This window comes from Leptosomus discolor, chromosome 26 (genome assembly GCF_034619465.1).
Source record: "Leptosomus discolor isolate bLepDis1 chromosome 26, bLepDis1.hap2, whole genome shotgun sequence".
Taxonomy (NCBI): Eukaryota; Metazoa; Chordata; class Aves; order Leptosomiformes; family Leptosomidae; genus Leptosomus; species Leptosomus discolor.
Window position 1 is genome coordinate 2295113 of NC_141416.1, and position 59025 is coordinate 2354137.

A 59025-nucleotide genomic window follows, 5' to 3' on the forward strand; every position below is an offset into this window, starting at 1 on the left:
CGGCAGGCGTTTAAAAGTCCTTCTGCTGCGGTGACCTGGCTGGTGGCACACGTAGAGGACGTGGGGGTCAAACCTGGGCTGGAGGAACACGGGCACAGCCTCATGCCCCCCAGCTCGAGTTCCACAGGCACGGGACCCCGGTGTCCTGCGTCTCTGCTGAGTGCTACCAGCCGGACCCCACTGGACCTCGGTGCTTCCCTGGGGCACGGGGAGATGGCCGGGTCGTGGTGTGCCCACCGCAGCAGGGTGACCCGGGGCTTGCCGGCATCCTCACCCTGCTCCTGCTGCCCAGAGCCTGGTAGCTGTTACACCCCCCCCCGGCCCCCGCCGAACAGCGCTGGGGCCACGCCAGCAGATGGGGAGCATGGGGGGGGGCTCAGCTGAGGTGGCTCAGCAGCGCTCGAGGGGCTGAGAGCTCGTGACATGGGGACAGGAGCCCCGTTTGCCGGAGGAATGGCCACGCTGGGTGTTATACGCACGTGCCTGCCCGTCCTCCGTGCCCAGGTCTGGTGCCAGCAGGCCACGAGGGATGCCCGTGCACCCTGTGCCGGCAGCTGGGGGGGTCTGGCTGCCGCACTGCCAAGGCAACGAGCCACTGGCTGGTCTGGCTCAGGTCAGAAAGGTGGTTTGAATCGGTGTGAAGTGTCTTGGAGCAGCCCTCTCCCCTCCCTGACAGCTCCCGTGGGCTTTCTCCTTTCCTTCTGCAGTCGTCCTGATCGGGGAGTCCGGAGTGGGCAAAACCAACCTGCTCTCCCGCTTCACCCGCAATGAGTTCAACCACGACAGCCGCACCACCATCGGCGTGGAGTTCTCCACCCGCACCATCATGGTGGGAGACGCCGCGGTGAAGGCTCAGATCTGGGACACGGCTGGGCTGGAGCGGTACCGCGCCATCACCTCTGCGTAAGGATGGGACGCCCGAAATCAGGGCTCCCCGTGGTACCTGGGTAGTTGAGCCCCACGGGTGAGGATGCTGCGGGGGGTGTCTGGAGCATGGGGTGATGGTGAGGTTCTCCCGTAGGTATTACCGGGGGGCTGTGGGTGCCCTGGTCGTCTTTGACATCACCAAGCACCAGACGTACGATGTGGTGGACCGCTGGCTGAAGGAGCTGTACGACCACGCCGAGGCTAGTATCGTCGTCATGCTGGTGGGGAACAAGACCGACCTTGCGCAGGCTCGGGAGGTGCCCATGGAGGAGGCGAAAATGTTTGCGGGTACGGGCTGGCACCCTGCCACAGGGCTGGGGGCTTGGGGACCTCCCTGGTAGCAGGACCCGCACCAATGCGGGGCACCCGAACGCCTCTGAAGGGGCTCGGAAATGGAGCCGTGCCCTCGCCGGGGTCTGCATCGTCTCGGGGGGGCTCCTCTCGTTGCAGACAACAATGGGCTGCTGTTTGTCGAGACCTCGGCGCTGGACTCCACCAACGTCGAGCAGGCGTTCGAGACCATCCTGAAGGGTACATGCGCCAGTGCCGCGGTGCAGCGGGGTGCCGGGGCATCACGGGGTTCCCTACCGGGGACGCAGGGCCGGGCAGAGGATGCGCAGCGCGTCTCTCCTCTGCCCCGCTCCACGTGAGCTCTCCGGGGCTGGTTTCGGTGTTGTCTTTCTGGCTGGTTTGGTTTCCGGCCTTTCGTGCTGGGCGTTTCGCTCTCCGCGCCCCATGGCTTTGTTCTCACGGCCCCTGGCATCCCCGAAGCCCTGGGAGCTCCCCCTGTAATCCCTGGTCCCCCTTCCTGTTGTCCTGGGCTCCTGACTCAACATCTCCAGCACCCTGCTGAACCGGCCAGGGGGACCCGGTGGGGGGGACGGGGATGGAGAAGGGTGATGCTCGGCCAGGAGCACCTCTCCAGGAACAGCAGCCGGCAGCATCGGGGCAGGAGCGCGGCGAGGTGTGCCGTGCCGAGCCGTGCCGTGCTGAGCCAGCCTGGCCCGGCGAGCTGCCAGCCCCAGCATGGGGGATGAAGCCCTAATCCCAGGTTGGGCAAGAGGAAATTGCCTCAGCGCAGGGTGTTCCCCAGGCGCTGCAGGGCTGCAACTTGGGGGAGCTGCTCCCTTGTCACCCCTCAACTCATCCCTTCCGCTGCGTAAAGGGGAAGGAGAGTTCCCCGAGACGCCAAGCGGTGGGGCGGAGGGCGAGCAACGGCGGCTGGAGGCTCGAAGCTCTCCTTGCTTCCCTGGGGGGCCCTTGGCTGACATGCAGACCCCCCCCCCCCCGCCCCCGGGCACCTCTTGTTTTGCAGAGATCTTCCACAAAGTGCAGAAGCAGAAGCAGAGGAGCAGCCAAAGCAACACGGTGTCGCTTGCCAGCGAGAACCCGGAGATCATGGCCCCGGCGCAGATGGAGAAGCGCCCGTGCTGTGTGGCCCTCTGAGCTGGCTTGGGACCCCCGGGAAGCTCCAGGGGACCCCCGCAGCCCCGGGATGTGCCAGTGGTGTAGAGCTGGGTTTGCCTCTGCGCAGAGTCATCTGGCCACCAGCTGGTGTCACCCAGCCTGCGGTGCCACCCCTGTCCTGGTGCAGTGGGGACCAGCAGCCCAGACGGCGGCCAAATTCTGCCATAAATGGTGAGAAGCACCAGTGCTGGGAGCTCTTCTCTGTCTGCTTCGTTTTTCCCGGGCCCTGATTAGCATCGCCACCGTCACGCACAGACCTCCCAGCCCCTCTGGCCCCGCGGTGCAGAGGACTGAGGTACCCCCGAGGCACCGCTGGGGAAGGAGCCAGGAGGTTCTGCCCAGGATCGTGCCGGCGATGGGAACCTCTCCGATTGCGTCTGGCCCTGGGGTTGCTCCCGTGGGGTCACCCAGTGCCACGTGCTGGGCATGTGGCTGTCCCCACAGGTCTCCGTCCCCACCGGGGACTGCTCTGGGTCATGCCAAACCCTAAGGAGCGAAGTGGGAGCGCCCTTGGCGTGCCTCTGTCCCCATCCCAGACACGGGACAAGTGTGACATCGGGACCTAACGAAGGTCCCTGCTGTCGGCACGGCGGGACGGGGCTCGGCGCAGAGCCCGGTGCCAAGGGGCCCGGGAGCAGCTCCGTGTCCAGCACCAACAGTAATGCAATCATTAAAGGACTTGCGAAATGCAGGTTTGCTGAGCTGGAATTCCTGCGTGTTTGTGGTCCCATCCCCTGGTCCCCACCTCTGTGACAGGCCAGAGATCGTGGCCACCCAAGCAGCCCAGCCCCCATGCCATGGGTCCCCCTGTGCCCCTTCCCCACACAGCCTTTCCCAGGCCACATCCCCACACCCTCGGTGGCTTATAGGGGACAGCTGGCAGTTTATCCGTCCAAACTGTGACTTGGCCTCGGCCAGTTACCCAAAACCCCTCGGAAATGGGAGAATTCCTGCTGGATTCTCCGTATCTTCCTCTAGTTCTGGGCATTCGTTTCCCTTTGCACCGCGCAAGATATGTTGGCCCAGCTCCCATGTCGTGTCCCGGGTTCTGCACGGAGAGCGTGGCCGTTGACTGTCCCCGTTGGTGGCACACGTGCCCGCGGTGGTGGCCTTTCCCTGCTGCCATGCGGCGCTTTGCAGGACACCCCAACGCAACTGCACCCCAGAACCCTCGGGGAAGGACGGCGGTGCGAGCAGAGCCCTCGCCCACGGGAGCAGCCGCATACCTGCCCCCCCCCCCCCCTTACCTGGCCCAGGTGAGCATACTGGGCGGTGACAGACAGCCCCAGCCACCAGTGAGTGCAGAGGAGGAAGGGCTGTGGCCACCAATGGGTGCGCAAGGGACAGCCCCTGCCAGGGCTGGATAAGTCCCGGAAATCCCAGTTGGCCCAGTGGGAGTGAGGCTGGGGTACTGGGTGAGATGCGGGGCAAGGACGATGAGTACGACTACCTCTTCAAAGGTGGGTCTCCTGCCCTGGTGGTGCCGCTCTGGCCATGCCTGCAATGAGCTGTGCTCGGTCTCAGCCCTGCTGCGGGCGGTGCAGCACCCTCGGGATGGAGCTGGAAGGCTTTGGCTTGTACTGGGATATAACATACGGCTCCCAGTGCTGGGGCGGGGGGGGCTTGTTGGGGTGCTTCCCTGCGCTGGGCGGAGGGGTGGTGGGTATTGGTGGTGCTGGGGCCTCGGGGTGGAGGCTGAAATATTGCCGTGGTCCAGCACAGAGGTGGCCGGTGGCTATTTGTGGCCCTAGAGCTAATTAAAGCAGCTCGTTACTGCGGCGGGAGGAGCCCGGAGCCCCCACCTGGAGCGCAGCATCCAGGGGAAGGGTGGCCGTGCCCACGGCAGGGTGCTCCGGGTCCCTGGAGGCAGGGACGGTGGGGGAAGCTGGTCTGTGTGGCACTGGGGGTGCTGTGCCAGCCCCTGAGCCCCTCTGAGGGGGTTTGGGTGCTCCCCTCTGCGTGGCTGGGGTGGGAGGACAAGTTCGGGGGGCTGAGTGAGCAACCCCAAGGGGAAAAGCCGGGCTGCTCGCCCCGCTGCGGTGGATCCAGGGCTCCGGCGTCATCCTTCGCGGTGCTGGGCACGGTGTGATCTCTCCGGTGCGCAAGGGTGGGACGGGGCTGGGCCCCTGGAGGCGCAACGTTGGTTTTCCTGGCTGTAGGAGCCCGACGCCCCCATGGAGCATCCCCATCCGAGCCCCCATCCCCTGCGCCCGCTGGCTTTCCCTGCCGTTAGCAGCTCTCCCCTCGCTCCCGCCACCGCGCCGTGGTTGGAGCGGGTGCTGGGGGAAGCCAGGGGACAGCTTGGCAGAGCCACAACCTCCCGAGCCATAAAAGCTGGGTATGAGATCACCCTGAGGCCGGCCGTGAGTCAGCCTCCCCATGCAGCCCTGCCCGAAAAGCCCCGAGTAATTCCAGCCACCACCACGATGGTAGCCCCTGGCTCCTTGCACACCTCCCCTGGCCCCTGCCCAGGAAAATCCTCCTCTCTGGAGTTATTCTGGGAGCCAGCGAGGGGGAAACTCTGATGCAGCTGGAGCTGGGTCGTGCCTCGGAGCGAGGCACCTGGGCAGGAGCTCCTCTGGCTGGTGCGTCCTTTGCTTCTCGCCCAGCGTTGCACCAGCAGCGCGGCTCTGAGATGGCCCCGGCGCGTTGTCCTCCTGCAGTGCCCGTCTCTTCCCTGCGATCCTGCAGGAGCCAGGGCTGAGAGCAGCTCTGCATTCCCCTCCTCGGTCTCGTGGTGATCTCTGGAGTCCTTGAAAAAAATAAGAGAACTCGGTTTTGAACGCGAGGTCTGCTCATCCCTCCTGGAGGAGGAGCAAAGTCCAAGGGAGATGCAATGTTTAGGGGAACAGAGCTGGGCCGGTGCTCTCTGGGGCTGAATGGTTCTACCTGGGACCAGCTTCTCCCCCTGAGAAATGGGAGATGGTCACTGCTCGAAGCAGCGTTATCCTGATTGCCACCGAGATGGGAGCATCCGTTGCCACCTCCTGTTGCAAAGCACGGGGCGAATTCCAGCCGTGCTCACGGGAAGGCCCTCGATGCCGCTGGAGGGGGTCTGGAGAGATCAGAAACAGCCTTGGGCATGGCTGCTCCTTGGACCCTTCCTCAGGGTCCCTGTGCGGAGCTCCAGGCCGGGGTGGGACGTGATGGGCCGAGGATGTTTCCCCAGTGCTCACAGGGTGGGCGACGGCTCGTGTTCAGCGTGGGCCGAGTGTCTCAGCTGCTTCTGTGCGTGGGGTGGAGGATGCTGCTCGAGTCCCTCTTGCTCTTCAAGCTCAGGACGGAGATGAGCACGTACCCCCTCTGCATCGAAGTGCCCTGGATGCTGCTGGCTCCCTGCCCCCTCCAACCCCCTCCCTGCATCCCCGGCGCGGTGCAAAGCCCGCAGGAGTGCCAGGAGCGGGCCGTGGCCACGAGGGCTGTGCAAGGTCAGCGCCTGCCCGGCACAGGCTGGCTTTGCTCCTTCCTTCCTCCCCTGGATTCCTAAGGCTTTCCCAGACCAATGCTTTTTGTTTTCCCTGGCTGCAGGGGTGGTGCAGCACGGCATGCTCGTGCCTCAGTTTCCCCTGGCTGTACTTCGTGCCGCCTCCTGCCAGCCACGGCTCTCGCAGGCGTCGCCTGCGCTGCCCTCCTGTCCCCGGGCCATGGAGGTGCTTTGGGGCTGGAGGGAGCAGGAGCACGGCACCGCTGGGATAGGGGACGTGGCGGTTGAGCCTGGGGAAGTGGCAACTTCCCGTTGATTCAACACCAAGCCCAGATCAAAGCAGCCAAGCTCAGGAAGCGTTAACGAACCTGCCTCATCACTGGCCTGCATTTTTCTACCGGTTTGTCCAGGGTGGCCCAGGCTGTCGCGGTCCTCCCGGGTCTCCACGTAGCGCACAGCAGCTTTCAGCGCTGCATGGAGGAGCCACGCGTCCCTCCACTGCTCTCTGCCCTGACACGGCGATGGCCAGCGCGGCTCCGGTGCCTTCCAGCTGCCCTCGGTGATCCTGGGGAGCTGCTCTGCCTGCAAGGGCTTTGGCAAGGGGGTGGCTACGTTGTCGGAGGCTTTGCGTCCCAGCCCATGCAAGGGAGGCAAGTCCCCGGGAGCCAGAGCCGATGGGGAAGGGGTTATCCAGGACGTGGAGCAACATCCTCGGAGGATGGTGGCGACCGAGGCTTGAACGAGTGTCGCTGTGTCTTGCTGCGAAACCCGGGCAAATCCTGCAGGGTGCTTTGCAGCCCTGGTGACGAGCGCAGCGGTGGGGCGTACCCGGTGGTCCCTTGCTGGTGTCGCTGCTCTGGGGGTCTCCCCAGCGTGATCGTGGGACGGTTGTGGTCTCAGCCCTGCTGTTTTCTGATCCTGGTGGGGAGAAGCGTCCCCCAAGCTTGGTCCCCCATGGGTCCCGAGTGAAGCGGGCTGTGTCTTGAGTACACCTGGAAAAATGAACAGAATTGGCAGCGGGGGAATTAATTAATAAATAAATAAATAAATAAATAAATAAATAACCTGTTGAGTCATAAACTCAACAAACTTGACAGGGGAGACGCGTGATAAAGCCTCCCCAGAGCCTGTTGCACCAGATTTTACAGGAACCGGCCAGATCTGGGACAGGCAGAAAATGCACTTCACTAACCCACACCCAGGGACTTCCCAGCTCATGGGCTTGACCAGTAGCAGTGGTGGAGGAGGAAGAGGATGGTTCCTTTCAGACCACGGCTTGTGTGGTCTCCTGGGTGCCCTCGGAGTTGGAGCTTGGGCTGGAAGTAGGAGATTCGGTTCTGCTTGGCCTGGCTGTCTCCGCACAGGTCCTGGCTCTGGTTTTCTGCCTGTTTCGTGTACGTGGGTGCACGTGGCACCTTCCCGTCGCCGGTGCGGGGAAGGAAACCCCTGGCAACTTCCAGGCGACGGCAGGAATTTTCTTGAGGGGTATTTACAGGTATCTGCGGTGCCTCCTCACCCGGCAGCTTCTCCCTGAACGGAGTGGAGGAGGGTGGGGATGTCCCCGGTCCCTGCCAGGCTGGGCTGTGGGGTCTGCTGGGGTGGTTGGCATCGTGGGACGCAAATGTCATTGCTGGGTGATCCAGAGGGGCTGACACCGTGTTCGTCGTCCCCCCTAGTTGTTCTCATCGGGGACTCTGGGGTGGGGAAGAGCAACCTGCTCTCACGCTTCACCCGCAATGAGTTCAACCTGGAGAGCAAGAGCACCATCGGGGTGGAGTTTGCCACGAGGAGCATCCAGGTGGACAACAAGACGGTGAAGGCTCAGATCTGGGACACGGCCGGGCAGGAGCGGTACCGGGCCATCACCTCAGCGTGAGTTTCCCTGCTCCCCACCCGTGTCCCTCGCTCGGGGCCCTGCTGTGACCCCGTCGCCTCGCTGTCCCCCAGGTACTACCGGGGGGCGGTGGGAGCTCTGCTCGTCTACGACATCGCCAAGTACCTGACGTACGAGAACGCCGAGCGCTGGCTGAAGGAGCTGCAGGACCACGCTGACGCCAACATCGTCATCATGCTGGTGGGCAACAAGAGCGACCTGCGGCACCTGCGGGCCGTGCCCACCGACGAGGCCAAGAGCTTTTGCAGGTATCATCTCCCCCACCCTGCCCTGTCCCATCCCACCCCAGGGCGGCTGTAGCTCCTGGCACCCGCATGAGCTCGCACTGTCCTTGCAGAGAAGAACGGGCTGTCCTTCCTTGAGACGTCTGCTCTGGACTCCACCAACGTGGAGACAGCTTTCCACAACATCCTCTCGGGTAAGGGGCAAGCAGGAAAGGGGGGACGGAGGTGGTTTTGGTTATGGTCCTCCCAGGACCCTACTGAGGATGCTGGCTGTATGTTCTGGGGTGAGATCCTGCTCCCCTGGATGGGGAGATGTGGGCGTTTGCACCCCTTGAGCTGCGTGTTTTGGGAGGGGGCAGGTCCCCCGTCGAAATATCAACTTAAAGATTTTTTTTCTCTTCTCTTCTCTTCTCTTCTCTTCTCTTCTCTTCTCTTCTCTTCTCTTCTCTTCTCTTCTCTTCTCTTCTCTTCTCTTCTCTTCTCTTCTCTTCTCTTCTCTTCTCTTCTCTTTCCTCTTCTCTTCTCTTCTCTCTCTTCTCTTCTCTTCTCTTCTCTTCTCTTCTCTTCTCTTCTCTTCTCTTCTCTTCTCTTCTCTTCTCCCTTCCCTTCCCTTCCCTTCCCTTCTCCCTTCCCTTCTCCCTTCCCTTCTCCCTTCCCTTCTCCCTTCCCTTCTCCCTTCCCTTCTCCCTTCCCTTCTCCCTTCCCTTCTCCCTTCCCTTCTCCCTTCCCTTCTCCCTTCCCTTCTCCCTTCCCTTCTCCCTTCCCTTCTCCCTTCCTTCTCCCTTCCCTTCTCCCTTCCCTTCTCCCTTCCCTTCTCCCTTCCCTTCTCCCTTCCCTTCTCCTTCCCTTCCCCCTTCCCTTCCCCCTTCTCCCTTCCCCCTTCTCCCTTCCCCTTCTCCCTTCCCCCTTCTCCCTTCCCCCTTCTCCCTTCCCCCTTCTCCCTTCCCCCTTCTCCCTTCCCCCTTCTCCCTTCTCCCTTCTCCCTTCTCCCTTCTCCCTTCTCCCTTCTCCCTTCTCCCTTCTCCCTTCTCCCTTCTCCCTTCTCCCTTCTCCCTTCTCCTTCTCTTCTCCTTCTCTTCTCCTCTCTTCTTCTTCTCGTCTTCTCTCTTCTTCTCTCTCTGTGGGCAGAGATCTACCGCATCGTGTCACAGAGGCAGATCACGGGGCAGCCGGAGTCAGAGTTTGGCCCCACCACGACCATCGAGCCCATCCGGGTGCTGCCCACGCAGCAGGAGGGCAGGCAGGCGCCCTGCTGCCAGAACATCTGAGCCCCCTGGGGTGCCCCCACCCTGACACCCCCCACCACCACCACCCAGCACGTGGTGGCATTGTGTTTCTCACCCTCTACCTCTGCTCGCTGCAGCCCCACCAGGACAGGGCGGGTTGGTGGCTGCTCTTGTGTGCACCATCCTGCTCCCATGTGCTGCTCTCCCTGTGTTTATGTAGGACCTACCCAAGTAGGGGTGGGGAAAAAAAAGCATCAGGGTCTCCCCGCTCTCCCCCCATGGTTTGGGACATGTCACCCCCTCGTGTCATAGAATGGTTTGGGTTGGAAGGGACCTCAAAGCTCATCTAGTTCCACCCCCCCTGCCATGGCAGGGACACCTCCCACGGGAGCAGGTTGCTCAAGGCTCCATCCAAGTGTCCCTGCTTCCTCTAGCCCTGGAGGCGCAGGCACCGGGTGACTCAGGGTGGCACTGAACAAGCCCAAACGTCGCGGCTCCCTTGTTTGGTGCCACATTTCTGCGGCACCCCTGGGTGCAGCCCTTCAGGGTGGGTGCTGGGGGAGGGGGGGATGACACAGGACACACCGGGTGCACCCTTGCACCCTTCTCTTGGCTGGTGAAGCGAGGAGCAGCGCCGCGGGTGGCACCCAGCCCTGCCCCTTCGACACCAAGGGCCGGGTGTGCCTCTGGGTGCTGCTGGGGCAGCTGTGGGACACCCCAGGGTGGGGGGGTTGGGGGTGGGTGGGGGGTGACTCCCTGCAGCGCCTGGGAGGACCCTGCTTTTCATGCTGTGAGCCCCTTGAGGGGACACGGCTGCCACTAGATGGAGCGTCTGCTGCACCCACAGGGTGACAGTGACCCCCGGTCCCCTGCCTGGGGGACAGCGGGGACATCCCAGGGTGGCCATCGTCCGAGGTGCTGGGACAGACTGGGCTGAGCCCTGTGTCACCACTGTCAGGGGGTGATTGGCAGATGTCAATCAAGAAGGGGGCAGGCGCTGCGGTGACCTTCCTGGGAGACCCTGTCCCCATTAACCCCGGCGCTGGGAGCGTGTCCCCCCTCATGCATGGGGTATTTTTTTTGAGGGGGGGGGGGTGTCTCTTGTCTCTCCATGGCTGCCCCCGCTCACTCCATGTCACTTGGCTGTGCCAGCAGGATCTGTGGCATGATTTATCAGTGACACAGGAATTTGGGTGAAAATTCCCAAATAAAGTTGCCGCCAGAGGCTCTTTCTCTCTCTACCAGGGTCTTTCCTTGAGGCCAGGAACGGTGCCAGTTCTGGCCTCACGCCTCAACCCGCTGGGGCACGGAGCAGCTGGGCAGATCCCCAAACCATGAAGGACGAGGAGGAGGAGGAGAGGCAGGGAGGAAGGGGTGACCGCAGCCTGGGCAAGGGGGTGCCTTGCTGGGAGGCTGGAGGGGAGAGCCGCAAATTCAGGCTCGGAGGGGCAGGTTGGATCCCGCTGCCGTGGCACAGGGGGGTGCACGAACCGGGCACCACGTAGGTGCCAACCCCCTCCAAGTGGTGGTTGCCCCTTTTTTTTTCCCCCACCAGCCGACACCCCAGCCCCGGCAGCACCTTCACCTTGGCTCGAGCCATCCCGGTGCGGCGTATCCCCCGCACCACGGCGCTGTCCCCGAGGCAGCTTCGTCCCTGAGCTGGCCAGACCCATCCTTGGCACCACCGGTTGTGTCTGACCATGGCTGGAGGCCGTCCCCAGGTGAGCGACGGTTATCGCCGTGCCCAGCCGGGCTCTGGCCCGTGCCCACGCCAGCTGGGAGAGGCACGGCTACGCGCCGACCCGCCGGAGAGCCGCCAAGTGCCACCCCCTCCCGCACCGCCATCTGCCCGCGCCGAACCGCGGTGCCAAGAGGTGATGTCAGCCCCGCCGCCAGGAAAGGTGGGTGCGCAGGGGAAGGGTGCTGGCCCCCCCCGGCTCTGCAAAGGGACAGGGCTCGAGCCAAGCGGTCCCCCCCCCGGGGGCGCTGGCGTGGCCATGGGGGACGATGAGCCCATTGAGGCTCACGGAAACGCTTTGAGGCTCGGCAGCTCAGTTTTGGTCCCGGTTTCCCAGTTTTTATACGATTTCTGCTGGAATGGGGTAGTGGGAAGGGTGACACAAGGCTCAGGGACGTGGGACCTCGCTGCCACCAGGAGTGGGCACCGCAGCTGGTGCAGGGGAGCTGACTGCAAATGAACCTCCTTTGCTCTAACCCAGAGATCTGTCGCTGAAGGTGGCAGAGACCCCTGAGGGGTGACAGAAGGAGGGTACGGCCCTGCCGCCCCTGGAGCTCAGCCTGGCTGGGGGCCCCGTTCCCAGCCACCACTCCTGGACGCCCTCCTGAAGCGTGAAGAGACAGAAACCAAGAGCAGACACCACGTTTCTTAAGTAATAATACTTTAATAAAATTAAGTTCTTAATGTAATTTAGCACATTTAATACATTAACCCTTTCCCTTCTTTGTTTTCTACAAGTTGTGCAACATCATTATTTTAATTTTTTATTTTATTTTAATTTTTTTCCTTCTCCCCTTATACTATATGCCTCAAAACTCAGACAACGAGCCTAACTCTACTTCTATGTTCGGTTATATCTCTCTCTCAGGCCTTTATTTTTGCGTAACGCCGGAGAGATGAAAATACCTGGATGGAACATGTGATCGGTTTCCAATAGTAACAATCCCGACTACAGGTTTCCTATGACGTTAAAAGAAAAAAGAAAAAAAAAAGAAAAAAAAAAAAAAAAAAAAGGCAAACACAACAGAATAGGGAATGGACTTTAACTGGAAGGGCCACACAGTCAGGACGGCCAGGCTAACACCGGGCACCTCTGTGGCCGGCTGGCTCAGCGCGAGGTTGGTAGTACCGTGGAGTAAGACGGTGCGATGGCACCCGGATCCGTGGGAAAGCGGATACACCCGAACTTGTACAGCGGTTTGTGAGCGAGGACGAGAGAAAACCGACGGGGTCAAGCAAAAGCCATGAAGGGCTGGCGAAGGGCTGCGCTCCCCTGGAAGCCGCCGCGGGGGTATCGCCGAGATCGGCCGCCGCCGCTCCCTGGTGGCTTGGGTTTCGTTTCAGCTCACGTCTTACGGGGGAAATCCCACCGGAGCTGCTTTGCCAGAGTCCCAGCGGCAGCGAGCTGGAGCCTGGGTCTCTTTGATACCGGGGCAGAGCCGGAGGAAATCCTCTGCAGCCCCCAAGGCTCCCGTGGATGCCCGGGGGGCTGCTCTGGGCATCCTTGGGGATTTCCCTGGCTCGCCTGGGGCTGGGATCAGAGTCGGCTCCGCGGCACAGCAGCGTGAGCGGGCTCTGCAGCAGCCACGGCTCGACCAGCCCTGCTCGTTTGGGGTTCGTCAGCGCTCGTGCCCGCTGCCTTTCATGTTTGCTTAACACTGCTTTTAACCCAGGAGCAAATCCTCAATTGCAAACCAGGATCTGGCCCCTGATTTTTATTTTTTCCCCCCCTTTTTTTTTTTACAATGATCTTAAACAGAATTCATAAGGAAAAAGGGAAAAAAGAAAAAAGCACTGATCGTTTCACAGACGAGCAAAGCAGCCTGCGACCGCGTCTCTCCGTCCCAGCTCCTGGGAGCCGAGAGAAGATCTCGGTGGCCACGCAGCGCTGCTCTGTCCCGCCGCTCCGTTTCTCTGCCAGTTGTTTCAAAAGCATCATTGCAAGACCAGAAAACACACTCTGCTGTCAGCTGCCTGGCAGACTGGTGCCACCGTCGGAGGGTGACTTCATTTTTTTCTTAATCCCTGCACAGACACCAGTGGAGCCACTCCAGATTTTACATTAGTGTCACTTTACTGGGGGTGACTTTCAATTTGCTCCATTAGCAGCCCTGAAGTGATGCTGGAGTGCATCCAGTGGTGACGCCGCAGCCTGCCAGGGCTGAAGCGACTTCAGATTCCAGTAGAGTAACCCCATCGAAACGGGCGAGTTACACGGGAGTAAAGGCAGGAGCTGCCCAACCTCCACCGCCTCCAGATCTCACGGCACAGGCAAAACCGGAGTGAGCCCAGCACCATTATGGCTGAATTTTCCACCGGATCAACTGACAGCAAAATGTGCCTTCGAGTTTCTACAGTATGTGAAACCCCACAATAAAATACAGAGGTTGCTCCCTAACATCCTAGAAAGGTTTTTTGGAAGAACCAGCCCATCCTGGCTCTGCTCCTGCCGGCGCTGACACCAAGGCAACCTCGCTGCGGGCTGGGCAGAGGCAGGATGGGACCCCACTATCAGTATACAAGTTACTATAAAGTGCATCCACTCTCCAGTCCAGGGCATCACTGTACAACGTCAATCACTGACTCTTCTTCAAGTATCAAAACCAAAAAATGAGGTAAAACAAAAACGAAAGAGCAAACAGGCCGCCTCGCCGCCCCTGCAGGGAAGGACCAGGCGCTTGATTCCACCAAGCACGAACCCCTCCGAAAGCGCGGGAGACACCACGCCCTGCTTTCCGAACCCCCCCCCCGCCCCGGCACGCCGGGGAAGGGTCCCGTGGAGTGATCTCTGATTCACAGTGCTATAACCAGAAACCGAATGAGAACTGTCTTCTTTTCCTGTCCTAACCTATTGCATGGCTTTGCTGAATGAATGCTGGTAAAGCGGCTGCCTCGGCCGTCCGCGGGCGAGGGAGCGAGGGCCAGCCGCTGCGTTTCTCGAAGGCTTTGGGATCCTCGTGGATGCTCCTGAACTGCAGGACATCCCTGGGTTCGCTACGGCTGAGCCACGGCGCGGAGGACAGGAGCAAAAGCTAAACCCAGAGGTAACCACCTTTCAAGAGTGTTCGCAACGCTCCGCTTCTCGACCAACAACGGAGTCGACGCTGCGTCAGTTATTCTCGAGTTATATCGTGTAAACGGTGATTTTGGTGCAGAGAAAAGCAGTCACCAGCGCCGGCCTGGCTCTGAAACGTAAGGACCAGGGTTTAACCAGCTGGCCGGGCGCATCCCGCCCCACCGCCGGTGCCAGGGCTGCGCTCCCCTGCCCCAAAGCGGATCTGCCGTCAGCAGAAGAGCTCCCCTCCGCGCGAACGGACCCGCCGTCCAGCCTCGGCACCCGGACGCTGCTCCGCCAGCTCGGGGAGCCGGTCGCTCGCGGCACCGCAAGGACTCAGGCGTCCGACCGCAGAGCCCCGACGGGTGGCACCGACCGCGAACAGCCTCCAGCCGCCTCCCTCGCTTCGGCAGCCAAAACCCAGGCGCTGGCCACGAAGGTCACCCTCCCGAGAGCAGGAGGGCGCGGGGCCGGCTGTCGGGAAGCAAAGCCGCGGACTCGGGGACGCCGTGGCCCAGCACGGTGGCGGGAAGGACCTCCCTGACCAGCAGAGCCTCTCGCAAACATTTCACCCGCAGCTCCAGCGCTTGAGCCCGATGCTTTGAGGCTGAGCAACAGCGTCCTTGAGGGAGCATCCAGCACCGAATAAACACGCAACAAGCCAAACCTGGCATCCGGAAAGATGCCAGTGGGTAAACAAGCGAGCTCATCCCAAGGCGCACATCGTCGGGTCGAGATATAACCAAAAAAAAAAAAAGAAAAACAAAACAAAAGAAAAAAAAAAACAAACGAAAAGGGAACAAACCAACCCTAGTGTCCTATGTCTACTGCCCGGCTCCGAGGGCAGAAAGCCTAATTCACGGCCCCGCAGCGGCCACGCCGGAGGAGCCCCGCGCCTTCGCACCAGCACCTCGCTGCCTTCGAGCTCTGTCCGTCACGTTACAGAGGGGAGTTCAGCCAATTTTCCTTTCCTTCGCCTTCCCACCCAGGAAGGGTCCCACCCGCCCATCGCGGGGACCTTCCGACGCCTTCGGCGCTTGGAGACGTTGGAAAAGCAAGAAAAGCGCAAGAAAAGGAACAGCGACTTTTAGCGTTTCTTTTGCTGAAATTTCACAATCCAAGCCCGAGGCTGGAGGTCAGAATAAGGCAGAAATAATGGCCTAAAACTTTCTTATTTTGTTCAGTGACTAGCCAAATCTTTCTATTTTTTATTAAAAAAGCAACATAAAAACCCAAACGTATCTTTTTAAAAAAATACATATTATTAGATCCCTTTTTTTTTTTTTTTTTTTTTCCCCTCTATAAAAATAACTTCAGGACTTTGATTGACAGAAGGTACCAGTCGGTGGTCTGTTATTTTGTTAGGCTTTCGTTCATTTATTTGTTTGCTTCAGAAAAATAGTACCAAAAAAAGATGGAACTTCTGGGGAAGTTAAAAATGATAGCTGATCTCGTTTACAAGTTTATTATTTTACATTCTGCTCTGTCTGGGATCACTTGGATCTACTATAGATTAAACAATATGGATAGCATCTACTATTTGAACTAGTTAATTTTATTTTAATCTTTACTCTAGGATTATATGAAATAAATTTGAATGTTTATTATTATTAACTTTTTTTTAATACCCATCAACTCAAACTTTTTTTTCTTTTCTTCTCCTTTTTGGTTAAAAACAAACAAACAAAACAAAAATTTTTTTTTTCTTATTTTAAAATGCTTCTTTGAAAGGCAACAGAGCAGAAGCATCCCGCACCTTCCTGCTGCTTTGGGAAGGGGAGCGGGACCAGGGCTGGCTCCGGGGCGGAGCGGGGGGAGGTCTGGGACCCCCCGCGCTCCCCAGCCCAGAGGGGGGAGGTTGAGGCTGCTCAGCCCGTCTGCGAAGCGGCTCCTTGGGCCAAGATCCTGCAAACGCTCGGGGACGTGGCTGAAGCGAAGCGCGTGCTTAAGTGCTCGCCTGGATTAAAGCACGTGCTCTGCGAGCTCGGAGCCCCCCCAGCTGCCAAGGGGCCACCCCAGGCTGTCCTCACGTTGGTTGTCCTGCACGAGCCGTGCCCACACTGGCTCGGCGGGGAGCAGAAAGGGCAACATTGACCTATCTAGGACGGGTTGAAGCCGGCCAGGAGCTCTGCACAAGCCGTCTCATCCCTGCTCGGAGCGCCGGGTCCAAGCCCAAAGCAGCTGCAGCACGGCACCGGTCCCGTGCGAGCCCTTACGCCCAGAAGGACGATGGTGGATGGTTCCAAGATCAGGCCTGGCCTGAGTGCTGGGACAAAATACTCCTGTCCTTGCAGCCCGCTCAGCTGCAGAAAGAAACGGGGCCAAAGCCTAAAGGGAGGCGATGGACGGCAACCACCAGCCTCGTCTGCGGAGCAGCAGGCTCCCGGCCCGGCGAGGTCCAAGCTGGCACTGGCTGTCGGTCCCTCCCGTCAAGGCTGCGGGAAGGACCGTAAATCCTCTCGCCTCCAACAAGAAGCAATTTTATCCAGGGCTCTCGGAAACCCTGCCGCGAACCGCACCGACGGCAACGCTCGCCACCGGCTCGCTGGGCTGGGGTTAGGGCTCGTTGTCGAGCCGGCGGGGCAACGAGCAGGAGGAGGGAGGGTTGACGGGGCGAGGAACGCCAGCTTGGCTTTCCGAGAGCGTCCGGCCTCCTCCCAACCCCCTGCCCTCCCCAAAGAAACCACAGCCAGAGCAAAACCCTCCAGCCCCCAGCGCCTGCCCTGGGCGGCGGGACGGGGCCGGGGGAGCCCAGGGGCGCGGGGGACGCGCTGAAGTGCTTCGCTGCAGCCGGACCGGGGCTCGCCGGGGGGGGGGGGGGGGGGGGGGGGGCTGGCGGTGGGCGATGCTGCCGAAAGACCCCCCCGAGAGCCCCAGGCCGGAGGGTTTCTGCAGCCAGGGCCTGATCCCCCCAAAGACGGTTTGGCGAGCTCAGACCTCGACCCCCTGGCGAAGGGATTCGCTGGACAGAGCGACCACAGGACGGGGGCTTTGAAACGACCGCGCGGGCTTTGATCCATAGTGGTTTTTCTCTTCTACTTCTCTGGTTTTTAATTACCTTTTTTCTCTCTCTCTTCTTTTTTTTTTTTTTTTTTTTTTTTTAAATACATCCAACTGTGTTAATTTCTTATTTCTGGAAAGGGCTATCTGCACCATAACTATCACCTTTTACATACACACACGCACACACGAAAAAGGAAACATATATTAAAAACACTTTTTAAGCAATACTCTGGATACAAATGTATTTTTTAACCTACATATATTCTAAACCTTCTAAACTTTTAAGGATCACTTTATCATAAAATAAAATATCCTTTTTTCTTATAATAAATTACCTAATAAAAAGTATTTTTATTAGCCCAGTTCCTTGCTACATTTACATGTAATAAATGCATTTATTAAAATAGAATATTAAATTATAAAGAAATGTTCTAATTTTAAAATCTTAAGTCTTTTTTTCCCTCCTCTCTCTCTCTTTAAAAAACACCAGTAAATGCATCAAAATAAACCCTTCAAATACCAAATAAACAGGTTGGAGCATTTTGATTTAAGAGGTTCACAATATTAACAGTCTGAGCCTTTGTATGTATGGAGATTAATTTTTTTTTTTTAAGAAAGAAAGAAAAGAGAAAAAAATAATAGATATCCCTCCAGCTGAAAAATACTTTTGCAAATGGGAGCTAGGACAAGATATTTTTATAGTATCTCCTCATTAAATATAAATCCAATTTTGGTTCTTTTCTTTTCTTTTGTTATGTATTATAATACATACTATTCTCTATATAATTTATGTCGATGAGGATGACATCACAGCATGATATTACTTTCTCCCTCTGTTTCCCTTTGTTACTTTTTGTCACCCTCTCCCCCGCATCGTCCCTTCTCCAGGAGTCCCCGGCCCCGCCACGGCAGCTTGCAAACCCCGGCTGAAGACGCAGCAGGTTTCGGGGGGACACGGCAGAGCAGCACAGGCATCACCCCCAAACTCCCCCGCCACGCACCCCGCAGCCGCCCGTCCGCTCCCTGGTCACCTCTCTCCGCTGCGGCACAACCGGGGAGCCCCCGCTCCCACAGTCCTGCCACCGTCTCGGCTCTGCCCGGGAGGTCACACGTTCACACGGAAAGGTTGCAGGATGAGCCCTAAATTCAGCAAAGCACCGCAGCCCCCGCTCCTTGGTTTCGGCAAGTGCCGAAGGCGGCCGCAGTTCGGCGAAGCACGTGCGTAAACCCCAGCGGCGCTGAACCGGGTGCGACGTCTGGCACCAACTCGGCCCCATTTGCTACGTCCACTCCATCCCCCCGCCACGGGTGTGATCCTGCCTGGACCTGGAAGCTTCCTGCTAACAGCTCAGCACCTTCCGACGCAGCTACGCTCTGAGCCCCCCGGCTTTTTGGGGACCCACCCTCCGTCCCACCACTCACGCCCTCGGGGGCTGCGTCGCCCCGACGCAGCTCAGCTCTGCAGCAGGATGAGTGCCCGTGGGACGCTGCCACCGGCATCCATCTGACCACGGCGAGTCCTACTCGGGTCCTCAGCCGGGTCCCCATCCTGGCTCCCCACCATCCCCGCTGGAAGCCCTGGGAACACCCCGCTCCCCTGCCTGGCCAGCAGCGCGGTGGGGAGACCCGCAGCCTCCATTTGCGCTTGGGCCACCGGCGAGATCCCATCCCGCGAGCGCGGACGCACACGCTTCGCTTTACCGCCGCCAGGAGCCCGCCCGGTTTTTGGTGGCCCCGAGCCGTAAAATCAAGCCCCCCCCGTGTGATTTGCAGGATGGGGGTCTCGAGGACCAGGCTCCCTGCGAGGGTTTCGCTGCTCCTACACCAGAGGAAGAGCTCAGCGAGACCCGGCTTCGCGCGCCGGCTCCCAGCACCACGCGCCTCCCCCTGGGCGCAAGGAGGGTGCCCGGTATCGATTCGGAATCCCGGTCGGGTTATCCCGGAGAGCACCGGGAGGGCTGGTTAGGGCAGCTGAAGCGAGCGGGGTTTAGCCTAGCTGGTTTATGCTGCTGCTCCTATGGCAAGGTGGGTCACCAAAGGCAGCCCTGGAGGGTTGGAGGGAAGGGGGGGCAAAAAAACCCACCCCCCGAGAGCGCAGGGAACTCCGCTCCCACCTTGCTGCAGAGAAGGGCAGGGTGTAGGGAGGAGGGGGCTGTCTTTAGTTAACGTTATTGCTGGTGAATTAGACCAACAAGCCATTTTTAGTCACCTATCAAGGAAGATACAAGTCAGAGCAAATAGTTAAGGTCATGGGCATTTTTCTTGTTTTTTGTTTTTATTTTTTTTTTTTTTAAGATTTTTATATATATACATATATTTAAAAAAGAAAAGAAAAAAAAAAAAAAAAAAAGTTACGCAAATTTGTTGTTTAAGCCCCCGCCACCGGGCTCCCCTAGGATGCGAACAGGCAGGGCCCGGGACTGCCCCTCTCCAAGTGGCCGGGGAGCGGCGGGGGCCGCAGCTCTCCCGCACTTGCCCGAGCCCCCCCGTGCAGCCCCTTCTCGGGCCGGAGGTAGCTCTCGGTGCGTTTACAGCGCCTGGGTTTTCTTTCTTCCAAAGTTGCTACATCAAAATATGGAGTTGGTGAGGGTACGGGGGAAAAGCAGGGGAAAAGGAGAAATCAAAATAAAACAGGGGCCGAAATACTTCTATTCATTTTAAACTAGAACTGCTACATCAAGCTTTCTTTTAATATATATGTATATGTATATATATATGTATATATATATATAAAGGTTATTGGAACTGAAGATTTTATTAAAGGCCAACTTGGAGACTTGAGTAGGAACCTCGTCTGCAGAGAGGGGCTGACGTGCCGCTGCCTGGACAGACGGACAGCCCCGCTCCGGTTCCGATCAGCAAGCATGGACGTTTGTTTGGGTCATTATTCCTTTTTTTTTTTTTTTTTCCTTTTTTTTTTTGTATTTTTTGAAAAAGAAAGGTGTTTTTTTTTTTTATTATTTTTTTCTCTAACATTTTTCAGCATGCAGGAGGCTTTTACATCGTTTTTCGCTCGTTAAGGTAAGGGAGGAGATAAAAGGAGCAGACAAGAGCCCCCCTTACCTTCCCCCCCTCCCCACTCCCTAGGGTCAGTGCTAGAATAGGTCCCCCCCACCCCAGGTCCCCGACACGGGTGTCTCCTTCCCCCCTCCCCGCTCCCACCCACCTCTTCACAACCTGGCATCAAATAAAGACATTGATCAAAAACTTGCTCACATTACCACGAACAGACTTCACTCAGCCAAGAACGACTAGTCACTCAACTAACATATCGGCCCCGGGGGACTCGGCCAGGGCAGCGTTTGCCGTCGCAGTTTCCAGCTAAATCCCCTCCATTACCAACACGAACATTTCCGAATGCCCCTTCGAAGGGTGGTTGGATTTCCCCTCCCGCCCCCCCTCCCGCCCACCCCCGCCCGCAACCCAGCTCTTGCCCCAACCACTCTCGCGACATCAGCGGGAGAATTTTGCACAAGGAACGGTTCAAAATACAACCCTGGGGTGGGGGGACGGGACGGGACGGGGAGGGGAGAGGTTACTGCCCGGAGAACAAAAATGTCCCCCCCTCTCCCTTCCCCTTCTTTTACTGGGACCAAACCGAAGCCAGATTTTGAACGAGAACTGGGCCAGTATTAGAAAGGACGCGGCCAGAGCTGGCCAGGGCTCCGAAGTCTTTGCCGAGGCCACGCTTCCGTGCGGGGATGGCTCGTCACGTCTGCGCCCTGCGACAGCACCGAGGCCGCGGAGGCTTTGAGAGCGGGGCGGGAGCAGGGCTGGCCAGCACCCCCAGCCCTCCCGTCGCCCCACGGCACCCACAGCGGCGGGTCCAAAACGCGGCGCCTTCCCCCCGCGGGGAAGCGCTCCCATCCCGACCCGGTCCCGGTCCAAACGGCTCTGCACACCCCAGGGCCGGGAGAACCGAGCGGCCGGAGGTTTCTTAAAGCTTTGGGGAGGAGGTGAGTACAAATTCGACCTGACAGAGTCCCTTTAGCACAGCATTATTATTATTTTTTTTTAACTTTTTCCAAAAACATCAGCATCCACTACAGAGCCTAGGAACGTCGCCCACCGCTCCGTCTACCTCTTGCCCCTACGTGAAATATTTCACCCTCGATGCAAAACGGTGGAGGCACATCATCTCACACCCCTCCACCCCATTATCTGAAGATCAAAAAGTGGATCTTTTTATCGACGCAGAGCACCGGAGCAGCCCGCCCCGAGAGCGGCAAGCTCAGCCTCTCCTCCGGGGACCGGGGACGGCAACGAGCAGCCCACACCGGGGTGGAGGCAGCAACCGGGAGCAAGCGGCAGCAAACTGAGCAGAAGAGGGGATGTTCCCAGGAACATTATTACGATGAAAATAAAGTCTCCTGTAACTGAAGGGAAAAAAAAAAAAAAATCTCAGGCGATTTTTTTTTTTTTTTTTTTTTTTTTTTTTTGCTGTAGAACTGTCTCTGCCAAGTTGTGAAACTTGTTGGTTCAGTTCTAAATCAGGGTCCAGGATCTGTGAGCAGAAGTCGAGGGGTAGGAAACGGGGAAGCGGTGGTGGTGGGAGCAAAATTATATATATATATGATTTTATATACACATATATATATATATAGGTGCTCGATGAGTTAAGTGCCTATATATATATATACACATATACTTATAGATCGGCATACTGGTACTTGATAGGTTAATCCAACACACATCTTTACCATCACAGCATTTTGGCATCCAGAGACTGGCTGAACAAACCTGACGACGTGAAGATGCTGGCTCGCATCTTGCGTGCATTGGCACAGAAGCCAGATTCGAAGCCCATCCTCTCCCACTTCCCAATGGTTTAAAAAGTACCTCATTTAACAAAACCAGGAGTCTTGAAATGATTAAAGGATGTTCAACAAGGCAATTTTTTTTTTTTTTTGTTTTGTTTCGTTCTGAAAAAAATATAATATATAAAAGTGGCCAACCTCAGGAAGATCCAGGTAAAGGACAGCTGAAGAGGTTTTGGTCCATAAAGAAATACTTTTTCTTTTTTTTTTTTTTTTCTTTTTGTTTTTCCCCCACTCGGTTTTGGGTAACAAAAGTTTTGGTCCAGTTTAAAAACGACAACAACAAAATTATATATATAAACTCGGGGTTTGTTTGTGGGTTTTTTTTTTTGCTTTCTGTTGGGATGCATGTTGGTTTCGTGTGGGCTCATTGCCTGTATTGCATGATCGTCTTTCTTAGGTTTTGGTGCGAGATATATATCTATTTAAGAAAAGAAAAGCACGATGTGACGTGTGTGCGTGTGTGTGCGCGTGCGTGTGGCGTGTAGCTGCAGCTGGCATCACTTGGAAAGAAGGATGAAGAGTGAACTACGGAAACGCGGAAGTCGATACGCTCCCCCCATGGATGGGAACTCAGGACTGCTTTTGAAATACCCTGTTAGTGACTCCTGATTCGTCTGATGAACAAATCCCTGCTTGGATAAGGAAAAAAAAAAAAAAAAAAGAACAAAGTTCCAGACTCCACGGTGGCTCAGAATAATAAAATAAATGCTAATCGCCCAGTGTGATTCCAACAGGTTCTTCCAAACCTTCTTCAGTTTCACCGGCGTCATTGTTATTTCTTCATCTTCTTTTTCTGAATTTTTTTTTTTTGTGGTTTTTTGTTTGGTTTTTTTTTTTAGAAAAAAAGGAAAACAATAAAAGTTCTTTAGCTGCTGTGGTTTTTTTTTTTTTTTGTTTAAATCTTTGAGGTAATACAGTTGTGCCCTCGTTCTAACAGGTTCCCAGAGGTTGATGGTTTCTTTCTTGTTCTTCTCAATCCCCGTCATCCGTTTTCCTTTCTTTCTATTTGTTTCTTTCTGAGCTCCCAGTTGGGCTGACGTCCCTGGGGGGGAGGAGAGTAGGGGCTTCAGACCAAGGCGAAGATTGACCGTGGCTGGAGAAGAAAGGCTGGCAGGGCCCTCCCCGCGTCCCTGCTCCCTTCCCCGTCCGATCGAGATGGCCTGGCTTGGTCAACGCAGAGAAGTCCCATTCTCACCACCAAAAAAAACTGAACTAAACCGCTTTGCTTGCGAGATCCGAGTGTGCGTTCAGAGTACTTTGTTTTAAAAAAGACATTGCAGGCTGGAGCATCGTTCGCCCTTCAAAATTTCTGGCTTTGCTATTCATTTTAATTTTATTATTCACTTATTTTTTTTTTTTAAAAAATAACATACATTGCTTGTAAAATAATTTCTTTTTTTTTTTCTTCTTCTTCTTCTTTAAATTAATTTATTCTTTCATTCATTTGTTTGTTCTTCAGATGTCATTATTATTATTATTATTATCATTATTATTATTATTATTATCATCATCATCATTTTTCTTTCCTGGACCCCCCCACGCTCCCTTCCTACCCCCACCCCCCCCACCCCAACGCCCTGCTCTGTCTCTTTAGGAAAATATTCTAATGGCCTGAGTGGCTGCAGCGTGGCAAACGGGGCACTCTGGATCAGTCCTCTCACAGATCCTCACGGCGCACTCCATGCAGAAGAGGTTGTGGCCGCACGGCACCAGAGCTGCCGTCACTTCGCTTTCGAAACACACCATGCACTCGCGGCTGCTGGAGACAGACGTCCGGGCAGCGGCTGTCGTCCCCAGCTTGGAAAACCCTTGGAGCGGTTCCCCCTGCGACCGCCTGGGGAGACCGGAGAGATTGGGCTCTTGGATGGAGGAGGACGGAGAGCGATGGGAATTTGGGTGGATGGCGCCAGTACTGCTGGACCGCTGCTGCTTCGAGAAGAGCACCGAGACGGGGTTGGTGTTCTCCTGCCCGGCCCACATCGGGGCACCCGACTCCGGCACCCCGTAATACAGATCTTGCTTGTTCACACCATAGTTGGGGAAGAGGTAACCGTAATTGAAGTCGTTTTGGTCATTCAGCCGGGGGGTCTCGTAGACGGGGTCGACGGAGCAGTCGCCGATGCACCCCAGGCTGTTCTGCCGGAAGGTGGAGAGGGGCTTGCAGCCCGGCGCCGGTGTATGGACCCGCCAGGCCTCCGAGTAGCGGTTCTCCATGCCAGAGTCGGGGCTGCTGGAGAGGAAGTCGTTCTCGTTGTTGTACTCCAGGATCTTGCCCGTCCTCACCGCGATGTGGGTCTCGATCTCCTCCCGGGCGCGCTCCACGTTGCCTGGCGCGCCGGTGATTTCGAAGACGGGGTCCCGGTCCCGGCTGGGCGTGATGATGTAGGTGTTGGTCTGCTGCTGGATCCGCTTGATGGTGGCTCCCTTGGGGCCCACCACCAAGCCCACCACGCGGTAGGGCACGCGGACCCGGATGGTGACTTGCCCCGGCAAGGTGGGAGCGCTGCCAAAAGTGGTGCCAGCCTTGTTGCGGGAGGCCCTGATCATGGAGAAGTGCTCGGCAGCGGAGATGATCTCCCTCCGGGCCATGGCCACGTCCTCCCGCCGTCCCGTCACCATGAAGACCGGCTCCTCGCCCCGCACCGGAGTCTTGATGTAGGTGTTGGTCTTTGCCCGCAGGGCTTTGATCTTGCAGCCTTGGGGAAGAGAGAGAAAACAAAGCAGGGAGGTTAGAGAGGCTGTCCCGCCACCCTCCTCTCTCCTCAGGAAACCAGGCTGAGCTGCCATGTTTTCAGCAGGATGAGCCGCCATGTTTTCAGCAGGCCCTGCACCACACAGCACCCTCTGCCCAGGGACCTAAAATGAGGGAAAGACCCTTTCTCCCCTAACCCTGACAGGAGAAATGCCAGAAGAAGGTTTTCCCCTCACCATCCCCAGAGAAGTCCTCCCTCAGGAGCTCCCTGCTCCCCCACCCTCGGGCGGGTGTCGCCATTTTGTGTGCTGCCCCCCCACCACACAACCCCCCTCGGCCGCCTCCTCTCAGCGATCACCCCTCAGAGACCTCCCTTTCACACACCCCCCAGCACCACGGAGCCGGGGACGGGGTGTGGGGGGGATTCAAGCCCTCCCCATGGGCCAGCGGGTCTCTGTGAGGACGCCCATCTCCGCTGAAGCCCAGGGCCCGCCATGTTGACCTTCAGAGAAGATCACCGCCCTGGCTCCCCTCTCGTCAGAGTGGGTCTCAGGGCCGGAGGGATTTGGCTGACACGTGGCGTCGCCAGAGAGGCCGGAGATGACAGGAGAAAGCAGGGGGACGCTGAGCCCACGGCCAGGAATGGCCGACGTGGAGCCCCTTTGCCACCCCGCGCCAGCTCACGGGGAGCACAGGGGGAGAGACGTCTGCCATAACTCAAGAGAGCCGAGCCCTCCATGGCGACTTCTGTCCTACCGTGGAGCTTTCGGCATGAAGCCGATGTGACCGGGTCATTTTGGGGGGACCAAGTTTGGCAGGGGGCGGGTAGCAGAGATGCAGCAATTTGGGCTCCCCACCTCAGATACAGTTGGACCCCAAACGTCGGCACTGCTAGAAGGCCAAGGGGTAGCAGGATGCCAGCATTTGCTTTGGGGTCAAACCAACAAAAAACGGGGCAGGGCTGCCTTCCCGTGTCCATGCAGACCCCTGCTCCTGGTGCCCACCAGGAGCGGCAGCGAAGGCACGGCGGTGGCTGCCCGGGGAGGGGAGGCCACCCAGCCAAGGGCTGCATGTCCCCCTTGGCTCTCCGTCTGACATATAAAGCGGTGATGGCTGCAGGCTTCCCCACCACGGCGGTCCGGGCGCTCGGACCCTCTCCTCAGGTCATTTGCCGTGCCAGTGCTTTTGTGTATGAGCAACCACCTCCCTGGAGCCCACCAAGCCTATTCCCCCTGCTCCTTACAGCTCAGAAAGCAGCTTTCTGCTTTTCCAAAAAAGGCAAGAGAATTTTCAGTGTGTTTTGGCTTCCAAATCGTTTTTTAGAAGGGTTTAGAGCCAGCTGTGTGACTCCAGGTTCCTAGATGACACTAGGATGCCATCAAGCAACTAAACATTTTTACAGACGTGGCACAGTTTTCTAAACTACTTCTGGGAACCCTCCCTGCTGCTGTCCCTCTGACCCCCCTCCCCAAAAGCCTTACTCGGTGCCTGGAGGCATTTTCAAAGCCTGGCACCGAGCTCCCATGCTGACCGGGGCTTCCTCTGCGGGGAGGTTTGCTCCAAGCTTGGGTCTCTAAGAAAAACTAAGAAATGTGATTCTCCAGGACACCGCATTTCTACTAGTGCAGATGGGGTAAGGCGAGCATTTTGCCACGGTTTCCCAAGGATTCAGGTGTCTGACCCAGGGCTCATGGATCAAGAGCATCAGGATATAGCACTGAAATCTCTGTGAGATCCCCCCACCTCCTCCCCACCCCATTTTCTCTCCCCAAAAGGAGCCCATCTTTTGTCCTTTCCTCCGACCATCTGACGCCAGCAAGTTTTCCTCAACGTACTACACCGACATCATTTTTTAGCACAAGATGCAAACGATGCTTCTGCAGTAAAGAAATTCAGATTCCTCAGCTCGCGGGCTGGAATATTATTATTTATACACATCCTGATAAATAACAGCATCTCTCCCAGCTGGGAGTTCAGGGCTGCCGCTCACTTAGTGCTGCCACTTCTCTGCAGCTCGTCTCATGAGAGACAGACTTGTGACGTCCGGGTATTTACAGGAACGTAACGATCCCACCACCACGTTATCATTAGCAAGAATCGAACCCCGCACCTTTAGTGATAAAAACCCTGAGCCTCGTGCCACTACAGCTGACAAGAATAATTCCCCGCGCTCGCAGCGGCGGCAGGCACCGCACACCAACAGTTACAGCTGCACAAAGCACGCTCAGCCTGACAGGTCACACTCGCATCTTGCAACATCGCATGGGCACCGGGGCGCAGCCTCGTCAAACTGCAGGAGGCTGCGCGAACACGAAACCTCCCGGCACAGCTTCGAAACCCCGCCGCCTGTCAGAGGGTCTTGGCATGGGTGTAGGACACGTGCCGGTAAATCCCGACTTCGCTGTCGCCTCCCAATGTGACTTTCAACTCCTCGGAGCTACTTCAGCTCTCTGAGCCTCAGTCCCCCATTTGTGGAACGGGGAGAACAGCCGTCTCTTGCTCGGCGTTACTGCAAAACTTCCTACAAGACTTAGCGTTGCGATGCTGCTGCATTAAACCCATCTCTAAGCCACTAATTTCGCGTTCCTTGGGGAATGGAAATGCTCGATCTGACCCAGGGAAGGAGCTGGGCAAATCCCCCCAAATCCAAACCAAATCCACCCCCTGCCAAGCCCAACGTAGCTCAGGTGCCGCTCCCCGCCGAGTTCGCACCCCGAAGTATATTTGCAATGCTTTGTTTAGGAAAGTTTCTAAACAGTTGATGTGGACCGATGGTTGCCTACAGCGCTGCATTATCAGTACTCAGGAAACCCAAAGAAGAGGACTTCACGGTGCTAGGCGTGACACAAGTGAAGAATAAAACCACGCAGACAAAATCACAGCATAAAGGTTCTTCCCGAGGAGGCCGTGACAAAACTGTAGGGGGTCACCTCTGCCCTCCCGCAGCCCCAGGGCAGGGTCAGCTCTCCCTGCCCCAGCCCTGGCAGCCGTTCCCCTGCCCCACTCCTATGCCGCTCGCTCCAAAGATGGAGATTCCATCTTAGGAAGATTAACCGAGATGCCACCATTTCCCCAGGGATATCACCGGAGCGTCGCATGGAAAGAAAGGGGGTGTTTAGCGGCAAGCATCTGCGCTGACAACGACTCCCGTGCATCACCCCAGACAGAAGTAGCGTTTGCTGAATTCCTCCGTGACCCACGTCCTGCCTCCCAGGAGCGCAAGGCTCGCTCTCGTTTGCGAAAGGACCTCAGGTGGGCGTTCGTCAGGGCTGGGCTTGGGTTCGGCGTTTTTCTAAGCCACGGGACAATGCCTGCGTGCGGGAGGGAGAGGGATCTGAGCCCAGCATGACAGGGAACAATCAAGGAGGCGACACGGAGGGTCAGGCAAGCAAAGCAGTGACAAAGGACGGGGACTCCATGCTGGGGACAGATGGAAGGAAACGGTGGCAAGGAATACACATGAATGAGGGCAAACGTAAGCGAGTTACGCGAGCTGGAGAGGGAGGGAGGGAGTTAGGGATGGAGGAAAGGTGATGGAAATTGAGGGAGAGGCACGCTGTGATCCCTCCGAGGAGAATTAGGGGTGTGGAGGCAAAGGAGAGACACCCCAAAATGGCAAAAGGGAGACGGGCAAGGAGAGAGCGTGGCGAGAGGGGGAGGGAGGATCTAGAAACGGACAAAAGGACGCATGGTGCAGTCGATGGTGTGAGAAGCAGGGGGAGGAGGAGGGAGGGTCTCCGTGCAGGCCTGCAGACAGGAAAGCCAGCTTTGCGGAGACAGACAGATGGGGGATCCTGTGCTTAAAAACTGGAGAAAATAACCCCACAGGAAATTAGACCAACTCCATCAAGACCAGCAGCCCAGCAGGTTCAGTGGCCCAGATCTCTAGCAGCTCTAAACCGGCGCAGACAACAGGCCACGCCATCAGCCGTATAAACCCAGATAACTCCACCAACTTCCAAGAGAGCTACCCTGATTTACATCAGCTAAAATCAGGCTGGGCTTAAATCTGATTTACCCACTTAGTGCCAAGGCTCCCAGCCCACCTCAACCCCAACCCTGACCTTGCTTCGCGCAACTAAACAGGGGCTGAGCCTTCTTTGCCATCGCTCCGTTTCTGACCGAGCACAGCCAGAGCAGGATGTGGCCCTTTATATCCTGGCCGGATAAACTGCACGGTCCTACGTGCTTTTTTCAAATGAAATTTGTCCTGGCTGTTGGTTTTGGTTTTTTTTTTTTTTGTTTTTTGTTTTTTGTTTTTTTTTAATGAAAGGGTTTCTTGGTGCGTAACTGAAATTTGAAAACAACATGCAACAAACCGCTTTACTTGGTGGATTATTAAAAGGGGAGAGAACTGCGTAGCAGGTGGTGTTAAAAATGTAAAACTAAGAGGAGAAAAGGACCTGTAGAAACTATAATAATATATAACTTTGCTGTAGTGTTCTACTCTTTAAGGCAGCGTGCAGACATCAGCTAATTGATCCCTGGCAGACTCCTGCCAGTTAGATTTTTATATCAGAGAGAGAATTAAGCCCTTTCTTGGGTTTCCACTACCTTGCTTCTATCACGCTGGTTTTTTTGCCAATAACACAGATCCCAAAGCATTTTGCAAAGGAAGCTTGTATGATTATTTCCTCCCCCCACCCCTTTTTCTTTTTAACTTCAGTTAACTGATTGCCAATTGACTCAAAGTAAATGTGTCTGCAAATTACCCTAGTAAGCCACAAATGTTAACATACAGGAACAAACCCTCGAGGACTGTCGAGCCTCCAGCACCCAGACCAGTTATCTAACTGGAATTAATCCGCAGAGCAGCTAGCTCTGGCTAAAAACAAATAAATAAATCGAGTCTAGACACTGTCAAACTGGGGAGGGTGGAGGGGGGGGAATCAGGGGGAGATTTGGATGCACAGCCACATTCTCCTCTCTGCTTACCCCTGCATCGGGGGTCACCAAATCCAACAAAACTATCAGAGAAGACTTCGAGGAGTTTGGTCCCCCAGTGCTCACAAGGGCAACAAGGGTGTAGGACGCCTCTGCTCTGACCGCCGTTGCCTTCGCACGAACCCATCCCCAACCTTTTCTCGCTCGGAGCGGCGTAAACCCAACGTGCTTCCACGGGACCTCACCGAGGCTCCCGCGCGCTGCCCTGGCAGCAGGAAAAGGCCGGAGCGGTGCCCGGGATGGACGTGCCCGGGATGTGCCCACTGCGCCACGTGCAGCGTCAACACCAGCAGAAGGTGCAGCCATGCCCACGGAGCAGTTCCAGCGTAAATTCAGAGTCAAACCCGCTGACAACCTTCTCCTTACCGCTGCCAGAAGGCCAGATCCTGCACAGGTACATGCTGCTACCGACACAGTCTGGATGGTCTCATCTGGCACAAACTGGTGCACCTTCAGCACGTGCCAGTTTATGCCCAGAAGCGTGGGCTTCCCCTGAAAGCATCAGAGGTGCTGGACCAGCTTACAGCAAACAGCTAAGGACCCAGCCCCGAGGGGGGGGTTTTGTTTAGTTGGGGTTTTGTGCTGTTTATTTTAAAAAAAAAAAACCACACCACACAGATCACTTCGGGTCCGTATATTTCTTGTTTTCATCAGATACAAAATTATCTCCACAGACAAAAGATTTTTAGCCCTCTTCTCATTTAGACTAAGCCACCTTTACACTGCACGGGTATAAATTACACCTGTAAATACCCCGCTTAGGTGATTTTGACATTGTCTCTGTGGTATAAGAGAGCCTAAGGGCAAATTAGGACTTGGTCTTTTTTTCTGTTATAGTCATAAAATTAAAGAGGACCATAAAATAAACAACCCTCAAATATCCCTGGTAAGGTGGGGCATTCTTTTCCCATTTAAGATGAAAGCCATGTTAAAAGACAAGCACACAAAGAACATCACAAATAAACCCTCCTGAATATCTGTGGGGTAAGATTTTGCTGCATTGAAAATCTGATGAAAGTGGTGTCAAAAAAACACAAATGCACACAAAAGGACCACAAACAAGCAACTAAATCTCTTTGCATTGAGGTTTTATTGTACTGATGATGCAAGTTGTGTTTACAAGAAGGGGGGGGGGGGGGGGGGGAGGGAACCAACACACCACCATGCCACGAAAATAAGCAACCGCCTCGTTTCAGCGCAGCAATTTGAAGCTTTTTCACGTAGCGATGAAAGTTGTTTATTAAAAAAAAAGGGGGAAAAAAAAAAAAACCAAAAACCAAAAACCACAACAAAGAAAGAAAAAGCAACGCGACCCGAAAGCAACAACCCAGATGCCACAGACAATCGCCGCCTTGTTGTGCGGCGGAGGAAAGTTGGGAAGAGGAGCTGGAAGCCCCCAGCCCCCGAGCAGCCGCTCTCCACCAGCAATGCATCACATCGGGGTGGGTGTGACCGCGGCCCCCTGCATGGCACAATCCTGCTGCGGCCCCGCGGCACACGCTCGGAGCCGGACGGCGCACGGGGGGGGGGGGAAAGCGGGACAAGGCGAGGCGGCGGCGCGGGGCGGGGGGGGACGGGACACGACACGCCGACGCAGGAGGATGGGGCTGCCAGACAAAGGCAGGAACGGGGGGTGGGGGCCCCCACCCAACGCCAGCACGCTTTCCCACTGCCCTAGATTCCGGCCGGCTGCGCTGCGGCGCGGTTCACTCGGTCAGCGCGGCATCCAGCAGCCGGATCCGATGCGCGGAGCGTGCGTGTCTCCCTAGAAAATTCCCTTTGTCTCTCTCCCAGACCCATTTTCTCCTCCCACCTCTAGTTCAAACCGCACAAAGTCAATCCCGTGCTGCACTTTTCCCTGGTGTAAATCCAGATGAATTCTCATTAACACTTTCCAACAATCTGACACCGACTGCAATTTCTCTCTCCCTTTAAAGGCCCATCTCGAGCTGCTGGAGTGGCGTAAGGAGGTTGGGTTTCAGGCCCCACCAGACCGGGTGGCTTGAGCTCCAAGATTTACGCGAAGCAAGCAGACAACAGGATCTGACCCCCTCGCTGCTTCTCGGATGCTGTACATCCACCTCCACATGGTGGGTGGGGGAGCTGCAATCATCAGACTTCCTCAATGAAAAAGGCTTCCTTGGACTATTTTTAAATGCTGAAAGCGTTAGAGCATGTTTGGAGCTACACAAAGAGCCCAATCACCTGGGGTTAGTGGGGCCTCTTGTTATTTGACTTCGCCTTGCCAAGAAAGAGCAATTTATGTTAAGCTCCCCTCTCACATAATCTCATTCCGGTTGACAACAGGCTAGTTAGAGCAGGCTGGGAGATGCTTCATCAAAGGGTGTCTCTGGGTACAGGTGACAATGGATGCTACTGTTGATGACAAGAGCAAAAAGACTCTTATAGGGTAGGTACCTGCTGCGAGCGGGCGGCTTGCACTGCTGGGCTCCCCGCAGCGGGAAGCCAAACTGACCCACCACCTTCTCCCCACGCCTGCACACACCAGGCACACAAAGAACCACGGCCATGCCTCCCTAACCACGAGACCCAGCCTTAAACGTGGCCCGCTGAGAGCCCAGCAGCCTCTTCCCCGGCTCCACCGACAGCATCCCAGTTTGTCAGTGGAAGCAGGTTTAACACGGGCAGAAAAGTCCGATACGCATCTTCATGGGGCTGATCCACACCTGCCTCGGGTGACTTCTAGGGAAGAAGCGGGACATCTGGGTGGCTGAGAATTCCCGCCCCTTTCCAAGTTCACAGTCTGAACGGCCACAGCACGACACCTTTAGACACTCTCCACTCAGCATCCGTCCCATCTCAACCCACACCCTTGGGCTGCAAGAACCTTCTCCTTTGCAACTCCCTCGCTGCCCCACCATCTCCTCTAACATCACCTGCAAACCACTGCAGTGCTTTGTCTTTACACCCTGGCAAATTGATCTGCGTAGCTCTGAGAACACACGCAGTCCCGGAAAGGGTGTTGCAGGGAAGATGCCCACAACAAGACTTGGCAGGCGAAATACAAGGAGCCACCACGCACCCCAACGCAGGCCCAGACCGGCTCCAGAACCAGGGAGCACCGTGCATGCTACGGCCCATGCCAGGAGGTCCAGCCACCCAAGTGCAGCACGGTTGGAGTTCACACTCACGCCCCGCGCCAAGGGAAAGGGGGGACGATTTGCAGGAGACATCCCTGCTCCTCACCCTCACAGCAACAGGAGGGCACGCCTGGAGGTCATGGCTCCACTTCCAGCCTGGGAAGGGAAGTCATTGCCAACCATGGCCAGAGGCAGAGTGGAAGAGGTCATAAACGTCAGTCAAAGGGATTGTTAGGACTTTATCCCCTCATCCTTCCTTCTCCCACTTCCTCTCCTTCGATTTGCAGAGCAGTCCTTGGCACGTTCCACCAGCCGCCCAGCTCTCCACCGCGGACCCTGGGGCATCACGGTGGAGGAGCAGCTCTTAGCGCCCGTCCGGCCAATTCCCTCAAAGTCCCCTTTCCAAGCCTCCTCCCAGCGAGTCCCCCAGTTCCACAACCTCCTCCCAGCGAGTCCCCCAGCCCGCCCGGCTAGCGGTCGCGCCGCTGAAGAAGCGCCGCTCGAATTCAGCGCACAAACCGGCACCACCGCAAACTCGAGCGAGGTTTCCAGCACGCGATTGGCTCCGCGAGGGCACGTTAACAGTTCCTGGGGAAAGCAGGGAGCTGCCAAGCACAGGTTTAGCCCCTGCAGCATCTCTCCTTCGAAGCGGAGCCACCCCCTCCGCCACAATTAAACCTCTTCGCAAATCACGCTTACAAACGTTCCAATAAAAATATACAGGGCTTGAGCCTTATTTATACTCAAGTGCCTTTACACTCTTCCGGCACAGTAAAGGGCAGCCTTACGGCAGGTGGAAATCCCACTGCCAGATGCACGTAAAAGGGCCCCCGTGCCCAGACCCAGGCCTCTTACATACACACGGATCAGTACGGTACGCTTTGAAAGACAGCAGATATTATTTCAAACTAATATGAAGGAACAGTGTGGTTCATCAGATCAGAAAACATTAAGTTAAAGAAAAAGCTCGACCCTGTTACCAATGAAAGCCCTGACATAATTTTATTTTCACTATTACTCCCCCCCCCCACCCTTTTCCAAGATGTTCATCACCCTATTCACAAATACCCACAAAACACTCATTTCCGTAGAAAACCAGCAGCCCCATCAGCAGCATTACCAAGGGGGTGACAATCCGCAGTTCCCGGGTTCCCCCTGGGATTCCTGGTCAGGCGTCCACGAGGGTGCAGGATTCAGCCCCCCAGAGTGCCCTACACCCAGCTCCATCTGAGAGCAGACCCTTGCAATCCAGCCTTCCACACAAAAACAAGACCCAGGAGACATTCCTATAGGCCTTTAAAAATAAGTGTGGGCCACGGTCTCTGCTGGAGTGAAGAGCTGGGGCTGCGGGGACTCTGCTGAAGCAATCTTGGTTTCTACCAGCACAGGATCTGGCCCACCCGCCTCTACAAAGGGGCACAGCTCACACTGCCTGACCCACTAACCGATGGAGCGCTGCCGAGTCTGCCTCGCCGGGGCTCTGGCCCACTGACATTTCCCAGTTTCCCAGATGTGGGAAAGCCCTCACACACACACACACACACACACACAAAAATGGTGGAAAAAATCCAGGTCTCCACGTTCCTCTCCATCACTCCAGCCATAATGGGCACACCGCTGCGTACTGAACACATCGAAACACACCCCCTTCTCGGGAGTTTGGGGCAGAAGCGAGATCCAGGAAGAAAATTGCCCGAGCACCTCCCGCATCGTCTAATATTTCCCCTCGATTCTGCCTGCTGAATTTCTCTCTTTTCTAACTTTATTAAACAAAGGGGGCCTGATTCTCCACGGCCTTGCACCCGCCAGCGCAGAGTTGGGGCAAAGCCCCGCCGTTTCTGGCCGTGCTCGGCTCGTGGCGGTGTAAAAGCATCACGGGGAGGATCAGGCCCAGGCGGGATCCACTCGGTCATACCTTCGCTCCCCCCCCATCTCCAGGCCCTGGTTCCCCAACTCCCCAGTGCGAGGGGCCACAATCCCAGTGTGGAGGGAGCCAGAGGAAGAGCCGTGCCCTTCGCTGCAGACGCCCTGAGCTTTTGGGGAGGACAGCACCCCCCTGCACTCCTGCCCGCTCTCCATCCCAGCACGGGGACCGGCCTCTGGCTTCGCTGGTGGCAGAGAGCTGTGCCACCAGAGGCCCCATTGTTCCCACAACACGCTCCAGCATAACGATGCACATCGAGCCATTCGTAGCCCTCTCTCCCCTTGCCCACCTCAGCCTCTGCGCAGCCCCTGCTGGGAGCACTGGTCCCGAGGAGCCACCACCACCACCACCACCCCCCCCCCATCAAACTGCAACCCCCCCCTCCTGCTCGGGTGATTTCAATTCCCAACCCAAGAGGAAGCATCTGGATTTGGAGCCGCAGTCTCTGCCCGTCACACTTCCAGAGCGTCAAGTTACTTGCTTAGAGAAAGAAGAAAAAAAAAAAAAAAATTCCCACTTAGCCACACTATTATTATTTTTTTTTTTCGCTCTGTAAGCGACACAAAACTTCTCTCGCCAGCCCCGCGTTTCAACCCTGCGACGGCTCCCGCAATGCCAGCGGGCGGCTCGGCGGAGCTGCCCTCCCCGCAGCGCCCCTCGCCCCCACCCGCACACCCGGGAGCCCGGAGCGGTGGGGGGTGGGCGAGGGGTGACTTAAGAGTGGGTGTGGTGTGTGTATATATATCTATCTATATATATAAATAATTTTTTTTTTTTTTTTTAAAGCCCTCCTCCATTCCACCTCGCTCCGAACGGAGCCGTAAGGAGAACAAAAGCATCCCTGTCGCGGAGCGTGGCCAGCGGCGGGGCCGGGCGGGGGGCCCAGGCGGGACGGCCGGGTGCCCGCTCCGGGGTCCCCGCCAGTCACATGGCTGCAGAAGGGAGTTCAACTTCCATTAATCGGTTGTTTGGACCCGGGCTAGGCCCGCCAGCTCGCCCGCCCGGCCCCGCCGAGCCCCGGCACAACCACACCCCCTCGCTCCGCCGAACCCAACAAAGGGGATTTTTCTCCGGGCTCAGCCAGCAGCCAGCCCGGCTCTCTTCTTTCCTCCCCCCTCCGCTTTATTTTCTTTATTTTCTTTTTTTTTTTTTCTTTTCTTTTTTTTTTTTTTTTTTTTTTCTTTAAAAAGGAGGAGGGCGGAGAGCGCGGTTCTCTTTCGCAGAACCGGAGAAGCGACGGGCTCGGGAGCTCCGGTGCAGCCAAACCGGACAAGCCCACGCAGCCATTCCTATCAATCCCCCCCCCCCCCCCAAAATAAAAAAGCCCCCCCCCCCACCCTGCCAGAAAAGCACCGAGCCCTCCGCAGCCCCGGGAGTCCCGCTCCGCTCCGGGGTGATGGGGGGGGGGCGGAAAGAGCGGGCCGCCCCCTCCGCTTTGTCCCCGGCGGGGCTGAGCCGACCGGGGCGCGGGTGCCCGCCCGGCCCCCGGCCCCCGAACAATGGGAGGGAGGGAGGGAGCGGCGAGGGGCGAGCGGCGGGGGGAAGTTGGCGGGGCGGTCCTCAGCCCTCCCGGGGATGCCGAGGGGCGGCGGGGGGGAAGTTTCCCCCGAGGAAGTGGGGGGGGGGGGGGGGCCCGGCTGGGCGAAGGGGACCCGGCCACCGGCGACCCGGCGAGGACCCGCTCCCCGGTTGCTCACCTTGCCGGCCCACGATCTCGGCCACGTGCTCGGAGCTGGGCACCGGGACGCACTCGGTGGTGTTGGAGCTGCTCTTGAGCCTCAGCTCGGCCTCCTTGTACAAAGCGCACAACTTGGGTTCCGCCGCCCCGGCGCTGGGCGCCGACGAGCCCTTCGGGGCCGGTGGAGGAGGAGGAGGCGGCGGCGGCGGCTGCTGCTGCGGCGGCGGCGGCGGCGGCGGGGGCTGCTGCGGCGGCGGCGGCGGCGGGTTATTGTTGTTGTTGTTGCTGTCCTCCACCAGCACCACGGCGGAGGAGGAGGAGGAGGAGGAAGGCTCGCCTAGCCCCAGCAGGCAGAGCTGGTCCAGGGCGAGCTGCAGCGCCCGGTCATCCTCCAGCAGCGCTCTGTCTTTGCCGCTCCCACCGAAACAGCCTAAATCGCCGAAACCCCCGTTCCTTTCCATTATCCCTGGTACTACCAGGCTAGGCATGGCTAACAAAGACTTGAGAGGGGGTTGGGTGGTGGTGGTTGGTTGGGGAGGGGGGGGGGGGGGGGTGTGAGAGCGAGAGGAGGGGAGTGGGGGGGGGGGGGGGACACAAAGAGCTCGGGAGGGAGAAGGGAAAAAAAAAAAGGCAGAGGGAGAGAAACAGACAGAGAAAAGGACCCTCCGCCCACCTCCCCTCTGCCTGGCCAAGCCCCTTTCTCTCTGTAACCCGAGCTCCCTCGCCCAGGCACTTCCAGCCCGCCGGGGTCCCCCCGCCGCCGCCTCCGCCCCCGGCTCCCAGCCGCCGGCGGGGTGTGCGGAGGGCCGGCGGGGCGCGGGGCGGCGCGGAGCCCCGCGGGGGGAAAACTCTTTTGTTTGAAGGCGGCTGGGCGCAGCGGGAGGCTGCCCCGGCCCGCGGCCTGCTGGGGGATGTAGTCCCCGGCCGCCGCGCACACCCCCGCCGGCAGCGGCCCCGCGGGGGGGACGGCGCGGGGAGGGGGCTGCGGGGGGAGCCGCTGGCCGGGGGGGGAGGGGGCTGCGGGGGGACCCCGTGTGACACGGGGGGAGGGGGCTGTGGGGGGACCTGCTGTGCCGTGGGTGCAGGGGGCTGCAAGGGGACCTGCTGTGACATAGGTGGAGGGGGCTGCATGAGGACCCACCGTGCAATGGGTGCAGGAGGCTGCAGGGGGACACAGTGTGACACGGGGGGGAGGGGGCTGCGGGGGGGCCCACCATGCAATGGCTGCAGGGGGCTGCAAGGGGACCCGCCGTGACACGGGTGGAGGGGGCTGCGTGGGGACCTGCTGTGACACGGGTGGAGGGGGCTGCGGGGGGACCCAGTGTGACACAGGTAGAGGGGGCTGCGGGGGGACCCACCATGCAATGGGTGGAGGGGGCTGCGGGGGGACCTGCTATGCAATGGGTGCAGAGGACTGCATGGGGACCCACTGTGACATGGGTGGAGGGGGCTGCGGGGGGACCCAGTGTGACACAGGTAGAGGGGGCTGCGGGGGGACCCACCATGCAATGGGTGGAGGGGGCTGCGGGGGGACCCGCTGTGACACGGGTGGAGGGGGCTGCAGGGGGACCTGCCATGCAATGGGTGCAGAGGACTGCGTGGGGACCCACTGTGACATGGGTGGAGGGGGCTGCAGGGGGACCTGCCATGCCATGGGTGCAGGGGGCTGCAGGGATATTTGCTGGCCAAGGGTGGAGGGGGCTGGGTGGGAACCCATCATGCAACGGGTGGAGGGGGCTGCGGTGGGACCTGCTGTGACATGGATGGAGGGGGCTCCATGGGGACATGCCATGCACACCCTGGGCATGGAGGGGCCACAAGTGGAAGGGGTATGCATGTGGACCCGACAACGTCCACCCCGGTACAGAGGAGCCATGGGTGGAAGGGGTCTCCGTGGGAACCCGCTATGTGCACCCCAGCATGGAGGGGTCACGGGTGGCGGGGAGGCTGCGTGGGGACCTGTCAATGCGTACCCCATCAAGGAGGGCCTCGGTGGGGACCTGCCACTGCCCACCCGTGAGGGGTGCTGTACAGGGGTCAAGGGTTGGGAGCCTTGAGATCCACTGGGATAGCTGGGACCTCTTGGGAGAAGCGGTGGCTAGGCAGGGACGCCTCAAGGTGGAACTGCTTGGACCATAAGCTGGCAGCGGCACCAGTCGGTGGGGTGAGGAGAAGGGGGCTGGGTGTGATGGGGCAGGTCCTGAAGGGCTGAGCCCGCCTTCCGTGGACAGGTAGCTCACTGGCTTCACCCTCGTGCGAAGGGGGACGTGGCCTTCGAAGAGGTGCTGGGTCCCTCCCAAACATGGCGACTTCAGTCTTGTGGTGGGAAGACCCCCAACCAAAATCACAAACATTTGTGGACTGAAACCACATGTCCAGCAGCACTGGGAATCGCGGAAAGAGAGGAGAAGGAGGAACCCCCCGGCACCCCAAGGCCTTGCAGTGGCTCCAGGCGCAGGAGGAGCGAGGTTTGGCAGGGCTGCTGGGGCTTGGCCTCCCCGCCCTTGGCTCCCTGCCCCACCAAAGCCCCCCCCTGCAAACTGGGGATGCTGGGGGAGAGCCATGGGACAGCCCTGCTCCCTCGCTAGCTTTTCTCATTGAAATGAGGAGCGATTTAACGCAGAGGGAAGCATTGAAAATAGCTTTCCAGCTCCCCGCCAGCAAGGCTGGGCTGTGTGTGTGTGTGTGAGTGTGCGGTTCTCCCCTCTTCCCCTTTCTTCCCTTTGAATCAAACCAGATGTCTCTCCCATGAAATGAGATTGCATGAGCTTACACTGGAGAGAGACAATGCAGAAAGATGCGAGGCTCCCATCGAGCCACATTGCGCTGCAGCTCTGGCAGAGGCGACGTCTGCGGCTCTGGCTGGGGACGGAGCGGGGGGATGGTGGCACTGATGCCTTGTCACCGAGGCAGGAATTTTCTACCCCTCACTGTATTTCGTATGATTTCCTCTCTCTGGCTCTCAGATCCTTGCAGCAAGGTTTCTCTCTCTTCCCCCACCCCTCCCCTCCCCGCCTTTCTGGGTCTACAAGCAGAAGATCTCAGCTTGCAGATGAACTAAGCAGATGGGGCACCCAGCACAAGGAAATGTCTCATCCACTGACTCAGACGGTAAGGTGTTGCTATAGCTTTCCCCGCAAGTTTGCCCAGGCACTTTGGGAATGGGAATTTTGCTTTTGTTTTGTTTTACCACCCAGGTTTCCTGCTCCATAGCACAAAGTCAGGGAGATGCTGGGACACCGGCCGGCAGGGCTGGTGATGGCAGGTTCCCTCTGCTGCAGCACCTGGAGCGGAGCTGCTGCTGTGGGGTTAGAGGTTTTGGTGTTTGTGGTGGGCATGTTCAAAAAAAAGAAAAAAAAAAAGAAAAAAAAAAGAAGAAAGTATAGCTGAGAACAGAAGAACCCACCTCACGCCGCTGCATTTCACGTGGCTCATTTTGGTCTTTGATTGTGTCTTGAATTACACGTTGTTTTACTTAACCTTTGCATGGTGATGGGACTTGTGAAAGTCTGGCAGTTTGGGATGTTTTCCTTCCTCTGAGAGGTGGTTTGTACCGTGATACGATGGGTCACGCGGAGTGTTTGTTCCACAGGGACACGCTCGGTCTCGTGTGCCACGGGGAGGTTATACAGACCAAGATGCGTGTTTGGTGGACGCGGGGATGTCCGCAGACACGCTGCCTGTTACTCCTGCACACACCTGCTGACTGTGGCTCACTCACACGCTTAAAACCGTGTAAAAAGATTGGGCGTAGCCGTGTAAGCGTGTGTGTTACAGGCGTGTGTGTGCAAGGCGTGAACACGTACGGCGAGCACGCAAGCGGGGAGCGTTTACTGGCCATACATTCATGAACTGCAAGGGTATTTTTAGAGGAGGTGTTTTGTGTGCCTGTGTGTCTGTACGCAGGTGTGTTCACGACGTGGGTGTGATTCATGCTCGTATCCACGCGTGTAAACACGTGTGCGTAGGGTATGTTGTGGTATTGTTGGGAACTGTTCTATTTTGTACGTTATGGAGCAACGTTTTCAACTGTCAAAGTTTCATCTCTTTCCTGAAGCCAATAAAGGCGCCTGGTCTGTAGGTATCGCACGTCGTTTTAGGGACAAAGTTTTGCTTCGAACCTCCATTTCAAGTTCTGCCCTGGAGCTTTTGGGAGAAGAAAGTGCCCCTTGAAATCATGAAGTGAAAAGAAAAAAAAAAAAAAAAGAAAAAAAAGAAAAGATAGAACTGCAGAGCTCCAGCTCCAAACAGTACAAGTCAGGCCCGAAAGCATAAAACTGACTAAAAAGTTTGCGTGACGCCACAAAAAAAATGAATATGGGGTTTCTTCTCATTCGCCTTCTCCCGGGGCTTTCAGATTTCACTCGAGTTACATCACCTCACTTTTCTGCACAGCCACAAGGTCTAGAAACTTGCTTTACAAAAATGAAAATTCCTGTTTGCACATATTCACATGACTCACGGAGCTGGGAATTTCAGGCAAACATGAACGCTCGTAGAAAAATTGCAAGAATTTGCAACACGGGCAATGACTAATCCTGATGGGTCCCTGATAGCAACGTTTCTCAGTTCATACAGTATTTTGGGGGTGTAGCTGGGCTCCGACCAAGACTTTGATCCTCCTCACGATGATAGCAACTGCCTAGGAATGATCTCACCTACCGGCTGGCATTGTTGCCCTCTGGGGAAGCTGTATTTCAGTAGTAATTCAGGTTAAAGTTAGTGCTGCCGGGTGGCTTGAATTGACTTGATGAGCTGGAATAGATCACTGGGGCTCGTATCACAGCATTGAAGGTTTGCAGCTCCCTGGATGTGGGAGTGAAAGCTTATTTTTTTGGTTCCAGGTAGTGGTGTTGGGTTGCGAGCGGAGTAGTTTGCTGCGGGTGTAGATTGTGCACAGCTCCATCCGCTCTGCAAACGTCCCTACCGAGGGTTTGGCAGAAACGCAGTGTTTCTAGTTCAGGAAAAAAAAAGAAAAAAAAAAAAAAAAAGGTATTTCCAACTGTTTTAAAATCCACATCCCTGGATTACTGTCAGGGAAAAAAAAAAAAAAAAAAGTATTAATTAAAACCAGGGACGACGGAAGGCTCCGCCAAGCAGGGAGGTTGGGATCGTATAGCAGCGTCACGTGCTCCTCACCCCTTTCCTAGGCAATAGGTTGCAGAATGATCAAAGAAAAGGGAGAAACTGCAAACTGCAACTGCTGTCGATGCCAGCGCTATCGGGGAGGGGAGTCCGGGCACCACGGCTTGTAATAGAAAGCCCTGTCGAAGGCAAGAATAAAGCTGACAGTGACTGAGGTGGTGCCAGCAGACTGTCCTTAGGCAAAACAGTAACTTATATTCATCATCAAGAGCAAGAAACTTTCGAGGTTCATTTGTGTCATCCATGCAGAGCCGCGTTTCCCAGCGCTGCGTCCCTCTTCCCCCCGCAAGTACCCGAGTCCGGGGCAAAGAGGCGTTGGAAAGAGGGCAGCTGCTGGAAAAGCTTTAACGCCGGGTGAGCGTCCCCATTCCCACGAGCTGCTGTGGTCTGGGCAGCAGGGAGGCGAAAATGCTGCTTGTGACCAGGACACCTTTTGGGGGGCTTTTCTTCATTTTCCTTTCACGTGACGCTGGAGCTGGGATAACATCGTGGCGAGGGCTCCGAGGCATCGTCTCCCCGTCCGTGCGCAGCTCCCTTCGACAACTGCTGAGCCGCCTGTGAAACAGGAGGATCCCAAAGGCTCGAAAGCTGGAAGGGATCCCCCACACCCTGCGGCTACGTGGGCCTTTGAGGCCACAATCTCACCCGGCAGCTCCTCGTTTCCTGCGGCACGAGGTTCAGAAATTAATCTGCCCTCCGTGGCGGCCGATCCACCCGAGGGTACGTCACTGCAGCCCCATCTGTGGCTGCAACTGTCCTCACAATTCATCTGCTGTGCATTGATTTTAAACCTCTTTGCTTTGTAGACGGAACCGATAGCAAGAGGTATCTTGCTTTCCATGCAGGGATCCTAAAGTGCTTTGCAAACATTTGTTAATTAAGCTCTTCTATGAGATAAGTAAATTACCACAAAGCTTTGATCCAAAGCTCCTTGAAGTCCATTGGTTTCGGTGAGTCCAGGTCCATGGGATCAGGCCCAGGAGACCAGATTTAAAAACCCCTCAATTTTGTTAAGAGCTCAGCATATTGGCTGCAGATGGAGTGCTAAGCTACAGGGACAATCTGGCGGTGGGACTGCTGGTGCTCACTGCTGGTGATTCGCAGGCTTGATCGTGATTGTAAGCGTGGAGGTTTTGGACTTGTGGTTGTGAGGGTTTTTTGGAAAAACTGCCCTAAGGTTGTTGAAGAAATTCCTTCAGCTTGAAATCTGGAGGATTTCAGGTCTGGGATCAAAAGGGGGTTTGAATCTCAGGGCCACGCTTTCCCCTTATTCCTGCTGCTTATACATGTGGTTTGTTTTCCAAGGAATGCTTTTTCTTCCCGTTGGAATCCCATCTTCCGTAAGCCGATAATTCCTGATTTCAATTTATAGAACGTCAGGATTACCATATGTTTCCTTGGACATATCCTCTTCTAACTCCTAGAAATGTTGTCCGGGGAGATGTTAGGGTTTTTGGCCACTTGTCTGGTCTCTCTGAACCTACATCAGCCTAGAGATCCTGGCGTAGCTGCGCCAGCACACGTGCGGATCAGCTCTTCGGGCATGGCACCGTCCTCCGCCGCGATGCCGGTGGGGCAGATTTCCCGTGTGTGCTCCAGCCGCCTGCCTGGTGCATCTGCAGCAAGTCAGATGCTTCCTGGACGTGTCAAACCCGAGGCCCATGTGCTGGCCAGATGGTCCGCGGGTGCCCAGCAAATCCAACACGTCCAGGATGTGTTGGATTCACTGCACGTTCATTGTCAAGCTGTGCAGCGCATGTGCACGTATTTCTGTCCAGGAAATCTTGTCCGGAAATACGGCAGCTCCATCCAAGGGACTTACCTGTCTCCTGTTACCCTGACAAACGGGCACTGTCCTTACGGGTCTGCCTGGGAGAGGGGGATGTGCCGTATTTCCAGCTTTGAGACGAGTCGTGGAGGCGAACCAGCTTGCATTTGGGTGCAAGATCTATTTGCCTGAGCTACAAGCAAGCTCTCTCGGCACAGTAACACCCTCCTGCTTGGAGGCTCAGTGTACCCGCTGGGTTAATGCTCTTTCCAATTATGGGTGGTTTTAAATGAAAACAGGGAAGGTTTCTAGCCGGGGGTGAGGTCCAATGAAATCCCATTGCCTTTCAGGAACACGGGTGTGGGCGATGGGGCTGGCTGCAGTCATATTTTTGGCCAAACAGGACCAATGAAGAGCTCAAAAGTGTGGATTTGGATATCCTTGCACAGAGTGAACGATCAATGCCTCGTCCCCACTGACTGGGCTGGAAAACGGTGACACTGATTATTCACAAAGCGCTCTCGACACACAAAGTTAAATAGTTGTAAAAGGGATTTTTTTCCCCCCCTTTAATCTAGGTGTAACCAAAGCCGTTTATAAATCTCAGGCAGTGATAGCATGCGTGATCCCTAAGTTTTTTGTGTCTTTATAAGTAATACAGTGGGTCTGTGGCACAGTCCAGCAGAGACGAGGTCCTGGCGTTTCTCCTCTAGACAAGCACTATCACTCCAATTTCGTGTAGCAGCACCTTTCTCTTTCTCCCTTCCTTCCCTTTCCCCATCGTGTTCCACAACGGTTGTTGCACGTTGTGCCAGAGATGAGCAAAGTCATTACGTTGCACGTGACGCCTCCTTCCCAGGGATGCTCTAATCATCCCGTCGTACTCCGGAGCTCTTCCTGTCGCTACTAATTTTAGTCTCGCGGTGGAAGTCGCAGCACGGTGTTTCGGGGTGGGATGGAGGCTAAGCCATGCAGGTGCATGGCGATCGCTGCGACACGCCTCGTTGCTCTCAGTGCCGCTCCGGCATGGCGCAGCAGCCTGGCTCTCAGGCCTCCTTGGGGAAAAAAAACCCAAAAAGCACAACTTGAAGCTTTTTTAGACGATTTGAAGTTGCTTGTGCAAGGCCAGGGATGGACGGTGCCTCTTCAGAGGCTCCTCACTGACCGTGGGGACCTGCTCAGCTCTCATGCAGGCACCCACCTCAGTGGAGCACCGAGCAATTTGGAGCGAGCCGGTCCTTGCTACCGCTGTGCAAAGAAGACCTTGTCCGCTGGGTGCAGTCAGCAAAGGGACAAACAAGCAGGTGACACTGTCAGGTCTTTGCATTTCTTTGCTCTCTGCAACTCCAGGTCCTTTTGGAAGCACCTCATGGGTTGAAGAGGGGGCAGTTTAGCGTAGCTTCCTGAGGGAGGCAAAGTCACATCCGATCCCGGGGCTTGCATGTTGGTCTGAACCTCTTGACCAGCCTCAACCGAGGTTGGCCAAGGGATGGAGGCCTCAGAGGTATTAAATTCCTCAAGTTTTGGGCAAAGTGATGTCTCCATAGAGGAGAGAGCCCTGTAAGGCCAGGCTGCAGCATCCGCTCCACCCAATGGAGGATCCTCGTGGGCTTCCTGCGCCACGTCCAGCTCCAGCAGTAGCTCTGCTGCGCGTCCAAGTGGTTCTGCACTGCTGCAAAGTCCCTCCGGGCTCAGCCTGGCACCGCGTCGTGCTGGATGCTGGTGATGGAGGTTCAGGAGCGGCCCGTGAAGGGCCAGCGTGTGCGAGGCAGAGCAGAGTAACCCAGCCGGCCTGGCTGGGGGAAACCCCAGAGCCGCAGGGACCTGGGAGTCCTTGAGGTTTGGCTTTGCCTTGGGACCAGGAGCAGCGGCGGCAGGTGAGGGAGGAGGGGAGGCTGAAGGAGGAGATGCTCCTTTTCATCCATTCCTCCTCCTCCCTGGGCGTTGCTGTTCAAGGGCCACTTGAGTTGGCAAGAGCTGTCTTTCTGCCCAGCCGCTGTGAAACCCAGGGTCGCTTCGGCCAGCTCAGTCCTGCGCCGTTCCAATCCAGCGGCTTGGGCTAAAATCATCTCCCCTGCCGCAGGCTTTGCCCTCCCGGCGCAAGGGCAGGTGGTAGGACGGTGTGGCAAGTGGCTGCGCCTCAGTCTGTGGGGCTTGCTCCGTAGAGAGTGGGGAGACAGAAAAAGAACAACTCAGAAAAGCTAATTTGAGCCCGTTAAATGTTTCTGAGTGTTCTTCTCACCTCTGCCTCGCAGGGGTTAAGGATCCTGACAATACCTCTGCTTGCTAGGTTTAAAAACCAGGAAGGACAAGGGCTGTGGGCAGCCCGGGTGCAGGTACACGGCCTCGACCCATCTTGGTTTTGCCCACGAGTTGCTCCCGACGGCGCTGGAGTGTGCCAGGCTGCGCGAACCGCCCGACGAAGCGGAATCGGGCCCTGAGCCAATTTAACCCTTCTTCTTATCAGTCTAGACATCCTCATTATCCAGATAAATGTCTGATCCCTCCCTGAATCCCGCTAAGCTCCTGCCTTTACGGCGCTGAACGCAGAGGGCACTCGCCCTCACACGGGACTCCCCTTCGGGTGGGAGTTGCCGCCCCCCGGCCCTGGTGCCTGTGCTGGGAGCAGGTCGCGGAATGAGCGTGTATTGCTAAGGGTGCTTTACCAATTACAAGTCATTACTAATGCTTTATTACTATTATTTAATAGATCATGTTAATTATTATTATTCATTTGCTTTAAAAGAAGCGTTTCCATGGCAACGGGGAGATGTGTGCTGCTTTTCAGGCACGTCAAGTGGACACGTTCCGGGCCTCCTCCAAAATGGGCTGAACACCCACGGCAGGGGCAGGGTGGCCTGGGAGGGAGCTGGGATTCCATTGTAGCTGTGCTGAGCTCCCCGTGCGGACTGGTACCAGCAGGGCCCTCCGGAGAAGGTGACAGCACCGTCCCTTGTGCCATTAAAAAGTTCCTGCTGGAGGCAGACTTTGTGCCTAAATGTTGAGGGTCCTCTAAGAGAGCGGAGTCGGTGTGAAAACCTTCATACAAGTGTGTGCCCCGGGAATGAAGGCACCCGCTGTTAATTATTGCGTTGCTGAGTGCCCCGGAGTCCAGGGCTTCCTGAGAAAGTGCCTCGTCTCCCCTTATGTTTTCCAGTCAGCTGCAGAAGGACCAGGACTTGGAAGTCAGGCAGAAATCCAGCAGATCTGGCATTACCCGGCTGCGGGATGCCGAATCCCTGGACCGGTCCTGAAGGGGTCTGCGGTGAGACGGGAAGCTGCCGCCGCCACAGAGGTGGCTCTGAGCCCCTGCGTGCCCTGCGATGGCTCCTGGGGGTGAAGGGGTGTCCGTGCTGCAGCTGCTCGGTTGCCACCTCCCTGTCCGGGCTCTGGCACAGGTAAGCCTGTGGTGAAAGGGGAGCATGGGGGATGGTGCAGGCTCTTCAAGGGTGTCTTCAAGGCATCGTGTGTTTGGGAAGCTGGAAAGGGAACCCAGGCATGCTGCTTCCTCCAGGCTCGGCAAATGAGGTTTAAACTCCAAGTCCGTGTTTAAAGTTAGGCTCTGACTTGTCCAGCCCTGCTCACGCCGTACCCAACTGGCCTTCCCTGAACGCTTTGCTGCCATCATTCCTCTTGTGTGAAGCAAGACCATCCCAGGAAGGATGAGCCTCACACCACAGCTTCTGGGGGGGCTGGAGATGGGAGCGGGCAAGGAGTGGGGGTAACCCGTAGTTCGCTGGGAAACCGGCGGTGGTGGAGATAACCGTGTGTTGGGGCTGAAAGGTGGGTCTGCAGCAGAGGAACTCCAGGAGCCAAGGTGAGGCTCAGCTGGGAGAGGTAGGGCTGGGGCATGCCCTGAGCCCCCAGTGTTGTTCAGCGAAAGCCCGTGCCCAGCGACAGCTCTGAAATGAGCCGAGGCGCTAATTGGCACCTTTGCTGGCAGCCTGAACACAGGGCCCGGTGCCGGGGAGCCTGTGGGGACCGCAGCTCCCACCTGCCCAACCTTGAGAGGTCCCTGCGGGGCTGGAACGAGACACGCTGTCGCCTCGTCCCTGCTGGGTAGGGGTGGCTACGGCGGACGGGCGTCTGCCGGCCCCAAGGGTGGCACCGGCCGCACACGCGCTATCCCGCGCCGGCGGGGTCCGCGGCCTCTGCGTCACGCCGGCGAGTCCTCAGCGGTGGTGTTTCCCCGCCACTTTCTACGTTGTCAGAGCGGTGGAAATCCGGTCGTCTCCACGGAGGCTGCACTTGCTCAATCCAGCGGCTCCTAAACGCTGGTCTGAAAGCTGCAGCCTTCGGGGAAGCCAGCGGTGATGGCCCGGGCAAGCAGCGATGCTTGAAAGCACTCGCTGTAGCGCTTCGAAGCACTTGTTCAGCGGCAGCACGTCCTGCATCGCTCCGATTTACCCCGGCGCCTGCCTCCGCTCTCCTGGGAGGGTGGGTTCCCCGGGGTTGGGCTGGGGAGGGGGGGGGGATAACCCAGCTCAGCCCTACGTGTCCCCTGGGGAAAGCAGCTCCGCTTCGGTTCCGGCTGCTGAGGGTCAGGAATGGGAATGGCAGGTGGCTGGGACAAAGCACCCTGTCACCCCCCCCCTTGCCGGCCACGGGGTTCGGGGGTCCAGGGTAAGTCAGGTGCAGGCAATTATGTCTAGACGGGCTCCGCTGGGAGCGCGGTGGCATAATGGTCCCGCGGGGACACCCGTGCAGCTCCGCGCGGTACAAAAGCTGCCTTAAGAGCCCGCGCCTCCCCCTGCTCCTCCGAGAAGTGGAGAAACACAAAAGAGAGAGGCAGGAGGGGCTGGGAGCGGGTGGGAGAAAGGGAGGGAGAATCCCCCCATGCCCGGCAGCTAATCCCAGCTCCGCTCGGAGAGGGATCTCGAATAACAAACGTCCGTGGTCGAGGCCAGATGGATTTGATTTAATAACAAAGCAGGGGGGCTTGGGATCATTTCAGAGCCTGCCAAGGGGCTGGATCCTCTGCAAGCAGCAAAGGGCCACCTGGTGTAAATCCAAGCTTGAGTTGCAGAAAGGTCGGATACTCCCCGAAATGCTGGGCTTGCCTTGGCTGTGGGAACATCCTCCAGCCCCCCGGGAGCTCCTGGGGTCCCGGCCAGCCGCAGGGTGTGGGGCTGCGCTGAACACACCAGGGCTGTGGGTTTTTCACGTGGCCAGGAGGGAGAAGGTGAAGGGGAGTGGGAGACAATGCCTGAGGTTTCCACGCCCCTGGCTGTGATGTCTCACCTCGGGTAGGGCACAGATCTCTTTCTGGGGTGGCCAACAAGAGGAGCAAGGGGTAGCCCTTGGCCCTGCTTTTGCAAAGCCCAAGAGACCCCCCCACTGCATCCCATGACGACTGTTGCCTCCCGCTCCTTGGTTTCAGCAGCTTGGAGGCAAGGAGGTGGCTCAGGGCGGTGTCATCCTGTGCTGGTGACATGCCAAAGCAGGAGTCAGTGGGTCAGGTGAGGGAGTAGCACCCAGGATGCTGATGCCAGGTTTTACCCTGCTGCTGCCCCAAATCCCACCCTGGCTTGGCCTTGGAGAGGCAGGGGTGGCTGGGCTTGGCTTCCCTGCCTGGTGGGTGACGGCAGGGAGGTGGTTCTTGCGTGTGGCACAAGTCAGCACTTGGGCAAAGAGCCACCCAGCTGGCTGAGCACCCCTCCTGCCCTTGCAGGACATGTCCCTGTCCGAGATCCCAGTGCCAGGAGATGCAGCGGGCTCCTTGGGCCGTGCCTGACCCAGCACCTGGCTTAGAGGAGCTGCAAGGTTGGCGTCAGCGGGGAGGATGCTCGCTGCAGGGCTGGGGACCAGGCTGGCTGCACCAGCCCCAAAAAGTCTTTTTTCCCAGGCGACGCTCCCGTGGCAGGCAGGGTCGCGGCGCAGCGAAGCGGCACCGCGCTGCTGGGCTGTCCCCACCGCCGTGTTTGCCACGTCTGCCAGTTGGTGCCTGGGCCAGGCAGCTTCCCTGGAGATCTTGTTTCTGGAAACTGGAGAAGCTTTGGCGTTGCCCCCACCACCGCCCCGAGCAGCGGGGAGGTGCTGCTGTCAGCCCGACACCTGCAGCTCAGCCCGGCTGTCAGCCTGCGAACCGTTCCCGTCCAGATCGCTTGGCGCTCTGCCTCGGGAGCAACGAGATCCCGGCGCCAGCGATGTGCCGGCAAGAGCAGAGCGGTGTTTTGTGCCTGGGGGAGGACGCCAGGACCGTGCAGCTGGGCTGGAAGGACGGTGGGAGGCAAGAAGGAGCGTGGGTCCATCCCAGAAGCAGGGAGCCCAGCTCCACGTCCGGCACGCTCCGTGCAGAGGCCGGGATGCAGGAGCTATCGCTTGCATCCCAAGTCTCCAGTGGCTCGTGCTGTCTCTTTGCTCCAACGCTACGAGTTTTTCCCTGCACAGGGCACTGCCTTCATCTCCATCCCCGTCCCACCCGGTCCTTGGTGGCACCGTGTTAGTTTGCACCGTGCGGGGGCTGCAGCTGGTTTCCGATTCCTTCTTTCAGCCTCGTTGGCAGCGTGTCCTGTCTCCTGGCTGTCTCACCGGGACTATCTGCTGCCCGGGAGCCTTTTTCCCCTCTCTCCTCCCTCTGCAACCTGCCAGAGGGAGAAACGGGCCAGCGTGGGGTGGTTGCAGCTGAGGGAGAGGGAGGCGAGCGCCGTGCTGCCGTGCCGCCGTGCCATCATCGGGGTCAGGACACATTTTTTTCTCCCCACATCAGCATCCAGCAGAAACAAGGGGGTGCTCCCCGCCACCCAGGGCTGCCCTGGGTGCAGAGGGACAAGCGGTGCAGGCAGTGCAGAGCCCGGTGAGCGACGTCTCCTCTCCCCGTCCCCTTTGCACCCCTTGGTAGGACGCCAGCCCGTTATGGGAGCTCGGCACCATTTATTACCAGGCTCTGCTGTTCTAATGAGAAGCAGTTTCTCAGCCCTGGCACCGTGCCTGTAAAAATGAATCTGTGCCTGTGCTTTCGGTGCCATGTGCCGTGCAGCGAGAGCGGGGATCTGCGGAGCAGGGTGGCATGGGACGGCGAGGCTGTGGTGTCCCCGTGGGTGGGCACACACACCCCCCCCCCCCCCCGCTAAACTGCTGGGAGCCTAAAAGCTCCAGACGGCAGCCGGATGATCGCCACGCCACCCTGGGTCTCCAGGCTGGGGACTTCTCAGAGACGAGTGACATCCCTGTCATAAGTCCTGACCTCCTCCAGAAGCCACTGGGGGAGGATGGCGGTGATGCCGACAGCCCCCGGAGCCCACCCTCCTCGGGGTCCCTGGGAGATGGGAAGAGGAGCCGCTGTGGACAGTGTTGTCCCAGGACTGGACTTGTCTCTTCTGTACTGCACACGTCAGACACGAGATGGTGCTGCCGATCGCTCCTGGTCCCTGCCTGGGAAACTGGGATGCGCTGAGCTGAGCCTTGGACCTTGTCTGGCCGGGGGGTGCAGGGGGGTGGAGAGGGGCTGGGGGCTCCAGGTGGTACGAGATGGTTTTGCGCCGTGTCTTTGCCAACGCGGAGCCCCACGGGGACGGCTGGTTGTGCTGGCCTCTCGCTGCCCAGGGGAAGGGAACCGGGATGGACTCGGCCACGTGGCTGCCAAGTCACGCGCCTGGTCAGGCCCCGGGTGTTGGCACTTGCTGGACAGAGCTGAGCCCTGTGCGGAGCCGGTGGTGTGGATGGTGCTGTGTAATCATTAATAAGACACGGCTGTATTTGTACTGCGGTCTTTCCAGCATCCTCGGATGAAAGCGGGGCTTGGCCTTGCAGGGGGGGGGCGTGTATATCTGCCCTGCCAGAGGGGATGTGTTACTGGACCTGCTGGTCACCAGCGCAAGTGAGCTAATTGGTGACATCAAGACTGGAGGCAGCCTGGGCTGCAGTGATCACGCAGCGGTGGAGTTCACAGCCCTGAGGGACACGGCTCAGGGGGAAGAGGAAAGTCAGGGCCTTGAGGTTCAATGAGGTGAAGTGCGATGTCCTGCGCCCGGGTCGGGGCAATCCCTGACGTCCTGGGGGATGAAGGGATGGAGAGCAGCCGTGCCGAGATGGACTTGGGGGTGCTGGTGGATGAAAAGCTGGACATGAGGCGGCAACGTGCACGCACGGCCCAGAAAGTCAACCGTCTCCTGGGCTGCATCGAGTGTGGCCAGTAGGTTGAGGGAGGGGATTCTGCCCCTCTGCTCTGCCCTGGTGAGACCCACCTGGGGCACCGCGTCCAGCTCTGGGGTCCTCAGCACAGGAAAGACGTGGAGCTGTTGGAGCAGGACCAGAGAAGGCCACGAAGATGCTCAGGGGGCTGGAGCACCTCCCCTGTGAGGACAGGCTGAGAGAGCTGGGGTTGTTCAGCCTGGGGAAGAGAAAGCTCCAGGGAGACCTTTTTGCCCCCTTTCAATACGTAAAGGGGGCTGATAAGAAAGATGAGGACAGACTTTTGATTCGGGTCTGTAGCGACAGGACAAGGGGGGTTGGCTTTCAACTAAAGGACAGGGGATTTAGATTGGAGGTAAGGAAGAAATTTTGTAGGCTGAGGGTGGTGGGACCCAGGCTGCCCAGAGAGGTGGGAGATGCCGCATCCCTGGGGAAATTCCTGGTCAGGTTGGACGGGGCTGTGAGCAACCTGATCCAGCTAAAGATGTCCCTGCTCATGACAGGGGGGTTGGACTAGATGAGCTTTGAAGGTCCCTTCCAACCCAAACTATTCTGTGATTCTATATATGCTTAAAGAGACCATTGCTATCCAGAGAAACTCCCAGGTGAAAACGCTGGAAGAAGGTGCTTACCCCAGTCTGACAAGTGGGGAAACTGAGGCATGGACGTGTGCACCATGGACAGATGAGCTTTGAGGACTTCACGGCTCACTGGAGGGTGGAGAAGATCTTTTATGGGGTGGACTGAGCACTGCAGGCCAGGCATGGCAGATCTCAAGGGCCGGTGCGGGGGGCCAGGCTTTGCACAGATGGAAGTGGAGCACAAAGTAGAAGCTGAGGCAACTGGAAGGGGAAGATCACCTCCAGCACGGGAACGGGAGGGCAACGTGGTGCTCTCTGCCTTTGCTGTCGGAGCCAAGGGTGTTTCCTTACTGTCCGTGAGTCGTTCCCAGTGGGGTCTGTCCTCCAGTCCCTTTTGTGTGGTGGTTCTTGGGGGTTGTGTGTGTGACCAGCACCCCGTGCTCCTCCTGGGCGAGCTGGGGTGGCTGACACTCCGTGCATGGGGCCCCACAGCCTCCATCCTCATGGCTCTCTGCAGCAACTGGAGTCTCCACCGGTGCCGGCACGGCCAGCACAGACCCCTTTCCCGGTACCACCGGCTCCATCCTGCCCAGTCCAACCCAACCCTCTGGTTTCAGCTCTGCCGTAAGATCAAAGGCCGGGATCTCCCTGGCCTCCCCCCGGCCCAAACCCCCTCAGCGAGTTCGAAACGGTGGCTGAACCACAGGGCTGGCAAACCCCAACGCGCAGCCACGGGGCACTTGGCAACAGACAAACAAACAGCCCGGCGCCGAGCTCGGCCGCTGGGCTCCGGCACACCACGACCCATAATTAAGAGTGAGGATGGAAAGGCCCGTTTGGCGGCTCGGCCTCTCCCGGTTGGGACCAAACCAAGACGAGGCCCTTTTACATCACATTTTTCCTTTGATGTTAATCTATTCATTTCCAGCCTCTGCTGCCTTTTACGTCCAAGCCCCATTAACGAAACGCCCACTGCTCCTCCGCCCACGCGCCCCACGATGCTGCAGGATCAGCTCGGAGGAGCAGCGCCGGCAAACCTCTGCCGTGGGGGTGCTCCGGCTTTACCCCACGTTGCCAGCCCACGGCTCTCCTTGCACACCATAGCCCGGGCACTCCCCGCTGCCGTTTTCGGGGGGGCCACCAGTCCCTTAGGCAGAGCTGAGAACGCAGAGTTTCCCCCCAGAGGGCAGATTGGTTCACCCAGCTTCTGGAAAAGACTTTTTTCCCCCCAAAGCATAGATGAGAAAGACTTTTTTCCCCCAAAGCGTAGATGAGAGCAGCCTCGGGCTTGCTCTCACTCTGCAGGATCTGGACTGGAGCAAGGAGGTCATAAATCCTCCATCCCCCTCGCTCGGGCTGCGCCATGCTCCGACCACGGCTTCGTGCAACATCCAGCTCTAATTTCTGCAACTGAGCCCGTTTCTTTTTCTCCTTTAAGCCACGGGACTACCCCAGCGCTTCCGTTTTGCGCTATTTTGAGTGCAGAATCTTTTAAATTTTTTTTTTTTAATTCTCTTTTTGCGGCACTGAAGCGTGGTAAAGCCAAGCTGACCAGCCCACATCCCTCTCCCGCCCCAGCAGAGAAGCTGAGCGGGGCTGGGAGGGTGAGGGGGTAGTAAATGGCAGGAAAACACCCCTGTTGCAGAAAGCTCTGTAAAGGGAAATGAATGAAAGGCAACGGCTGACGCACCCGTCTGGGCTCACAGTATTTGGCCGGCACAGCTTCCCCCGTTGGTGGGTTACGGGGAGCGATGGTTCATCTCCAGGAAACACAGAGGGGTGCAGAGGAGGGAAGGTGCTCGGCTGCCAGCAGAACGACTCCCTCCTCCCAGGCCCTTTGGGCAGGGTGCTGCGGGAAGATGGGTTCCCTCCCCAGGAGGGTGCAGGCCCCAGCGCTGAGGGTTGGGCCACTCCGAGCAGCTCTTTGCTGCGGGAGGAACCCGGGGGATGCTCAACGTGCCAAGTGCGCGGGGAGTGTGAGTCAGGCCTGGGGACCGGGAGATAAATAGCCATAAACGCTGTGGTTTTCCCTTCGGGTCCCGCTCTTTAGGCTTTTCAGCGTCGCTCGGTCACACTTGGAATCGCCTCTGCAGCGGCAAGGGTTGCAGATGTGGGAGGAAAGAAGGGAAGAACTGAGATTTCTGTATCCCTGTGATTCAGAGCTGAAAGAAGCAAACACCGCGTTTTGTACGAGAAAATGTCTGGGATGTTTTTCGCAGCGTGTACTGAAACCGAGGAGTTTGTTGCTGCAGGATCCAGGGTCGCCAAAAAGGACAAGCAGGCTCCAGAAGGGGATGAGATGGTGTTTTTGAAGGACTAGTGAATTTATGGAATGCATTTGGGTTAAGAAGCCCTCGAGATGGTCGTAGCGGGATGTGCTGGGGCTAGATTTCCTTCTGCCGGTGTGTGAGATGGGTCATCCGCTCTGCTCCGGGGTGGTGACGGCTGCCGGCATCTGGAGACGTGACCCCCTTCTCCCGGGAGCTGCCAAGAAGTGACAGAAGGAGCCATCCCCGGCCGTGAGACGGGGCACCTGCCCAAGGACACGGAGCCGCACGGGGACTGCCGGGGAGGCGGGGATGCCGTTTGGGAGCACGGCGTGCGGCCGCTGTGTCCCCTCGGTGCTGAGGATGCCAGGAGGGACATCCCAAAGTTGGTGTGCGCCGATGCTCATGGGTCATCCCTGGCCTCTCCCTGGTTCTCCCTTTTAAAGGCAGCAAAAAGGGATGTGAATATCTGCACAGCGGGTGGGGGGCTCCGGGTGTTTGTCCTGGCACCATCCCAGCTCCTGTACCTTGTCCCTGGCCCCACGCTTGTCCCCATCCCTTCCCCGGGGCTGGATTGATGACTGGAGGCTGCTCTCCGGTACAGGGCAGCCTGGCTTTGCACAGCCCCCAGTAAAAAAGGGGGTTTTAGTCCCCGGAGCTGCCCGCAGAGCAGGAGCAAAGGTGTTGGGCTGGATGCCGTGTACATGGGCAAAATGCAAAGTAGGAGAAGTCACCTCAGAGGCAGGATTAGTTCATCCTGAAGCCGTCCCTGGAGACATTTATCTTGTGGGATCCTAAACCCCTGAGGCAATAGAGACCTTCGAGCACGTGGCTGTAGGAGCAGCAACAGCCCCTGGTTGCAGTTTCTTGCACCTGCACCACGGCTGGGATGAAGGAAAGGCGCCGGGAGCGCTCCCAGCCTGGGGACATTTGCCCTAAGGCCAGGTTTGGGGCTGGGCTGGAGTGGTGGAGGATGCTGGGGAAGCTCAGCAGGGCCGGGGGGAACGCTGGAGGCGGAATGGCTTTTATCCACCTTTCCTGCAGACCTTTGGCATGGCAGCAGGGGAAGGCTGAGCAGCACCAAGGTCCTGGATCTTCTCCAGCTCCATCCTGCACAAACATCCCCTTTGGCACCTCCGCTGCCCTGCGAGGAAGCTGGTGAGCTGCCGCCCCGTTGACACGGCCGGGGATTCCTCTGGCCTGGGCTTAGGGCAGGCAGATCCGTATCCTGCCCGAGGTGGTGGCTGCCGGATCTGCCAGGGCTCGGAGGCTCCGGCGTTTCGCACGCCAGGGCGAGCTGGCACCGACCCCGCAGGAGGAAAACCTCCACAGCCCTGCAAACCACAGCCCTGCCCCTGCATCCCTGCCCGTGCCGCAGGCTGCCCGCGGCTGGGCGAGAGGCAGCACCGTGGGACTATCCTCAGCCCAGCTCGAGTCGTGGCCGGGGCAGCGGGGGGAGCTCAGGAGGGAGCCCCCAGCCCCGTGCATTGACCCTGCTTGCAGCCAGCGCATCCCTGCCTGGGAGTGCGATAAGGGACACGGATGCTTTAGACCTTTTTATGGCCCAAATGATGCGGCTGGCCAGGAATCACCACTAGCACCTCTGCTTTTTGGGTTGCAAAGCCTCTGGTACCCCCCCACCCTGCCCTGCCTCAAGGCTCCGCGTGTCTACGGAGAGCACCCGCTGCGGGAGATCCCCCAGCTCCCCGCTGCGGCGGCAGAGATGGCTCTGCTGCTGCCTGTGTGGGAAGCAGAGATTAATTTCCAGCAGTGGGAACGTTCCCCTAATTTGCCCCAGGTGTCCGGGCGAAGCGCAAAGGGATTTTTAACTCCTTCGAACCCCCCTCTCCGGATCGATGGGGGTGAGCCAGGCTCACTCCTGCGGGTAGGGGTGCCATACCTGATGGGGCATATCTCGGGGCACGTCCCAGGCTGGTGGGTGCGTGTGTGCCTCCGTCCTCTACCCCACGCTGCCCTGGGCTGGCGCCAGCCCATTGTGTTCATTTTTATCCTGCGCACGCCAAGCTCGCCGCTTGGGGAGAAAATGGTCATTCAAATGTGAGTGTGACCCCCACCCAGCAGCACCAGGGGGTTGTGGGGAGCAGAAAACCGGCTGGCTCAGGATTTTACGCTCAGGAACCCGCTCCTTTCAGTGAAATGGGATATTTCGGGTGGAGGTACGCGTGGTCTGCTGCCTTTGTGGGAAATAAGCTGATCCTGTTGGAGAGGAACGACCCTCAGCAAAGCTGGGAAAGGGGCAGGGGGGCTCGGCGAGGATCCCCGACGCACTTAACGTGCGGGGGCCACCAGGCAATGTGACACCGAAACAGCTTTTCCTTTAAAACCCTCCCCTCGTGGGGAAACCATGAGATGCATTTTCCATCGGGCTGCCTGGAGCGGCCCCATCTTGCCGCTTGGCAGCCCAGCACCAGCACCAGCACCAGCACCAGCACCAGCACCGGCACGGCTGGGTTCAGCGATAGTTTGGGGGAGCACAGAGCGTGCTGCAAACCCCAGGGCAGCCTCCCCTCTGCCCCAGAGCTCTGGATGTGCTCCTGTCTCTGCTGCTGCACCCACGGGTTCCTGCACCCTTGGGTCCCTGCTGTCTTGCTAAAGGGGCTGGATGTTAGGGATGGTTTTGCTCCCGAGAGTGAAGCGTGGGACTCGTGGGGGGACACACAGGCAACCCCTCGGACATCTGCCCCAGCCCAAGCAAACAGAGCTCTTCCCACCTCAGGAGCTCAAACAGAGCAGAGGTGACTTGTTCCAGCGTCCCAGAAGGACACGACAGGGACCCCACGGGCCTGAGTCTGCACCCGTGGAGCCCCGTCCTCCTGTTTGGCAGGTCTGTCCGTCCGTCCGCCCGGCTTTAGCACCTTGGCTGCTGGTCACAGGGCGGTTCGCAGGTGCTCCTGGTTCCCAGGCCGTCTTGGCCAGCGGGGCTGGAAGAGGATTTGTGCCAGAGCGGCTTCACGGCTGCTCTCGTTTCTGCTGTTGGCGTATCAGAGCACAGCCATCAGCGCTGCCCCGGCTGCTGCTCGCTGCAAGTTGCAGCTCCCTCAATAAATACAACTGGTAAATCTATTAATTTTACAGCTCTAATTGATGTATTGCTATAATTACCTTTTATAACAAGGCAATTAAACCCTATTAAAGATTATTAGCTAATTAAAACTCCTCTGTACACACACACACACACACCCCAACCCCCTTATGCGCATAGATTGTTGGTGGGGGGAACTGGAAGCCCATCGCAGTCAAGAACTTGCACGGCACGATGTGATGAGTTGGGATGCTGGATGGGGAGATTAAGATCCCATCCCTGCCTCTACCACCGTGTCTGTCCTCATCCTTGGGCATGTCACTTACTGCCAGGGCTAAAAGGGGAGGGGGGCTGCTGCGTACCCCCAACCCAGCGGTTTTTGGCTGTCTGGGGTGAGACGGGAAAAAACTTGGAGGCTGGCAGCTTCTCCTCCTGGTAACGAGGGGATTGGGGATGTAGGGTTAACGGTGCTATGTCTTGTCGGCCGGGAGAGAGGGTTGGAAAGGGAAAATCCCCACTTGGAGCTGGGGTGTGTCTGCTTTGGAAAGGAAATAGCTGGAGAAACGCCCCGTGCTGGGGCCGGGAGAGAGGGGAGAGCATCGGTTGGAGAGAGCACTTGGAAGGCATCTGGGTGGCTCAGCCCTGGGTTGCTCCGTGCCTGCGGAAAGCAGGTGACCAAAGCTGTGCACGGCCTGGGGAGTGAACGCCGGGATCCTTGGAAAGAGCCAGAAAGAGCCGAAAAGCCGTCTGAAAAGCAGCCCACAGGGCTCCCGCCTGGGGCACTGCCTGGCCCGATGGCATGTCCCCTTCCCACGTCCCTCCGTGCTGGAGCAGCCACATGGTGTGTGGGGGGGGTGTCCCTGGAGCTGCAGCTCCTCTTGCCACCCCCGACCCCAGAGCAGCCGCACTGCGTCGCTGCCCTCACGGGTACCCACAGTTTGCATCACGTTTCCAGGCTTTTTTTTTTGCAGGCCAAGGAGCTTTGGAGGCTGAAATGGGTTTGAAACGCCGGGGAAGGGGACGTGACCACTTTCTGCCTTCTGAGTCACGCCGAGGAAGATCCAGCCCGTGCTGAGAGCCTCTTCTCGAGCCACGCAGCCACCCTGGCCACCCATCGCCCCTCGCCCGCTCCCCTCGCCTGCTGCTCCAGCTGCCCAAGTGGAAACCGCAGGAATTCATGCTTGTGGGCTGGAGCATCGCGCCGTGCTGCGGCAGGGCTGGCCGCGGCGGGGAAGGGAGATGAGGAGCGGAGCCCGTCCTCCCGGCTCGTCTGGTTTAAATTAAACCCCTCCTGCCTTGCACAAGTGACAAGGGCCTCTTCGCTGGGCGGGAGCCAGCCAGACCCAGTGACCAGCTCACGGCCGGGCTGGCGATGGGCTCCTCTGTCTCCCTGTGCGCGTGCTGGGTCGGGATCCTCCTGCCCTGGTCCGAGGTGGGGCTGAGGGCATCACCCCCGCGCCTTTGCTTGGGGCCGGTGGGGAGGACGGAGCAGCGTGGGGCTGGCTGAGCCCAGGAGAAAGGGGGTTTGCCTGGGTGTGGGGCAGGGGGCATCACCGTCCCGGCCCGGAGGGGCTCTGCATGGAGCAACTAGTGCAAAGGAGCCAGGGACTGAGTCTCTTTGTTCTGGGCTGCCAATGCCACCAAGGAGGACTGCAAGAGCCCTGTGGGCTCCCCAGCCAGCAGACCCCCTCCAGGCCCGTGTCATCCTGCTGCCTCCAGCCCAGGGGAAGCCCTCAGACTCCGTCCCCCAGGGCGGCAAAGCGTGGGACTGAGTGCCAGGGTCCTGTGCATGGCAGGAGCGCGGCGCCGGGGGCTGCCAGAGCAGAGACAGGCTGTGCCGATGACCCTTAGCTGTGATTTTTTAGCTGTTGCCCAAGCTGGTCCCTCCCTGCCTTTGCCCTGGCTGTGGTTTCCTACATGAAGGCAAGGAAACATTAATCCTGCTGTCCTTGTCCCACGGGATGCTCTGGA

General features: G+C 57.8%; 3 protein-coding genes across 3 annotated transcripts in view; 2 read left to right on the plus strand and 1 right to left on the minus strand.

The window, feature by feature from the left end:
• Positions 1-2373, plus strand: part of RAB25 (RAB25, member RAS oncogene family) — a 2757-nt gene extending 384 nt beyond the window's left edge. The window contains exons 2-5 of the mRNA XM_086478394.1: positions 708-903; positions 1022-1215; positions 1378-1458; positions 2243-2373. Coding sequence (XP_086334520.1) covers positions 708-903; positions 1022-1215; positions 1378-1458; positions 2243-2373 — 602 coding nt within the window. The remainder of the gene's footprint in view (positions 1-707; positions 904-1021; positions 1216-1377; positions 1459-2242) is intronic.
• Positions 2374-3814: 1441 nt separating this feature from the next.
• LOC104348847 (ras-related protein Rab-11A) lies at positions 3815-9204 on the plus strand. Its single transcript, XM_086478248.1, has 5 exons — positions 3815-3854; positions 7495-7690; positions 7766-7953; positions 8044-8130; positions 9065-9204. Exons 1-5 carry the CDS (start codon positions 3815-3817, stop codon positions 9202-9204), a joined length of 651 nt encoding a protein of 216 aa, XP_086334374.1.
• A 14164-nt stretch (positions 9205-23368) lies between these two features.
• MEX3A (mex-3 RNA binding family member A) lies at positions 23369-36605 on the minus strand. The gene is made up of 2 exons (XM_086478355.1): positions 36137-36605; positions 23369-24474 (listed from the first exon to the last, which is right to left on the minus strand). The coding sequence occupies exons 1-2, from the start codon at positions 36603-36605 to the stop codon at positions 23369-23371; spliced, it is 1575 nt and encodes a 524-aa protein (XP_086334481.1).
• Positions 36606-59025: the final 22420 nt, after the last annotated feature.

What these genes read in the sequence shown, in the direction of transcription:
- LOC104348847 (XM_086478248.1), top strand. Translation starts at nt 3,815, where the DNA reads ATGCGGGGCAAGGACGATGAGTACGACTACCTCTTCAAAG. An exon ending in TACCGGGCCATCACCTCAGC is followed by an intron (nt 7,691 to 7,765) that starts GTGAGTTTCCCT and finishes GCTGTCCCCCAG; the next exon opens with GTACTACCGGGGGGCGGTGG. An exon ending in CACCGACGAGGCCAAGAGCT is followed by an intron (nt 7,954 to 8,043) that starts TTTGCAGGTATC and finishes CTCGCACTGTCC; the next exon opens with TTGCAGAGAAGAACGGGCTG.
- MEX3A (XM_086478355.1), bottom strand. Translation starts at nt 36,605, where the DNA reads ATGCCTAGCCTGGTAGTACCAGGGATAATGGAAAGGAACGGGGGTTTC. An exon ending in CGAGATCGTGGGCCGGCAAG is followed by an intron (nt 24,475 to 36,136) that starts GTGAGCAACCGG and finishes CTCTTCCCCAAG; the next exon opens with GCTGCAAGATCAAAGCCCTG.